We start from the raw sequence: 72,089 nt of genomic DNA on the forward strand, positions 1-72,089 counted from the left end.
ACCGTTGTAGTTCAAATGCGATAATAAGGTGCTTCTAGGAGATGCGCTTGTTGGGCCAACAACATGAAGGCAATTTATTCACTTTCAAGAGGTTAGCGGGTATCTCTTACTGGTTTCAGAATGCTTCGTTTGTGTGCTTATAAATAATTGCAGAGGTTGAGAGAAGAAGAGAACAGCACATTAGCAAAACACGCAGCAGAGAGGGACAAACGAAGGGGAGGTGAGTGGGGTGGGTTGCCAATTCCCTCCCCTATTTCATTGTGTCCCTCCGCAGATATGGTTAATTCTCCTTGGCTCACTTTTTAATCCAAAGCCATTTCATTATTTACGCATACAGGGCTGTCTGCTTCCCCTGCTCCTCGTGGTTCCTCTCCTGGGGAAGGAAACAAAAGTTAATTGAAATAAATGAACTGGGGAGTGAATCAGAGTTGATTACATCTGCGAGGTAGGAAGTGATGTTGATTACAAGTGCAGAGAGAGCGAGAGAATGTAGCTGCGGCTAATGAAGAGACATGCTTGTCTGTTGCCTTTACAGAAGACATCACAGTGTCTCTGATCCTCTCCAAAAGACACTCGCCTCAGAACCCGAAAAATTGCTTGCACTCTGAAGACAATGAAAAGGTCTCCTTAGAAGAAAAGCACTTTTTAATTCACTCATCACTTTTTCACAACTGTCAGGCAACAGATTAGTATTATCATTCATACTTAAGAATAACTGTACACTATGAAAAAATTAGTAGCACAGAAAATATACAAAGGAGGGTTCAGAGGTCAGGATGGGCAGGACTGAACTTAGTTTAGGAATAAGGATACTAGCTAAAGCAAGCAGGCCAATTCATATTTAGTCATTCTGCGATTGTCCAATTAACAAATTTGGTTGTTCTACATTATGTAGTTTCAAATCTAGCAACCCCTGTCATCAGATAATAAATATTTTCGGTTTTAATGTTTGTAAATAAATTGTAAAATGCTGTAGAATGTGTTTTATTTAATGTACAGATTAACAGATTTAATAGTTTACTTTATTTCAGTTCCAAATCAAACAACATTCTTGTCTTAGTCTGTTTTTCTTTCTTGCTGACAAGTACAAATATCGAAAAATTCTTAAATCAAGATAAATTTACTTGCAAAATGACACAAGAAGTCTTTTTTTCTGAGGAAAACAAAATTAATTGAGTTCATGTCTAAAACTAGAAAAATATCTGCCAATGGGGTCAGAAAAATAAAAACTCAAAACAACATTATTTTTCTTACACCACTGGCAACCAAAACTTGCTTAGTTTATAAAAAAAAAAAAAAAAAAAAAATTAACAAAACATGGTATGTCATGTACTGGAAAAGTAGACAAGTATACGGAGTAAAAATATTATTGCAGTATATTGTTAATATTAAAAATAATCAGTTTCTGTTTTCAGTTGTTTTTTATTTTATTTTTCAAACTTAGAAAATAAAGTGTAAAATGGATCACCATTGCTCAATAAACAGATTTGGAAGTTTCTTCTTTCATTTTCAACTGATATTAAACCTTTTCTCTCTTTTTTCAATTTTATGAGTAAACATTGTGTAAAATGCATTTACTCTTTTGTGTATGTCTGTATAAATTGCCAATATATTATATACATATCAGCATTACATCATTGGCATGCCTGCTCTTTACAAATGTATTTGCACCATACTGGCTCTATATTACATCACTTTTTTCCGAGAGTGTTTATCTCCCTCCATTAGTATTAAGCACCACAGATGTCTTCCCTTTTCCTACCTCTGCCCCTGAGACAACAAATTATCATTACACATAGCAAAAAAACAAATCTCTTTAGCACCACAGTGGGAACACACAACAAACAAGACATATCAACACACATACACAGCACACAATACTCTGAGGTTGATGATCAGGAACTTGGTAATCACAAATTCAAATATGAATGTGTTTACATAAAAAAAAAGCATAATTTAGTCAGTCTTCAGTGTAATGCTCATATGACACCCCTCTCTCAATCCGACACAGTATATTTCATTCATTACCACATACATATATGAAGCAATTCAGCTGTGTGGAGCAAAGGTTGATAGTCTAGCACCATGGAAACATGGATCACTGACAGGCAAACACACTATGCTGCCCACTAACAAGACAAGAAGCTTAAGTGAGCAGACTACTTTACATATTAATAAGCAGCTGGGCTCCATTTGAGTCATGCACATAAACTGCTTTGCGTTTTGAAAAGCTTGGGCCTTATTTAACATTGTTTATGTATGAGCGTGCACTGATTAAAGATGAGTAACACTGCAAGTTTGATGCGACAGGGAATATCCAAGCGAGGAATTACAAACAGATCGGGGTGGTATTTTCTTGTCAATCTACAGTAGTAAAGAGGTATAACTTTGCCTCAGTTGGCATCACATTACAGTCAAGACAGGAAAATGGGTCTGAGAAATATTTACTCTTCAATGTCGCAGCTGATCCCTCAAGTGGCAAGTTAATTTCAAATCATCGCTATCAAATGAGACAAACAAATATGAGATCCCAGTCACAGGCTGTAAATTCAGCATATGTGCTACGGGCTAAAACGGTCTGTGGCGCAGATGACAGAAAAATGATGTATTTGTTTTTCAGCCGGAGCAGTTCTGGGAACTCTAGTGGGTCACGCCTCATAATTTAATCCACAGGTGAGTACAGTATAAAGACAGTGAAAGAAAATGAGATAAAAAAAAGACTTCCCTTTGATAAATGTGCTTAGTTTGTCCTGGTTGGCATCCTTGCATAGCCACCATGGATTTTTGGGCTTTTGCAACCCATCAGATGTTCAAAAGTCATTTAGAAACATGCCACCAACCCAACGTCTACATATTGCGTAATAAATAGCATTTGTGGCCTCGTTTCTTTAGCTGGCGAGATTTGTGATGAGTTGCTCTGTGTTAGCCATTAAAACACACAGGTCCAACATGGAATCCAAACTTCTGGTTGTTATTCCCAAAGTCTGATACTGCCACATCTATGACCGGAAGAAGCTCTGACCGCGGAGAGTCAATCTGCAGCACGGTCCTCTCCTGACCCTTATGTGTCTGTGGGAAGAAAATAAAACGTGAGCTGAAAGAAGGCTTTTTATAGTGTATTTTTGCTCTGGGGTGAATTGCTGAGTGTATCCCTGTGAGGTTCTTCTGCTGGATAAAGCATTAAACTCCTGCTGAAATAGGCTTATTTGGGTGCTATTTTAGAATTAGCGTGTTCTGATTGTTTTTAGCTCCCCATTCTCCGCTGACGGAAGGCTAATTTGGTGATTGATTAACCTCAGAGAAACTAAGTGTGGGCGTTTTTTTTTTCTAAGGAAGTGTTATACTAATACTTCCCATACAGACAAAATTACTGTTTACAAATAAACACACGGTGACGGCATAACCACGTTCTTTAGGCACCCCAGAAAAGAGATTAGCACTTCATTTAAAGTAGCGAAAACATTGGTGGAGGTATGGCCTTCTTTCGATTTCCGTCATGACCAATGGATTAGGACTGTTGATTTCACTCGGGATTCATGCACAGATGCTTTTCGTGAAAGGATATGCAGATTTAAAAACCTGCAAATAAAATATGTTCATTTACTTTGAATGGAGTAATAAAGTAACTATCAAAAAAATATGTTAAGTCTATAGCCCCTTTCACAAATAAAGACTTTACTGGAAAATTACCAGTATATTGGCGTAAAGAGATCATGTGTGAATAGGACCTTTTCAAAAATACTGGTAAATTCGTTCCAGCAATTTATTGGTATGAGGAGTTGTAACATTGCCAGTAAATTGCCGAAAGGATGCTGTGTGTAAACACAGAATGAAGATTACCAGTATGAGAAAGTATGAGTTCAGAATGTGCTGACTTAAGACGTCCACTCTGGGCCGATCCAAAGCCGCTGAAATTCAAAATTCAATGGCTCAGAGACAATCATAACATTCTGACGCAGATGACTCATGATTACTCTGCACTGCGTTGTTCGGTTTGTCTCTGGGCCAAAAGCACTGAATGAATGTGAACACTTGAAACAAAAATTAAAACATCAACAAAAACATTGATCGCGTTTACCCCTCCATGTTTACAAACACAATGCCAGGAAGCACAGTTGTTTAGACATCATTTACGTTTAATGATGTCATAAAATTTACCAGTAATTTGAAACCGATGTGTGAATGGGGTTTTTTTCCAGAAAAAGACAGAATGTCTGTGAATGTCGTTCCTGTAATTTTATGGCAATTTTCTTTTATTACTGTGCAAAAGGGGTTTATGTCAGATTATGTGGTCAAATGTATACTTGAGAAATAAAAGATGCATACAGTATAGCTCATTTGCTGGGTAGCCAAATATTTGTAGCTTTTACTTTAATTCCTAATTTCTATTTAAAAATGGCACTATATGTTTGAGGGTGTTTATTCACTAACCTGTGGACAAATTGGTTGTCTGACAAATTAAAATGCTAAATCGGTGTTTGTACTATTTAAATACTATTTATATTATTCAAATGTTTTGGGTCTATAAGATTTTTTAGAAAGAAATCTCCTATGCTTTACAAGGCAGCTCAAGAAACATTTCTCATTATTACCAATGTTGAAACCAGTTGTGCTGAACAGCATTTATTTGAAATACAGATCTTTTGCTACATTATAAATATTAATTGAATGCATCCTTGTTCTTATTTGAACTGCAGTGCAGCTCAATATCAAAACCAAAAGCAGCTTATGTTAATTTCATAAATAGAAATCTCCTCACCTGACAACCATCATACAGTGCTGTGATAAAGGGCGATTTGGCTTGCGTCATCTCCTCGTCGTTGCTGCCGCGGAACCGTATGGCAAATTGATGGCTGTGGCTCGCCACGTCATACCAGCCGACAGAGTTCTGGCAGCTATAGGTGAAGGTCTGCGTAGCTGTGGCACTGAGGAGCTTCAGGAAGGTCAGCTGGACCACAGGAACTGGATTTCCATCAGTGTCAATATAGGAGAACTGCAGCAATGGGGAATCATGGGTAAGGAGCACTCAGCTTAATCAAAGACAGTTCTTTAGACATTTATTGCATGACATCCATACAAACTTGCTCACCCCTCCTTGATTTTATTTCTAATGAAGGCAGGAAAGAGTGACATCTGTCTGCCTAAATCTCCATAACAAGGTCAGATGTCACACCTTACGAATGAGCTCCGAGTGAAACAGGCTTTAGCTGTTAGTCTCAAGCATCATTTAATGAGTCAAGACGGATGGAGGTCGCTAGCGTGCACTCAAGAGAGTTTGGCCCGAGGCGTTTCAGATAGAGCCGCATATAAATTCCGTCATATCCCTTTTCTAGACCAGACATAGCATTTATTTTTTATTTTTATCAAAGACACACACCCATTGAGTGATGCATCTCAGTTGATTGTTTGACAGTTTAGAAAACCTCTTTCACCATGTTTTGCTGTTAATTTGAGAGTAAAAGTTCTATATAACAACTGGGCTATTTATTGCATCAGGCAGTATGTTTCTAACAAACTGTGGGGTGACAAAAAGAATTTTGAGGCAAAATGTTCTAAAAAAATGTGTCTAGATTCAAACTTGGGGCTGCATGCATGTTGACAGTCAGAGAGTTAAAAGATGACAGAAAAACATTTGAAGGGAAAAGCACCTGTTTGCCCTTTCTGTACTGGCTGTACCAACTGCCCGGCTTTTCTTTGTTCCAGGCGGCCAGCTTCACCTGTATTGAGAGATGAGAAGACAGATCAGACGTGTTTTTCTTCAGACTCCAGAAGGCTTGTTGAACTGAGACTGCAGGAAGACGTGTGTAGTGTACGTGAGTATGGTTTGAGAGTCACCATTTCAAATCGTTTATCAGGGTGCAGACAGGTCTCCCCCTCCGCAGTGAAGTTGCAGAAAACCTTAATGGAGTCTCGATGGCAGCCTTGATTTGGGTCAATCCAATATTCACCTAAGAGGGGGTGGATTGCAAGATCTCTTTAAATAGTTTTTAAATACAATTTAGCTGGGGAGACTAACAGTCACTTTCAGTATTAAACACACAAAGAACACAAACACAGTTATTTTCTATGTAAATTAGAATCATTAAAGATACTGCTAGTGCTATTTGCCAATGTCATGTAGCATTCAAAATTGAGAATTCTTATTAAATTACAATTCAATTCCTGAATTTAAATTGAAGTAGAATCAAAATGTATGGCATGAAAATGAAGACATTCCTGTAGCTCAAACAGTAGAGTATGGCACTTGCAACAAGGTCATGGGCTCAATTCCCAGACAAGCGTAAACTGACAAACTGTATGTTGCTAATGCCAAATGCATAAATTCAAACAAATTAAAATTCAAAGAAACTCCAATAAGCGCCATTTCTAAAATGCCACATTCTGCATTTTTAAAAGCTTATTCAGGTATCTGGTGGAATGTAGCGATTCTATATAGTTCCATGTTTGTCAGATTGTGGTAGTCTGCAGCATCTTTTACAAACAAAGACTCTGAACTGACTTGCTTGATAGAGAATTGCACTGTGCAAATTCTATTCAGCTTAGATTGCGCGCTGTTAATTCCTTCAGTGAACAGGCAGCATGCGCAAATAAACCAAGACGGGCACAATTAGCAGGCATTCTTAGTAAATTCCCCCCATCAAAGAAATTAATTAACTAATGTGTGTAAAATTCCTCACCATCTTTGTATTCTGGATGACACAACATCAGCTCCTTGCATGTGCGGGCAGGACTCTCGAAGGTCCCGAGTGGTTTTCTCATGAGCTCCACCTCTGTTTTCATTGAGTTGAGTGAAGCGAACACCTCCTCCATTCCTTCTGGCTCATCCAGAGACTCGTCTGCCTGTAGGAAATCCTCCATGCTGAGCTGGACTGCTTCCTCGTCCTCGCTCTCTGCCCTGGCGCCGGCTCCTTGTCGGTTTGAGTGTCTCCTTCGCTTTTTACGTCCCTCTCTGAATGGCAGAGGCTCAATCATAGTGGCTGGTGGGCCCTAGAGAAACAGAGTGAGACATGAGGAGGCAGGAAAACAGAAACAGACAGAAAATTAAGGAGACATTATGATGGCTCACAGGTGGTCCAGGTGGGCCAGCAGGTCCTGGATCTCCTCTTGCACCAATGGCTCCCTTTGGGGGGGAGAAACAGAAACAGTTTAGTCAGGCATCCCTAAAATTGGCACTACCCTCAAAGGCCCCTGCCAACTCAGTGCTTCATATGGCGATTCGTTCAGAGGGATTATCCAAGTTACAGCAGCAGGATGCAACTCAGGCACTGACAATGTCTTTCACTCAGGTTTCACAACAGAAGCAAAAGCTCAGATCAAAACAAACAAATACCATATAAACAGAGAGAGGCTTTAAAACAAGATTGCAATGAAAAATATATATATACCAACCTGGTCTCCTTTAGATCCTTTCTCACCTATTGCACCCTATAGTGAGAAAGAGAATGAACAGTAATAAAAAAACAGGCAATATGATTCCGCAAATAAATTTAAACCTAACAGGTATCTTTAAAAGTAGTTACTGTTCCACTATGAAACTAAGAGATAATCGATAAATAATCTCAGCCTCAGACGTCACACCCACTTACCTTAAACATAAAGTATTATGAATATGACACACAAAAGTGGAAACACTTCTGGAGTTTTGAAGCATAGAATCTTTGCGGCATAAAATCTTTATAATATGTCCGATAGTTTTACACACCGGTCTGTTATTGTGGTGACATTTCCATGCCCTGTAATGTGACGCTGAAACGAACTGTGATTGGTTATTTGACATGTCGGTCAAACGGCCTAATGGGCGGGCCTTGGCCAATGAAAGCGGCCATGGATTCCAGACCTTCAGCCGTCAGATGACTAATCCATAAACAGAGTAAGAAAAAGTATAAAATACTTATAAAATGGCAACTCACAGACAACCCAGGGAGTCCAGGTGGACCAGTCGGGCCGGGGGGACCACCAACACCCTATTATCAAGAGATCAACATAACATTTTCTTTAAGACCACCATCATTATTAAAGGTAGTTAAGTGGGGTATGTGTAACATCATTCTAATATATTTACATTGTAATCTCTATGGTGGCTACTGGTCATTCATGCTAACATTTGCCCATCAATAGAAAAAAATGGTATTAAATTCAAATGCATCCTAGATAGTGGCCATACAAGAAAATTATAGCTCAAAATCCATTTTTATTAAACATTTCTCATGAAACAGTCTTACTTTATTTAATTTTCTTAGCATGTGCCCAGTGAATTTGTGATTGAGGATGTTTGTGCATTGCAGTTGCCTACTCTATTTCTAGATACATTATAATAAAACTCAGAAGAAAAACTCCAATAAAGACCTTAAACTAATGCTAATATACTATATAGTAAAAAAATGTATATCATAGCAGAGATGTATACATACACCATCTCCTTTAGGGCCTTGAACTCCCTGATTTCCCGGCAGGCCTCGATCTCCTTTCTCTCCCATCTCTCCTGGAGGTCCAATCAGTCCAATCAGCCCAACATGACCCTACAAAGAACAGCAGAGCTAGACTAGTGCACTGAGCCATTACAGTTACCACATGCCACAATTTTACAAACACAAAGACTCCACAATATTTCATAATGAGCACAGTGCTGGCAAGTTACGCTTTGAGAGTTTTATGCTTGGCTTTAGTGAGAGATGTAATCGTTGGTTTCAAGCTGTTCAGTTATGTTCCCAGCTCTCTCAAGCTGTATTGTTCGGGTTATGTGAATTGAGCTAATGTGAAACGAGCACATCTATAATGCAGTCAGGTATCATTCCTCACAGTGTCAAGTGTTTATGATGCTCTCATACCTTATCTCCTTTAATGCCAGGATCTCCTTTCAGTCCTGGTAATCCAGCTGGACCCTATATAAAGCAAAGCCAGTCACAAAGTTCAATTTCATTTTGAGGCAGAATTTGCTACAAGCCCAAAATCATTTGTCTTCTTTTCTTAGAGCAGTATTTGATACAGTTGTAGATCGATATGGGAGAGAAAGAAGTGGTGAAAACCCTACCATAGGTCCTGGGGGTCCCGTTTGCCCTGGGGGCCCATTTAACCCTTGCTCCCCTTAAAAGGACCAAGCAGAGTAGTAAGTTCAAGACAGATTAAGCAGTCAGAGAGATCAGTAATAAGAGTGGGTAAGTCACGCTGTTCGATATCTGCTATCAATAGCAGATTGGTATACTGTAACATAGATGCTTAGACTCACAGCAGAGCCTGGAATCCCACGGAAACCCTCTGGACCAGGATTTCCAGGGTGTCCCTGTGGTCCAACAGGCCCTGTTTTTCCCATTGGACCCTCGGGACCAGCAAAACCCTAAAGAAGATAAACATGACAGTTGTCCATGTGTAAAACTATGCCATGCTATATATGAGATTTTACAAGAAGATTTATTATAAAATACTCACCTTAGCCCCCTTTTTTCCCTGTTTCCCTTCGTTTCCCTCGGGACCTATATGACCCTGTGTAGAAGAAGACTAGTGATTAGATTACAGAGTGTTTTTATAGTATGGGAATCATTCAGTAAACAATCGAATCCCACCCTCCGTCCAGGTGGCCCTGGTGGGCCAGGCTCTCCTGAGGCTCCTGGGGGTCCCTGTTCAAAAAAGAACATTTACTTGAATTAGTTTCACAAATGTATCATTACATTCATATCTCTAAGTGCTTGAATACTCTACTTACAGCTTTGCCAGGTTCGCCATTATCCCCTTTAGCTCCTGGCCCACCATCAATACCCTACAACCACAAATTATATTCAAATCACCATGTGAAATTACCATCAAAATGTATCAATCTTGAACCTTGAATTGATGCAGGTGTTGCTGTACTTACATTAGCACCAGGCTCTCCAGAGGGTCCCATGTCTCCAGGAAATCCAAGGGGACCCTATTGAGGAAAACGGATGGTGTCAGAGTAAAAATATCCTGACAGTTTTAACTATGGGAATAGTTACTCACTGGGTGTCCTTTGGGTCCATCTGATCCAGGTGTGCCTCTGATTCCTGGGGGTCCTGCAGCCCCAGGGGGGCCAGTATCACCCTTCTCACCCACTTCACCTTTGTCTCCCGACATTAAAGCAACAGGGTGCTTAGTGATACATGGGGGATCAAAGACTAATGAGAAAAGAGGTAACAGGAAGAAATTACTTACAGGGGGGCCAGTTTCACCCACATTTCCTGGATTCCCTGCTTCTCCATCCTCACCCTAGATAGAGAGCAAAAGAGACAGACAAAGAGAAGAAAGCAAAAAGAAAGAAAGCGACCATCCATCATACTTAGGCTTACATGTTTGCGTAGTTACAGAGGCAGCACCCTCCAACAAATAAACACAACCTCCCCCATAAATCACAAAAACACTTGTAAATATACACAGTGAGAGAGAGGTCTACCTTTTCTCCCACCATTCCTGGCTGGCCCACTCCGCCCGGCATGCCCTGAGGACCCTGGCCACACAGAACAAAACTAAGTCAGTTTTATACATAATGCATGCAAGGCTGTCTCCTCTACTTGCAGACTGTTGACATTACAGTGATGAGATTACAGACTACCGAGCATGGTCTCTGTGTATATACAATCATATTTTATTAAGCTAAAATGCCATATTGTTCAGCCTTCTCCTGGCTGAGGCGTTTATGGCTGCAGTGGCTGAGTAGGAATATCTCGAATGAGTTTAAACTGAAGTGGCTGCCCTGGTCTCTGGAGTCTCTCTGCTGAGTGCCTTTAAGTGAGGGGCACACCTGAAACCAAATAGATGACCAGCACATGCATACTGGCCGCTTTTGATACGTTTGGGCACAATGAGCCCCGGTGCACAACTCTTCTCCTCTCCTGCTCTGTGAGAGCACTGCATACGGGTCACTGCCACGTCTGTCTCAGTTCTCTCACTTTTCAATTATTAACACATGGGAGATGTTCAAAGGCGGCCATTAATAGAGGTAAATATAACTCCCTCTCAGGGATGATAGTCTAATATTCCTTAATCATTCATAGTAGTAAATATAACTCTTGCAGAAGGATCATATCCCACTCCTTGTTAATAATTTAACACTCAAAATCAGCAGAGGGTGGGCAGAAAGATATATGGGGAGGATGAAAGTCTGAGGAAAGAGAAATTAGGTGTTGTATGTGACCTTATAACAGCCTGGGGGGGGGGCGGGGTTCATCTGCAGTACAACAGAGTGTTGATACACAGAATGGGTTCTTTGGAGTCATGAAACAAAGACTCCTCATTATGTCCCAGTAGTACTTGGACAACAGTCCCTAATCAGTGCTAATCTACTGTCCTGCACTTGAACCCTACTGCACTGGAGGTTAATAGACAGGAAGGAAAACTCAAAGACACTTACCTCTCCCCCAGTGGGTCCCTGGGGACCATGCGGACCATGTTGTCCTGGAGGGCCCTGATGACAAGCATAAAGATTAAGCATTTCCCACATATCATTAGACATGTACTCTCTCTTTAGCTCTCTCTCCTCCTCTTTTTTGTACAATCAGCACCTTTCTCTGTGTCAGAGAGGTGTTTTTTGTACATCTCTGACATGGTGGTGACAGGCTATTACGGGCGGGCTGATTTCCTCTCTGTGTGCTGTGTCTGCGTTTTAATGAGGACCATCTCACTTCTCCGTTCTCTGGTTACACTGCATGAATTCGCAACTCCTAAGGCATACCTCTTATTGCTGCGGAGGGCGGAACACGAGCCATTAATCAAACTGACCAAAACCGTTGCTAGCACACCGCACGTGGTCTCCACCGAGAGATATTAGTGCAGCACGAAGCATCCAGCTGGATAGACTACAGCAAGGATCAACACCAAGGCTGAGTGTGTAGTCTCAAAAATATACAATACCACACTCTCCAGAATCCATCACAGGGGCTTAACACAAACTGGTACAGCGAAAATGGGAAATTCAGTGGCTAGGCATTAGGGCCTGGAAATCCCATGATCCACGGCATTCACTCATGGATGAGATGTTCCCAGTGAGGTCTTGTGGCTTTGTTTTTGCCCAGTTTTGATGCACTTCATCTAATCGTGCAAGTGTGTGGAACCGTTGAGAATCTTGTTTTGCATTCCTTCATGGCTGACGGAGCCGGGAGAAGACTGTCACAAAGAAGTGTGCTCATTAGACAGCCCAGGCTCACGGTAATCTGATTAGCAGCTGTCACGCTGCCTTCCACTTCAGAACCAGCATTACTCTCTCTCTTCTGTCACTCTCGGCTCACACGGGTCTGACACTTATACACTCACACACATGAATGATGCCCTAGTCTCACACGGCTTCTCTCACGGTTTCCTCATCTTTCACTGTGCTATAGTTCTCTACTGACTCTCATCCTATACACACAGTCCTGTTAAGAGAAATGCTGTGTGGGTTTGAAACGTTGGACTGACTTAATGAGATACTCGAGTGAATGATTGTTTTTTCATGAACAAGTTTGTACCACAAACTACTATTTTATGTTAATGTAATAAATGTGTAAATGTGAGTTGTGCTTGAGGCTCCAGGAACAAGTTTGGGAACCACTGGCTTAGCAAAGTAACAGCACTCTTCTCTCTGACAAGTGAAATGAATTCACTAATCATTCAGGTTTGGGACCACTTGTGAATAGAAGTACTTCTGAATTTTCCTTTCTTTTGGAGAATTTAAAATTTCCATTTCTATATTTGTAGTCTTTGAATTTGAACTGAGATAGCGCATCAGATGCAAAATTTTAATTTGTACTAAGGTTAGTATTAAAGTAAATAGAAAAAAATCTCTATATCAGTAAGGACTGTTGAACTTCCTCAAATGCCTCAATTGTAGAGCTGGCTGTTTGAAAATATAGAAATTTGTACTTTTTAAAATTTATATAAGAGTTCAGAAGCAAAAAGCCTGTAAGTGCCACTTGAGCTTTTCTTCTAAAATGAGCATTTTTCTCAGGCTCCTATGTTTATGTTCAGTCATTTCACTGTAATGGCAATGAAGAGAATCTATTCATTGCCATTAAAGTGAAATTACTGAACCTTCACATAGGAGCCTAATAAAAATGCTAATTTTAGAAGAGAATTTCAAATGGCACTTAGAGGCTTTTGCATCTGAACTCTTCATGGGTAGAACATGGGTGGAAGAACACTTCAACTCAACTATGGTCAGTTCAAATCCATATAATCCTCCTGTGGGGTGTGACAAATTCAGTTAAAAAATCCAACTCAAGAACTGAAAAAGAGATGATTTTTTTTTTTAAATACTGAATTTTTCCCAAATTTGCTGCATGCAATGTGTAGGATTTAGGGGAAATACACAGGCTAAAAACTTATACTAGAGCCAAAAAAAGTCATACAAGGAGTTTATGAAATGCACATCTTACCATAGCTCCAACATGGCCACTCTCTCCCTTCTCGCCAGGGGGTCCTGGCATTCCCTAAATAAACATATTTAAATTTAGAGTCATACAGTTTCTAAATTAAGGTGGATTAACCCCCTCAATGAACTATGTCCCATCTGGACTAAGATTTTGCAAACAGTGCATTCATGCATGCAGTCAATAGATGAGGACATCTGGAACTGACAGAATGCTCAATATGGAACGACTCAGGGATGCAGGCTTAAAAATCGCAGTCTATTTGCAAAAATGTCCAAAAAACCAACAACTTTCTGTTATTGGTTGTATTTTTAAAGCCCCAACTTTGATTTCATAGGTTTTGTTTAGTTTAACTCTAGGGTCACACTGGGTAAAGACGGTTTTAAAAGTCATTTGTATGTGGCATATGCTGTACCTGCAACCCTGGTGGCCCAGTTGCCCCTTTAAAACCACGAGGACCTTCATCTCCTTTAGGGCCATACATTCCTTGCTGTCCCCGGGGCCCTGGCTCTCCATCCAGACCCTGAAAGAGACATCAGTGCTGGACTGTGAACACACAAAGAATTCCAATCACCCTCACATTGGGTCACGCACACCACACTCATTCATACCGGTGATCCTGGCTGTCCAGGAGGTCCTTGGCTCCCAGTAGGCCCTGGGGGACCCTGTGAGATAAATTACAGAGATATGGTGATACATACCTCTAATGAAAGTTCATGTAATATTCAGCACTTATGACAAGATAGCGATACTAACCCCCTCTCCCTTGTCTCCTTTGCTGCCTTTCTGTCCTGGTCCTCCTGTCTCCCCCTGAAAAACATGGCCATAAATAATAAGCAGTATGAGCACACAATCACGAGCAACTGCTGAAAAATGAGTCAAAGCTGTACCTTATCTCCGTCCTCTCCAAGTGGACCAGGTGACCCTGCAGGACCAGGTAATCCCACAGGCCCTTGTTCTCCATCTCGCCCAGCAGGACCAATTGAACCTTTCTCACCCTGAAGAGGTACAGAGGTAATTGGTCATAACTCTTGAAGCTACTCTAGCACAGTAGTAAATCATCTCATTTCACAGAGTAAAATATCCTGTCAACACTCACCGGCTCGCCCTTCTCTCCCATTGGCCCAGGGGGGCCAACACCTCCCGTACGACCAGGCTGACCAATGGCACCTGCAGATCCAGCGGGTCCTCTTTCTCCTGTGGCACCCTGGATAGACAAAAGAATGCAACATTTTAGTAAGGTGAAGTATATAAAGTGAAACACAAAGGAGGAAAAAGGACAATGTAGAGAACACTTACTATTTGTCCTGCAACACCAGGGGGGCCCTCCCCACCCTTCAGACCTGCAGTACCCTAATAAACCATAAATGCAAGACAGTAAAGATGAGTTATATGTAAAAAAAAGTCCTAAAGCATTTGCCATCTGCCTATTTGTAAAAAGCCTGCTTTCATATTAGAACAGTTGTCACATATGTAAAGACAACAGCCATCACAATAGGAATTATAAGAAGATATTCTCTCAGATGTGCTGAGGTATGTTACCGGAGTGCCAGGTAAGCCTCTTTCTCCTCTGAATCCACGACGCCCAGCAGGACCACTCTTCCCGGGCAGCCCTGCAGGGCCTGCATCTCCCTGGAGACCAGAGAACACAAAAAGATGGATGTCTGTTTCCACCACTCTCTCACTCATTTGGAGTCATCCATCACTCTTTATAGGCACTGAGCCATGCTGGGAGCTCTATTCATATTGAATGAGCAGAAACATATGGAGCTTAATGAGCAATGTAACTTATAACTAGATGAATGTGTTTGGTGTGTTACAAGATGATGATGATTTCAACGCTGAAATCTAACCTTGGCTCCCTCTTTGCCTGTGACTCCTGGCAGACCTTGCTCTCCAGGGGGTCCCGGGGCACCCGGATGTCCCCTGTCACCGGTGGGGCCAGTCTCGCCAGTCTTTCCCTGGAATAGAAGATAAGTGAGACAGCTTTATTAGATCAGATCAAACATTCATAAATGTTGCATAGATTCCTGGAACTGAGCGAAGACCATGAAGCAGGAAGGCATTGTTCATCCAAGCCTGTGTGATCGACTTACCTGTGGGCCAACCACTCCAGCAGGCCCGGGGGGTCCAGTCTTTCCTTGAAATCCCTGTATGAAAAAACTTGAATGTGAAAATGTTTTTTCCCACTGCTTAAAAAACAACTAATTACTATTCAGTGCATCTAGTTAAGGAAATTAATTTAAAGCCCAAGATGGGCCCTGTTCCAAATGCTGTAAAAAAAATGTCAGGTAGTGGCTCATAAAAGCACTTGTGAGTAATTTAATGACAAATGGGATATACAGTGGTCTTATATGCCATTTAACGATTCAGAAGGCTTCTCACATCAAATGTGTCACCAGTCCACATTAGTTGCACCATTTGGGACATGACCGTGGTTACCTTTCTCTGAAACGATTCTTTTTAAAATATGAACTGACTCACTGGTTCTCCCCGTTGGCCTGGATGACCTGGCAACCCATCCTTTCCTGGCGGGCCCTTAAAAGAAAGGCCAAAAAAAAACGTTAGAGATATCCTTTCATTCTCTCAAAGAGTTTTCTTTCTTTGCTGGTCACTTACGTTTGGTCCCTTTGGCCCGGCTTCTCCATCGTGTCCTTGTGGACCTTGAGGGCCCTGAAGCAGAGCGGAAGAAACACTGTTATTCATTTATCTCCGGCAATGAAAAGAAATGTGAAATCTCACATTAGTCTGGTAGATTGACCGTGTAATATGAGGAGAATTGTAATAGATAACACATACTCTCTCTCCTGCGGCACCTTGTGGGCCGTCATGACCAGCAGAGCCCTGTGCATAAGACAAAGATAGGGATGTCACATGAATTTAAACACATTCAGGACCACCTTTTAAAAGGGAATCTATAGGATGGATTTCTTACCTTGGCTCCAGGTTTTCCTGTCGGTCCTCTTGCACCTCTTCCCCCATGTGCACCCTACAAACAACAGGAAGCAAGCACATAAATATGCTTATAAAGGATGCATGATCAAAACAATAGTTCAATCAATTATTATCGACTGCTCCTTTAATAATCCCTGTATGTGTTTTTAGTAAAACCACAGAGGTTTTACATTTCATGAGCATGCTTAAGACTTACATTTGGACCTCTTTCACCATCGGGGCCAGGCTGTCCAGCAGAACCCTGTAAAGAAAGCATATTTAAAAAAATGAGCACACACACATTGATGCAGCAGGGTATGTGTCGTCCCTCGGACAGTGTACCATTCCACCGGCCTCTTACCCTCTTTCCTTTCTCTCCTTCCACCCCAGCTGTTCCAGGAAAGCCCACTGATCCCTGTGGACCGACGCGAAGGTTAATCAATTACCACATTCCTTTCATTAATTAACCTTTACATTTAATTAACCACAAATTAACCTCTGAAGTCCCATTACCATAAATAAGCTAAATAATAATTGTAGTTTCAGATAAGCTATTAATAAAACAGCCTCTAAATGGCCATTAATCATTCTCAGTAAAAATGTAATCTTTAAATATTAATATACCATTACTGAGACATGCGGCTTTCAGATTTCAATCAAAAAGAAAAAAAGTTATTGTTATTTCAGTGATAATGCTTTACCTTGGAGCCTTGCCTGCCGGGATATCCAGGCAATCCTGGAACACCAAGTTTGCCCTACACATGGAATGAGAAATGAGTCAGGAAAATGAAGGAAAACAAAAATAATTGGAATTTAAACAATGCCCAATAGAAGCAGCAATTACCTTTTCTCCAGCAATGCCCGCTGGTCCAGGCTCTCCCAGGGGTCCTGACTGACCCTTCGGCCCTTCCGGTCCATCTTCACCACGACTTCCAGGAGCCCCATTATCACCCTGAGCATGCACACACACAAGTTATGCCATCAACAAATATCCATTTTTACATTTTCTAAAGAAATTGAGAGTGGTTTTGGGCAAAAAACCTTTTCTCAACAAGCTGCGTGATATGAAGTGTAATTTGCGTCAATAGCACAAACAGTGTGGGACCACTCAAACACTGTAGTTTAATACTTAATGCAATGAAACACTTTTGAGCAATAATAATGATGTTTGTTTTAACAAGCACATTATTCGGGCTGAATGGAAAGACTCACTCTGTCTCCATTGATGCCCATGTCACCCTTGGCCCCTGGGAAACCATCTTCACCCTGTAACAGACAAAAACAATTCAATTAGCCAGAAATACCTTGAAAATCCTCCACATAGATGTGCACCATGAAAGAACATAGATGCACTCAAGAAGCGAAGAAAATCATACATCCTGTGATAAAGCACTGTGCTTTATCACTACACTGATAACTGAATGTGTCTTCTGTTCCCTTGGCTTTGTTATGAGAAAACAAGTGGATTATGTTTTTTCTCTTACCTTCTCCCCCTTGCTACCCTTCAGTCCCCTCACCCCATCTGCGCCCTGTTAGAAAAGAACAAAATATATCAGTGTGTGCCGCAGGGACCTATGCAAATCTCCAAACCTCAGGTAGGAAACGTTCCCCTGAAAGGCAAAATCTCACATAGGATGTCTTGACATGAATACCAGCACTGACTGTTACAAGTAATAAAAGTCACGGCTTACAAAATGCTGGAGGTAAGACATTCAGCAACAAATAAAAACACCATTGTGACAGAATATAGACACAGACGGTTATAATCTTGATGACACCTTGAGAGTAGATTTATGTGCTATCGGGATAAATCCATTTTTTATTCCTTGACCACATGCTGAAGGCATCACACACTTTAACACAAACAAGCCCAGACAGGTTTCGTTTTCCTCCTTGTTGCGTTTTCGACTGTCCATCACGAGTGCTGTGCACGGTCAAGATTTTTCCGGGGAGAATTAAACTGGTCTACCTAGGCCAATTGTCTGCCATTCACCCACCGTCGGACTGTCAATCAAAAGTCTGCCTAGACTGGATGTCTTTGAGTGTCTTTGGAGCTAACAGTACAAGCTGCGATCTCAGAACTGCTCACCTTGACTCCACGGGGCCCGGGATATCCAACCGGCCCTTGTGCTCCTGATAAACCCTGGATAGAAAAAGAGTCAATGTAAGTTCAGTGAAGGGGAAAGCACTGCACTAACAATACCCTGTCATTTATCTACGATTAAACTATTGCGGCCCATTGGTGTACATTGGTGAAAACGAAACAATAACTGCACAATGGCGATGGCTTGATTCAAGTGTGCAATTACTGCGATAGCGCACACATAAAAGCACGCCGTTATGCTTTGTGAACGGTGATAATTTAGCGACTGCAGCTGGAGCGCCTGTAACAAAAGGCTTCAGACAGAGGGGACCGTGAACAGGGCAGCGCTTTTCTGCATGGTGCCGCATTTAGACTCTTGGCTCTCTCCGTTTCCTCTTCAAATTTTCACCACTTATTCAGGTCAGTGGAGCAGCAGTGTGTGTGTGATTGTAACCCACCTGGTGTCCTTTCTCCCCAGGGGGTCCCTCTCTTCCAGGATGACCCTGTGATTTGAACAGGATAACCAGGTGTTAGCATGACAGCAGGCTGATTAGGGGACATCCTGTTTCTGTGAGAGAGCTAATGAGCCAACACAAAAGGCCAGGCCTGGACTAAGGACTCTGCATCATCGCTTTTTTATAGCATTCTGTGCATGAGAATTATGCTGTGAAGATTTATTGGGAACGTTAGTGATAGCGGATGAAATTCGCCAATGCGCATGTGTCCATATGCACCATAGTGTCCCCTGCTGGCTGGTAGAGAAACTTAATAAATAAAACAAATTCAAATTCAGTTCTGTGATAGTTTTGAAAAACAGTACTTACTGGAGGACCATCAATCCCAGCAAGGCCCTGCATTCCAGGTTTGCCCTCAGGGCCCTGTTTGAAAAAAAAAAAAGCACAAATAAACACACACACACACACACACACACACACAATATTAAATCCTCTGATCCAAACCACAAACCAAAACCTTCTTTATACCCAGCATGCCCAGCTTGTTAACTGCAATCAATATCCATATTGTGCTTAGGCACATTTGAGAGAAGATGTGTGTGCGTGTGTACGTGAGGTTTTGCTATTGATTATCTGTCTAGATTCATATGGAAATTTGAATAAAAGCACACACACTAAAATGCTCACTCGCCCACACTCAACGCTTCTTTTCAAATGCTCATCTAATAAGGGGTCAAAGGTCAGTGCTTTAAAACCTAAATAAAGCCAGACTTGTAAAGTTTACCTTCTCTCCTGGAAGGCCTATAGGCCCCTGTGAACCAGGGAAGCCCTGAAAAACAACATAATTCTTCATTCAAAGGCAAAAGTGTTTGTTTCGTTCTAACAGTGCACATTTATATTGCTGGCATGGCTTCAATAAGCGGTACTGGAGTGTAGATAGATGTATACCTGTATGCCTGGGTTCCCCTGTTGACCTGGAGGTCCAGGCTCACCAGGTGGTCCCTGTAAAATGGTCATAAGTCATCAGTTTTGTGATAATAATCATCATTTTGTAAAGGCATTCATTTAAGATGTCTTCAAGTCATCATGGGAAGTTTCTACTTGGTTTGCAAGTCTTATTATGATTGTATGTGTTCAAATTAATTTTAAACAAAAAGATTTGTTGCTGTCATTCCACAAAATCAAGGGCAAAGGATCTGCATTACTGGTGCTTTAAGTATGTGTTTTAGCTCTCTCCAGCTGTCACTGAGAACGATGGGAAATATATTTTTGTTGCACAGGGCTGTTGCCTCATAAACTGGCTAAATGAGTAGTATTTTATTACAAGCTTTATAGCTATTTTAATCAACAGTACACAAAGTACATACAAACTAAAATGTACAGTCAAATTCAACCCACTGAAAAAAAATCAACCAACAGTTTGTAAAAACAACAAATCATGTGTTGAGAGTTACACACTGAGAATAAGAGACTTACCCATATGGGTAATGGCCAACATATCCATATACTTACATTGTAAGTGCATTTCTGTCAACACATTTCTTTTTAAAAACTGTGGAATGAGTCCAAATTTTCTGTGGTAGGCCACAGATGTTGCCAATAAAGCTTAAGTTTTTTTAACACAGGATCACTCCTTTAATTATAACCAATATCAATTAGCTTCTCTTGTGATTCTTTAATTGGCACACCCCCAACTCTGAAAATTGGGGCTCAAAGAAAATCTCGAGTTCCCACTAGTAATTAAAACATTGTGGTGTCATTCATTTGCAGTCATCTTGTAAATACTATTACAACATGACTTAACGGCAGCATATGTCAGTTGAAAGGATGCAGGCTAGAAGTGACTTTGCTCTGCAGTTCTCAAGGGATCTGTTACCCTGTCTTCCAGTGCAACAGACCCTCTACGGGTTATTTCTCAATGGTTATATCTGACATGTTGTTTTGAACAACCATACTAAACCTCCCAATGCTCTATTCTGGGATTTACTGGTCTGCCAACATTGTGTAATACATGCATGGGAAACTTCATAATAGACCCACCAAGTTGCCCTTTGCCCCTTGAACTCCATCGACGCCTTGAATTCCCTAAAAGCAAAACACAAGGTTTTGTTTCACAAAAACACAGCAGTTAAACATCACAATAACACCTCTATTTATGTTATGCATGAAAACTAGCCATTATGTAAATATGATGGATGGGCAATTGTCTTACCTGCTGCCCAGGTGGACCAGGTGGCCCTCTTGGCCCCACAAGTCCTCTTAGCCCCTGTAAAGAAAAACAATCAGAAACTCATCAGAAACTCCCATTAACGTTATGAAGGTCAAGTGTGTTAATGATCCAACAGTATATCACTACAGATTACAGCTGGTATATGCACAAGGGAGTTTTTGCACATCTGTGCTAATGTGTATGCAAACGTGTGTAAACCTCCTCTTTCCTCTAGTGTGTGTGTGTATGGCTGACGTGTGTGTTTTGTTTTTGTCAGTCTTGGTCTTTGTACACCGGCCAAGCCACCTGTTCCAGAGCCACATCTGTGATCTCCAGGGAGGTGATTGATATGGAAATATAATCTTGCAGGCCAGGATTTCATCTCTTCCCTTCACCAATCTCCCAGCTCATCTATCTCCATCCCCGCATTTATCTCCACAGCATCTCTCTCTCTCGGCAGGCACCGCGCCGTAATGGTGCTCAAGTCCCTTACTACTCTAGGCGATCCATTTAAATAGCCAGAGCCCCAGTGGATCACAGCTCACCTGCCGAGACTTAAATGGCGCTTGAGCCACCGTTAATCAGGCTGTGCCAAGCAGGAACACGTGCCTGCCCATGGGATGTCAGAGACGTGTATGTGTTTATGCGCCCATGTGCATGTGTATCTATCTGTGGATTGGGTCATGTCACTCACAGGTTCTCCCGGTTGCCCTCTTGGTCCAACAGGTCCATCCGAACCCTGTAATAGGAAATGTCAATCAACAAGTTTGCCAATATAATCATCTTCACTGCGGTATAAAAAAATAAGTGAGATTCGGTCTTTGGTCTTTGAGGAAGGATGTCAGAAGGGTTATGTATGCAAAAATATTCCCATTCTTGAAAGCTGTGATCAATGGGAATCACTCCTGCATACATTTTTCAACTTTGCATAATGAGAACATCCCACACAGTGCACGGCTTGTCTTTCATGCGATTTGTGAGTACACACCTGAGGCAGTGCAGGGGATCTTTAAACGGATTATTAGTAATCTGATAAAAGACTCATTTAGGGGGTTGCACAAAGCTCCGAAAAACAGGATAGAAGGAAAGGCAAATCTGTGTTACCTTATGACCAGGCTCTCCAGGTGGACCATGGGGTCCTGGTTTTCCTCTGTCTCCCTGAGGAGTGTTCACATGAGTCACATTTAAGATACGGCACACAATATGAATTCTGAATGACTGTAGATCTATTAAAAGTGAAGTGAAGCGTTTAGACACATCTAAGAGCCACTCTGGAGTGAGCAGTAAACAGACTGTGTGATTTGATTAAGCAATTTGGTGTTCTCTACGCACTCTATGTCCTTTGTTCCCTGGAAGACCAGGTAGTCCATCAAAGCCCCTGTCACCCTGCAAAAAAGACAGAGATCCATGAGCAAGATCGACAAAGCTGTCTTTCCAAACACACTCCAGCAGCACACTTCATTAGCTAAACAGAACTCGTGTTCTTTCACAATGTCATATGCTTTGCTTCAAACACACAAACGCACAGACGTGAGCAGTGACTACAGGGCAGAGGTGTGTGTGGCATGTGGCAGGGTTTGACAGGCCGCCTCAGAGGAACCTTCCCATCTGCTGTGATTCTCAGCCTGGATCCGGTGCTGGGACTCGGAGAGCTGCGGGAGTACCTCACACTTCCTCATCAAACACGCTGCTGTTGTGCTGAATAGCTCTGCGTGATTTATTTACTGACGGGTCCTGCAGCTGGACAGGGCTGAATGCTTGCTATTGTCAGCGCACACAATAAAACACAGCTCTCAATAGCAAATGGTTCCATCAATGACCAGAACTATTTGGGCCAAATTAAAAAGTTTCCGGTGTTCCCATTTAGCTCTGGCAGCTGAATCTACCATTTGAGTACATACACACACAAGCTAATCACACACAAAAGCTGGATATTTGTGGTGATTGCCAATGCAAAACTACACCAAAATCTCTTTTCCTTTTCGTCAAAAAAGGAAAAAAAAATAGGTGACAAAATATTATTGCGAGCTGCTGTACATGCCTCTACTTCATGAGCTTTCATCTCTGCGGTTGCCAGATATAAAGAGTACAAATCCCCAAATTAGAGCTTCTCTGTTAAAAGGACACATTTTCTTGTTTTGCTTAATTATGCATTCTAGCAACCATGTGCACGCACTTGCTCTTTTTTGTTTGTTTTTACCAGTTTTCATAATGTAGACAGATATTACTTTATATAATAAATAGCCTACAATAAATCAGTACACTAGATGAGGTAAAATAAACCATGCCACATTCTATTTCTATTGATTTGTGCTTATTGATCAAAGTGCAATGCCTGAAATGTAAAAACAAATTCATCAACAATATTGCAATTTTATATATATATATATATATATATATATAATTTTTATTTATTTATTTTTTCATTAGAAAATGTGACGAATAGAGTTTTCATTGACTAAAACTTGACTAAAATTCTCAGACATTTAGGCCTGGTTTCACAGACAGAGCTAAGACTAGGCCAGGATTAGGGCATAGTTCAGTTAGGACATTTAAGTAAGTTTTATTAACATGCCCTAGAAAAAACATTACTGGTGTGCATCTTGAGACAAAACAGAGGCACTGATATATTTTAAGATCAGTCAGTGCAAGTTTCTTTCAGTTGAAACAGATCAGAATTACATTGTAGTCTGGGACTAGGCTTAAACCTTGTCTGTGAAACCGGGGGTAAGTCGACTAAAACTTGACTAAATAACAACAGGACAAGGTTGACTAAATAGGATAATGAACTATTCTAACTCACACTTTCCATATATTAGGTTTAAATAGGCTTATATAAGGTTATCTTGATGAACAAAATGTGTAGGAAACATTAACTTTTGTTGGTCACCAAAGCTTATGTTTTTCAATAATCCAAAAGCCAGTGGAAAAAATCTTACTGGCTTTTTGTCGATGGAACCAGGGTGATGCTAACTTTTGGATTGGCCTACAAAAATACGTCACCCCTGCAGAAATCTTGGTTGGTTGCTAGGGCATTGCTATGCAGTTGCTAAGGAGTTTCTTGCCTCTTGCAATTTAAAATGAGATATGTACTGAGGTTTAATATTTAGAGTGGTTGTTCAAACCCCTAACCTATGTATGAGCAATAGTAGTAATGACTGCCTAATTATCATAGGTTAAAGTCAGATGTGTAAACACAGGGAAGAAACTCGAATCACAGAGAAAGCTGATATAAATAGTGGAATACAGCCACAGCCCTTATTATTGTGCATGGCCTGTCCTATTGGGACGATATGGTGAATCACCTTTGCTCCTGTCTCTCCGGGAGCCCCTCGACCTCCATCTGCCCCTGATCGACCCTGCAAGGTGAAACACAGAATACCACTTCGTCATCATATTCTGTGCACCACTGTGCACTGCTTTATGCAATATTCATGAAGTAAAATGCACATCAATATAGAAACTGTTATCGCCCAATTCATATTCATGATGAGGTTAATTAAATGGATCAGACTTGAACTTTGATCACTCATCCATTGATTTTCTTACACTGCGTGTGAGATGTTCAGTCTTACCCTTTTCCCTGGTCTCCCATTAAGACCAGCAGGACCTGGCAACCCACGTAGGCCCTTAAAAGATAGGAATAAGAAACAGAGAGAGAGAGAGATGATTTTAAAAGCTATTGAATGTAAAGACAGAATATCAAAAGGAAATGTCCTCACCGCAGGCCCAGGGTCTCCATTGTCCCCTTTTAGTCCATCGGGACCCGGTAGACCCTGGAACAAACATGCATTTTCAAAAACAGAAAGTATCCATTCAACCAAAAACAATCTGAATTTGAAGTAGATTGCATAGGCTGTGCTAAAAAAATAAAAAAAATAAAAAATAAAAACATTCTGAAATAAACTGGAAAAGAAATGACAAAGATTTCTCACCACTGGGCCCGGCCTCCCGGTGAGACCTAATGGACCTGGAGGGCCCTTCAATGATAGCTAGAAGCAAAGAAAAATAAAAACAAACAGAAACAGTTTCACATTTCTCCTCATCCTTAACCTGCATTTGTACTTGTATTTGTACTGAATTTGCAACATTACTATGTTGTCCAAAATGACCTTTTCTCGAATCAGGCTTTAAGATGAGCATAGATTATAAACAACTGCTTATTTGTATAATATACTGTAACACATCACACAACATCTAGATGTTGACAACATAAAAAAACAACATTTCAAACAATAGATAAAATAAATAAACAAACAAAAAAACAGAGCAGTTTTTATGTTAGTGCACTGTAAAAAATAAATAAATAAATGCAACTAATAATAATAAAACCAAAGAGTTGTTTTGCTTAGTAAGCTATTACTTAAAAAAAATGTGGCCTTAATGAAGTTTACTGGATTCCACTTATTTTATCTTCTGCATAGCCAAATATAAAAAATCTGAAAAACTAACAGACACCTCTCCTCACAAATTTGTAGGTATCATTCATGTCTTTATCAGACATACAATACAGGATGCATTACAGTGCGTCCAAAATTTTAATATTTTTGGTGTTAGTGGTTCGTTCAAATCCTTTGGTGTCTTACTTTGGCCTGTTGTAAGATGGCTTGAGCCTGCGCCTCTTGAGCCGATATCACAGGTCCCTTCTGAGAGTCTCCTCCATAGTGGAACTGAGTGCAAAAACAGAGATTACTAACTAAATAATTTATGAACATTAAGTAACTCACTAGTAAAGATATACTTTTTAACATGTTAAGCACACAAATAAATGGAAATATACTGGATGCCGTTAAGTCTGATTATATCACAGCTCCACCATGTGGCCAAAACATGCTACTGAGGCCCAGTCCTCATGTTGTGTGAGGTAAAATTTTAATTATTTTCCTCTGGCAAACAACTTCAGCTAATGAGATGCAAGTGGTTTAAATGAGTTACTGAAGGAATGACTTCAACTTACGGGTAACATAAGCAAAGTGCCTGGAGGACCTGGTATCCCATCAGCGCCAGGCAGCCCTGGACGTCCCTCAGGACCCGTGGGAGGAGAGACAATTAGATCAATTCATTGATGGAGCATTTCTGTACATGCATGTGTGCACAATTGTGTCAGCAGTACTTATTTGACAAAACAATTGCATGAGCAACAGCGTTCTTCGTTTATTCCCTATCCATTGTCTTGTTTCCTGAATACACTCTAACACCTAACGATTTTGTGTGTGTGTGTGTGTGTGTGTGTGTGTGTGTGTTGCCTGTATCAAAGCCTACTGTGCTCATTTGCCTGGTGTAAAACATTTAAGAGCTCAGCCAATCAAAGCTGTCAGTCAACAGTCCTCTCCCAACAACACAGAACTTCAACCTTTAAAAGAAAAGATAAAACCTGTGGCGAGAACATTTTCCTTTGCCTTTCACTCAATGTTATAAGACCTCTATAGATATATGAGGCCAAAAAGAGCTTACATCTCAAGCGAACGGGCTTTCTCAGCCTAGTCTGATGTTTTTACTAAAACTCAACTCTTTTATGAAGCTGACACCCCAGAGAAGTTGATTCACAACCGGCCAGAGGCCCTAAACTGAGCGCAGACAAAAGAATAATCTATCTCCATCCCTACTGTCAGAGGTAGATGATGAATTCAGGCTCTTTACTGCAGCTGGAAGTCTGCGGTCTGTCTTACCCTGCTAAGGGATCGTGTGTAAAGAGTGAGTCATGCTACAAAAACAGACACACTGTCCAGCACAAATTAGGTCAAATCATCAGATGAGTCATGGCTCCCCTGGTGCCTATGGTCTCGGTAGAGGTTGGTGGTCCCTTCAAGGGGCTCTGAGTCATTGGTAAGGTTTGTTCCATCTGCACACGAGTTCAATCATCCCCCCGATCCCCGGGATGTGTCCTGTGTGTCTTAGACTCGAGGTTCATGTCGGGTCATGTGGGTCAGCTCATTAAGAGGACACTCACCATATCACCTGGGTCTCCACTGGGTCCCGGGGGGCCTGTGATGCCAGGAATTCCTGGAAGACCCTGGAAAAATAAACAGACACACAAATTGTTTTTAATAAAAAAATGCCAGACACCACTTCAAGACTACCCGAAATCAAATTTTATTCTCAAAAACATTAAATTTTAATAGTATTATGACTTACATGTGGTCCTGGTGGGCCAGGAGGCCCTTGAAAATATGTGCCCTAGTTAGTATAAAACACAAAGAGATTAGAATTAGATTGCATTCGCCTACATAAATCAGTGTGTGTACAGTATGTGTGTGCTTTTGTTTTTGTGAGATATCAGGACACAACTTTGTATAATGACATGGGTATGACACAGGTATTACAAGGAGAGGGTGACTTATAAGGACATAACCCATGTCCCCATTTTTCAAAACGCTTATAAACCATACAGAATGAGTTTTTTTGAGAAAGTAAAAATGCACAAAGTTTCCTGTAAGGGGTAGGGTTAGGTGTAGGGTTGGTGTAGGGCATTAAAAAAAGTATAAAAACCATAATGCTTATGGAATGTCCCCACAATTCACAAAAACAAATGGGTGTGTGTGTGTGTGTGTGTGTGTGTGTGTGTGTGTGTGTGTGTGTGTGTGTGTGTGTGTGTGACTTCACACTCCAGCACTCACTGGTTCAACAACAGCTGGCTCTCCCTTCTGTCCTTTCTCAAATCGCCTGCCCTGTAAGAGAAAGAACAGCTGACAGATGAGATCTCTAGCTGAGATTGGAGTTGTTACAATAATACTATGTGTTACAATAAGTAGTTTCAAAAAATTCAGTGGAATTTCGTGATTATTGATACCAATTTCCATACCAAAACCAAAAACAAATGTGCTAATGGAACATGAACATTTATTTAAAAAGTGAAATATTTAAAGAATGAATGAATGAATGAATGAATGGAAAGTGGACTTAAAAAGTTAAATATAAATACAAATATTCTCAAAATTAATTAAAACAATGTTGTTTAGCTTTCAGTATTTATCAGTTAAATATTACTTTTTGCAAATATTCTCAAGTAATTATTTAAGTAAATGTAAATAAATAAATACCCTTCCTACCTAGCGGAAAGTGGAAATGTGTTTACACAGGTAAATGTTTATAGAAATATTACCTAACTTAATAAAGTATCAACTCGGTCCCAAAGAACCAGTACTTTGGGCATCCCTAACTGGGATAAAGAAAAAATCCATATTTGCCTGTGAGTTTTTAGTTAATTTATTATAGAGGTACAAAACTGTACCTCTCCATCCCATGTGCCTGGCTTCTCCCTCTGCGCGGGGTCAAATCGGTCCTCATAAACCTCATATTCCTCATATTCCTGTTCAAAGCTGTTTGAGTCGTTTTTCAACTCATACTCCAAGATCTATGAATGCAGAAAACATCCCAACAGAAATGATCACCTCAAACATACTCGCAATGTTCGGAAAAGCCTGGGAACAGAAACCACATACCTCATAGTCTGTGATATTAGGGCCAACTGTCACTGTGGAGACCAAGAGCTCATTGTGTTCATCGCCATAAAGGTCATCACTAAACTCCTCAACCTCTGGTGTTTTAATCGGCCTTTCTTCCTGCACACCAACACAGCAGAGTCAGAAGCAGCACAGCCATGGCAACCGCAACCATGGAGATAGCGAGCACAGTCAGTCATTTCCACTCTACATTAGTTTGGCTTCACTGGGCATGTAAGCTTTAGACACATTAAGGCCTGAAATATAGTCTACACAAGTACATGATTGCAAATTGCGAAATGTATCACAATTGCGCATTCTCAGCGTTGCCACAAGGGGGTGATATATAGTGAGTATTAGCATAAACTTGTCTTGTTCTTCCCTTCTTGTCTTGTTTTGTCTTGTTGGCCGCCATTGAAGTCAATTATATAGAGAAAAATCCTGTAATGTTTTCCTCAGAAACCTTAATTTCTTTGCAACTGAAGACAGAAAGATATGAACATCTTAGATCACATGGGGGTGAGTGAATTATAAGGAAATTTTTATTCTGGAAGTGAACTTGCGCTTGCATTATGCTGGCCAAGCATTTGCAACAGCATTTGTGTACTTGCATAGAATATGTTTCTAGCCTCACTGTGCTTCAGATCTCCAGGTCACTGTTAACTTATTTAAATGTTAGCGCAATTAACTGGTGCAGGTTACAGAAACGTTCTGGTTACAAAGCTAGCTTGAAGGCATAAATACTGCTGAGCTGGTGAGTGTGGGGTAGGTGGTTTTATTAACAACAGGAGATGTCAGCACAAAAAGCCGTATGTTCTGGTGGCAGCCATAACAGCATGAAAGGAAGGTTGGCACACTGATATTGGCATCTAAGTTTTAACTCAGCAGAAGCTTGATTCATACAGCAAAAACTACATCTATCAGAGCTGTCGGAGGTAAAATGTATCAAAAAGATGCATGAAAATGGATTTATGTCCTGTTTTTCATTCTGTCTTGGTGCACATCTTTCAGTTTCAATCTGTAAAGCATGCCAAGTCAACAAATAAAAGTGTAACTCTATGCCAAAACCTGAATGAAATATGCATCATGTCTCATATTCAACTTGCGACACACATCAAAGTGTCACTGTCGCAATGAGCCATAATCCATATGCATTTTGAGTCAACACATCTCACTGAAGCTACAAACTATGACAACAGTAGTTTTTTATGAACCTAGTGTCTGGGAAGAAGAGTTTTGGTGCTGTTATTGGGGAGGTTAGAATGGCAGAGGCTGGTTAGTACAATGGACGACTGGTGGTTAAAAAGTGTGAGGGGAGTCAGTGATTGGTCAGGAGGAGGAAGTATGGGCAACCACACTGGCACTTTAAGTTCTACCTCCACCTCCATCTTTGAGGATTCAGAAACAGCCGTTGTCAATTCAGTCTGGTCTTCTAGATCTGCCACAGGCTTTGTAGTGGTTTTGGCGAGTTCGTCCTGATAGGTGTCAGGTTCATGAGTGGGCATGTCGGGTATGGAGTCCATCAGATCGACCGTTGTTGTTGGAGATGATTGTACTGGTAACTTGGGCTGCTCCGTCGCAGCTGGTGAAGTTCCTCGATTAGGCTCCTGAGCCAAATACTCCGGCAGCTTAGAGGACACCTCAAGGAAACCTTCTTCAAGAGCTTCGGCCTCCTTTTTCTTCTTACGAGATTCTTTTTTGCCTTTCTTATCTCTCTTTTTCTTGTTCTTTTTGCCTTTGCGATCTTTCTTGGAGCGTTTCTTTGGTTCGACAGGCTCGTCTCCCTGCATGATGTCATCGAGGTTATGGATGGCTTTGGCTTTTATTGATGGGGCAAGGGGTCAGAGGTCGGGCATAGATGAACAGAATTAAAATTGTTACAAAGGTAAAAACAGTAGGACAACACAACTTGTAAATGATACTGACATGTATATGACTGGCTTGCTACATCTCTTCATAACTGAATCTAAAATGATGGTGGCTGACTGATTCTGCTAGACAATGTATTATTCTCTTTGCAAATTAGGTCATAGTTCAACTTGTTCTCAATTCAGATATGCGCTACATTATCAGCCCACAATTCAATGGGTCGGAGTTGAGCTGCTTACAGGCTATTATGAGAGGCCTTGACTGAATAGGCTTGATGAGGCCTGTTGGGGGGAGATTATATGAATAATGTGAGAACCAAAGCGAGGTGTTGAGATGCCAAGTCGGGTAGGATAGAATGGGATTAGTGTGAGCTCTGGTAATAGGTCAGTAATGTGAACAATGCTGATGAATCTTGCCATTAGTCCCTCTTCTCTCAGCTGTTGTGGGAACTGAAAGCCAGCTGGCTCTACCTCTGAATGGCTGCCGATAGACACTTTTCCTTGAGCCAACTTGGAGAGAGACATACGCAGACATTTACATTCAGCACACTTGCACAAAACTAGGCGTGGGAGCTGTGAGGAGAAATGAATGTACGATGACCTTAAGCGTTCCTCCCAGAAGGCCGCAGAGAAATGCTAACCCACTGACATGATTACTCACTGGGCTGACTCACCCGCACGTGCATGTTCACAACAAACACAAATCATCACAATCGAAAAAACATGTTCAAAATGTTCACATAAAAAATATCACGTTATGAAGACAAATGTGGGCCAAACTGTTTATTTAAAAGACAAAGAGTGTTCTTGCATCATGTAGAAAGCTTTTTGTTCCTTAGGCTGTGATTAGAAAGTTAATTATGTGATTAGAAAAATGCTATCTTTGCTAAAAAGAATACAGAATGCTTTTGAGCCAATCACCTGAGCCATATATTTTGTAATATGTATAGATACACTATTATTTGGGGTAAGTATAATTCTAAGTATCTTACATTTACCAAGGCTGCATTTCTTTATCCAAAAATACAATGAAAACAGTAATAATGTGAAATATTATTACAAATTAAAATTCCTATTTGAATATATCTCCAGTGTCACATGATCCTTTAGAAATGCTGATATGCTGCTCAAGAAATATTTCTTATTCTTATTGTTGTCAGTGTTGAAAACAGTTGTGCTGCTTAATATGTTTTGTGGAAAACATGATGCATGATTTTTTTTCAGGATGCTTAAATGAACAGAGAATTCAAAAGAACAACACTTATTTGAAATAGAAATCTTTTGCAGCAGTATAAATATATTTACTGTTATTTATTGTATCTTTGCAGAATAAATGTATAATTGTTTTTATAAAATAAAATCTTTACTGGCCCCAAACTTTTGATAATTTATTTGATGTAATATTACATATATTATACTGTATTATTTAATCAGAACAAATCCATCAATGTATTTGTATTAATTTGTCCATCAGTGGAGAATGCGATTTTTTTATGTTGCCACTGAGCTAAACAGCCCTATATTATTATTATTATTATTATTATTATTATTATTATTATTATTATTATTATTATTATTATTTAAAGATTTATATTTGTAGTTTAATGATTTAGCTATTATTGTGTCAAAAAGCAGAAATAAAAAAAAGAAAACGACTGAAATAGTTTATGCACATCTGCAGTTGTACATTTAAACAACTAAAATATTAGTCATATATATATATATATATATATATATATATATATATATATAGGTAAAATCCTAGAAATAACAGTGTGTTAGTGCTTCTGCACTAAGCAAAAAGCTATTTTATTCCAATGCATGCCTGTGTTGTTTATTGGCTGGCTCAGATGAGTGCTCTGGGAGCCGAGCCCAGAAGCCAGAACAGTAAAAAGTGCAAACAGATAAATGTAAATGTGGAATTGAGAAGCCAAGGCAGCTCAGCCACTCAAAGAAAGTTTTGACAGGGCTCTTCCAAAAAGAGGAAGACATTTTTGGCCAAGCTGGTACAAACTATGTCTTCATAAAGTTCTGCAATTTTCTGGAAAATGGCAAGGCTGGTTGCTCAAAGGTCATTGGGAAAACAAGTGTTTCTTTCTCTGTTCGCACATGATACTTAAATGCTAAAACATGAGGATAATACAAGACGAACTGAATGGACCAATGTATCTGGGTGGAAAAACAAGATGTCATATAGATGTAAAATAAATCAGACAGAAATAACAAGAAAAGTAGACAATGAGCTTTTTTGACTACATGGGGAGCCAAACTCACAGAGAAATCACTAACCTCTTCAGCAGCCAGACTCTGGGTACTGTAGGGCAAGGGGCTGTCACAATCAGGAATGTAATCTTGGCAGTAGTCAGCCGCAGCCTTAGGATCATCCACGAGCAAGAGCTGCTGGATCTCGCCCTGTAACACACATATAACACTCGCATTGACTGGGTAATATTCACTGTACTGGTGAAATTCCTGTGATCAAAGAGCAATAAAACCCCTTTTAACACTGTATAACAGGAGAACATGCTGATGTAAAGCAGAAAAGTAATTTAAGATGAAAAACAACTTGTGTAACACTGATGAAATCGGGGTAAAACTTGTGGAATGTATTTTATTTACATATCACATTACGCATTTTCGAAGCACACTGCAAATAAGAGTTTATGCTAAAGGAAAAACAATCTTCATTTCAAAAAAAATATTTTCAAACTTTTTAGACATCTAAAAATTGTTCAATAAATTGTTCATAAATTCACTATGCTATTCACTATTGCTATTACAGAGCTGCCATTTCAGCCAAAAGACTATGTATTTGACCGCAGTCCCTGTTACTAAACTCGTGCCAGCATCAGCCCACTGAGAAATTAAGGCATTGTAATGGGCAGCAATGTAGTGCTAGTCCCAGCCCATAGGATGCATGGTTTTAAAATCACTACACATTTCTGAGTATGTTGCACCCAAGACTGAAATCAATGTCTTAATGGTGAAGAGTGCAAGGTAAGAAAGAATATATCCAGTAACATTTTTGTCAAAATTTACTTTTTTGAATGGAAAATTGCCTACATCATTCATGTGATTCATGTAATTCATAACTGAATGTGACTATGGAGTCATTTTTAACATATTAAATACGTGATTAAGTAAGTGATTATGTGCATGTTTTAAAATAAAAATATTATTTGCAAGTAGATTAAATGCAATATAAAAAAAAAACTAGTTCTATCTATATTTATTTTTTCTTTATTCTCTATATCTCTTTATAAAGCAAATAAAAATATGAAATCACTTTATCCTCTTAATCCACTAAATCATTTAAATAAAAATTACAATCTGGCTGCAAATGTAGCATCAAAAAAATTATTATGAGAGAATAAAATGTTTTGCAAGCAGCATCTATACTATATCTTCAAATAATTATATTAAAGATTGTTTATTATAGGATGCTTGGTATAAAATGGATCTCTAAAATCTGAACATATATATGTAAATAACAAAATGTATGTAAAATAGCTGATTTACTGTACACACATACACACAAACACCCGTAAGCATGAGGTTGCTATGTGATAAATACATTATAAATGTTAAGAAAAGCTCAAATCCTTACTGAATCCTTAACTGAAAATATATTTTTCAAATATTGCATATTTGAAATCAAGATGCAATACCATAGGAGAGAACGCCCCCTACTGAAAGGCAGCCATAATTCCATTAAATTATTTAGACTTTTTGAACAGCCTGAGCACATATACAGTATATTTACAATAAAGAGATCTTTCATCATAAGGCCAATGGAGAATCTCTGACTCATTGCTGGGGTCTTGCCAGTACATCAGTGGGAGGAAGAACAAGAGGTCAAAAACTGGCAATACCCAAGATACCACACAAACTCATTCAGCAGTAGAGTACAGCCAAACCACAATATTTCTCACACTAATCTGACATATGTTGGATCTTGAAAAGAAAATAAATCAGTATATACCTAGCCAACTAATTATACTCCACTGGTCCCACAAGTGTTCTCTTCTTTCTATCTTTCGGCTGAAATTAGAGCCTCATGCTTGACAACTCAAGGACTCAACAAGCCTGTTAACACAGTTTTGTTTCTGCATGCTTTTAGCCAACCATTTAGTATCAGTGGACCAGACATGATCTTAGTCATGATATTATGGATCATATATGCATCTTCTAAGCAGAAACACAAACAACTGACCAAAAAAAAAAAAAAAAAAAAAATCCTAGAAATAACTAAAGATGTGGATAATCTGCTGTTTGTTTTGTTTGTGTGCTCTAGTTCAGTTCTCCGGTTCAGAAAGACTTTAGCAATTTGTAAGAATCTGGAAGCAATAGATGGCTCATTAGCCCTGACCATAGTCCCCAGGCTCCAGAACAGCTCTCCCACACTGAGAGATTTGGACCGGAATATAAACCCTCTGGATTCCCCTTCAATCCAGGGTCTGGGAACTGGCCTCAGATTGGGTCGAATTTACACATCCTACCAGCCTCACCCAGATCACACTGACCCCAATGACACAGATGCAGAGGAGTGGACCCGAGAGAAAGAAAAATGAGGGGAATTAGTCATCATCCATCATCATGTTTGTTCTGAAAAGCAGAACGAAGAAGGATGGGATTTTTTTTTCTTTTCTTTTGAAGCACAAGATGTGGTACAGACTCTTAATCATGGCACAAATAGAGATGATATGCCGCACTAAACTAAACTAAAGGCCTTGCTGCCCAGACTGTCAATGACTTGACACATTTATTTAAGGAAACTGTCTTCAAGCCACCATCATCATGTAATGTTTGGTTAGCTTGGGAATATTTTAGACATTAAAGTGAATATTTAGTCACTAAAATATTGTTTCCTGGTAGGAACCGAATCATCAATTTGGAAAAAAATGTACCTAATGAAAATTAAATTGATAAAAATTAATAAAAAAGAAAAAAGAATAAGAATAAAGAAGCTTTCCATTGATGTACTGTATGGTTTGTTAGGATAGGACAATATTTGGCCGAGATACAACTCAAGGGTGCAAAAAAAAATCAAGATACTGAAAAAATCGCCTTTAAAGTTGTCCAAATGAAGTTCTTAGCAATGCATATTACTAATCAAAAATTAAGTTTTGATATATTTACAGTAGGAAATTTACAAAATATATTCATGTAACATTATCTTTACTTAATATCCTAATGATTTTTGTCATAAAAGAAAAATGGATAATTTTGACCCATACAATGTATTGTTAGGTATTGCTACAAATATACCCGTGCTACTTATGACTGCTTTTGTGCTCCAGGGTCATATATTTAAAATACATTTATTTCATACTAAGTATAGTTCAAATCTATTAACATATTAACTGACATATTGCTCAAGACTTACTGATATAGAAATTATAATTAAACATTATTTGGAGTACTACTTGTGCACAGTGCACATTTCTTAATACTAAGACTAAAATGTTTTTTAATATCACTATTGATGAGCACTGTATGATTTTTGAATAATATCGCTCTTTAAATGCAATATATTTTAAGTGTTCCTGAAGTATACTTGCAATAGCTCCACTTTAGCACCATCAGTATATCTTTAGTTGGACCTCAGCACTACTTCTGCACAATTAAAATGCATCAAGCACAAAATGAGTTGTTCCAATTTATCAGACTTTAAGTGTACCAGTTTAGTATACCAACAGTACAATTGCAGGGTATTTTTTATTAAGTACATAATTATGTAAATGTATCTGTAGTATACTTAGCATTAAATACATTTATTTCAAATACATTTTAGTATATTTATTTTTCACTAGGGTAAAGATGTTTTTTTTTTTTTTTTTTTTTTTTTTTTATTAACCACCAGACTGTGGGATATTAAAAACAGTGAATGAAACATCTATGCTGCCATTAAAAATCGACCAGATGGAGACATCTTAGTAGACAGGATGTCACGTAAACGTTGGGATTGGGACACACCCTGATGACTCTTTGCCTAAAAAGACAGAATTTGTAAGGTTTTAGACACAATCGTATTGAAGGAATCTCCAGAGATAGTTTCTCGCTCTTAACAGGATTTGTTGACAGGGACATTACTTTGGGCTGGATTTTGGGACATATGGAATGGGATGGGTATTGTGTGTCTCTGGGTGGCGTTTCGGCCAAAACAGCTAAAGGCAAACAGTGGTATTAAATGAGTGGAGCTGGGGAGGTAAAGTTATTGCAGTGGGCGGCTGGAGAACATGTGGCGTGTGCTTCACTGGACCTAAAGAGACATCTGTTTTTTTTTGTGTGTGTGGTGGAAGCAGATACCCTTAAATGTCCATTAGACTGACAATAGCATTCCCTCTGAGTATTTCTGTGGCTTAAAATATATAAAACCACACTGGCCAGAATGTTAGTTGACGTCCTGAGGGTGCTTTGCAGTGCAACCCCTCCTCATGCCAGAAGTCCAGCACACTTAAGCATGAGGATACAGCCAAGAACAGTGATGGGACTTAAACTCTAATCTACATCTAGCCAGAACCATCAAGCACAAGAAACAAGTGATTAGTCATGGAGTTTCAGTGCATGGTCAAACTTATCAGCTTTTTCATCTGAATGTTATACAGTATAAACCCCAAAAGAGTCATATAGGCAGATATGAACCCAAACACACTGCACAATGAAACCCAAAATGTATCAAATGTTGGATCTCCAGAAAAATCCACTATTTTGGAAAGATGCCCTTTGGCTGATAATAGAGATCTTACAAGAAGCCAGCGTAATGGAATAGTTCTTCTAAAAATGTAAATTTTGTCATCAATTTCTTACCCTTATGCCTTTCCAAACCTGTCTGACTTTCTTTCTTCTGTGGTATGCAGAAAGATTCATCTCGAATAACGTGCTAGACATTTTTCCATTTAATAATGACACAAAAGCACCATAAACATAAAAATAGTGTAAAAGCAGTTCCAAACTGACAGCTTTTGGTGTAAAACAGTCAATCAATGATTGAATGGGATCTAATTCATGAATCAATCTTTCAAGTTTTGGGAACAGGATCGACCAAAATTTGATTAGTTTTGGAAGGAATCTGATATTGTTAGCTCTTGCTCATTAAATAACAACTCCAATTTCTGTTGTAGTATGACTTCAAGACTTAGACATTTTTGTTTTGGTCATTTTGTCACTTTCATTATATTGAAAAACAATGGTGTATAAAATAAAAAAAAGTAAAAACATAAAATCCAAAAGTAGTGAGTAAAAGTGAAGTAAAAGTAGTGAGTAAAACATAAAATCCAAATTATCCCTTTAAGGTGTGTTGATGCTTGGAAAAAACAGAACTGAAACACAATGAACATTCTCATTAAAAGGCTTTGGAAATACACAGTCTTCATCAACAGGTTTTATATTTGAAATTAAATATCTGAGATAGCTCCAAAAATAGACAATATACAGAGAGTAAAGGGTCATCTTAAAATTCACAAAAGTGAATGTGTGCTCATTCGGACAGCACTAATTTAAAGGTGAGCAGGATGGCATTCTCTAGAAGTGGAAACAAGCCTGAACAGCACCTGTTTATCCCTCTTTGTGGAGACAAGACCCCAACTTTAGCAGCCCAGAGAACTGCCTCTGATCCACTCTATTTCAAACTATTCAATTAAACATAAAACAAACAGACTGCCACTGCTTATTCCATTAAAGCAAAGCAGAGGCATAAATATATATGAATTTTGTATGAACGCAAATTAAGCTGATCTGAAATTCCCTGTCACCTCTCTAGAGAAATATCTTGTTTGCTGTTTGTCTGAGAGTCACAGGGGAGTACGACAAGCACATACTGCAGCATTTCTAAAGAAGTTAAAGAGAAGAGGGTTGGGGGAATATGAAACTACAGCACAGAGAGTGTGTTAATAAGCACAAGAAAGCCTATTAGGCTCACAAAGCACATTTTTCACCCCGGCCCAACCACAAACGATATTTGTAATGCCAAAAATAAATATGCAAATAAATAAATACAAATTACTTACATTGTAAAATATTTTATATCATTATATTATGTATTTATTATGTATTACCAAGCAATGCTTAATTTTGTTAAGTCTGTGGGGTAAAAACTTCATCTACTTCATCTATTTTCATTTATAGATTTCAAGTTAAATACCTTTATATCTTTAAATACTCTTTTATTCCTATCTATACTTTGAAGGTTTTTTTACAGAGGGGTTTGTTCACATAACATTCAACTGACTTATGAACCATTTCGTTCCTAAAAACATTAACAGTCTTAATGTACTGTGAGTAATCAAATGAAGAAGTACATTGGTATCTATTAGTAATATTTTACAGTCCTCAACCTATTGTGTCTTGCCTTAAGAAAACCTTAAGCTGCCCTAATTGGACTATTTGTGTAATACATTTCCTTGTATTCCTTTTCATACCTCAAATACCTCCTCATCTAGCAACCGCGTCCCAAAAACAAGGACTCCGTCCGTGCTGACCACAGGGCTGTCTCCACGCATCAATTCCAGCGTCTGCTCCTTCTTACAGTCCAGGTACAGCGTAACAGACTTGCCCTCCACGCTGTAGGCTATCCGATGCCATCTGAGAAGGGATGACAGCAAGGCTTATCAGTGTCAACAACAGCAGAGCTTTATCACACTACTAACTCTGGGGTAAAAGTGATATTTACTGCTCTTCCAGGAGCATGGCTATTAGAGGTGGATTGTATGGGTCGCTTAAATGTGAAAGAACATGCTATAAATGGACACTGTAATGCTGTGGTACCATATCTGTGTTCCTGGTCTTACTGTGAAAAATCCATGGAAACGTAATGGCATTCTCTTTCTATAGAACGATTTTCCTCTTCCGCTGACATCACCAAGGCCACATTGCCTTAATGTTTACCATTAATCAATTTATTGTTAGCTATATTAGCTATTCAGGCATTTATCAGACAATATCACATTTAGTCTGAATAAAAATCCTGTTTTGCTATGAAATACATCAGATTATAGAAGAAAAATATTATCGGTTACAGACACAGAAAGAGCACTTCAAGGCTACTAGGAATGCATTAAAACACTCACTTTCCATCAGCCAGATTGATTTTCTTAAAAATGGGGTAGAGATCTGGAGCTGGCTGGCCTTTGTGATCTTCATAGAGGAATACAGGCGATCGGCCCATCTCCAGCCCCAGCTGTTGAACTCCCTGCTCATCATACAAAGACACCAGGAAGAACTGAGAGTTCTTCTTAGCCTTGACCGTGGTCATCAGAGAGAAGTTCTCAGGGAAAGCAGAATCTATAAAGAAAACAGAAAAGCATCGTTCACATTTAACACAATGCCTGTAGAATTTGTGCTTCAGAAAAATCCTATGGCCTCAAATGCTTGTAGGGTTGTGAAAGTACGTTTCAAAGAGTCCATACCTGGAAAGAACTGTTTGGTTGGGGCACTGAGTTGAATCTTTTTGTCTATCCTGTAAGCCATGTCTGTTTCTGATGTGTCCTTTCTTTCGGTGCACAGGCCGGCCTCCACTGACACTCCCTCCATGTCTTCAGACAACTCCAGTCCCCGTAATACATCGATCAGATTAGCTGTAATAACAATATTGCAAAGTGCAATTAAGTCTTAGTCATGAAAGTATATTCTCTGTAAGTACACTTAAAGAGTCTTCTATTTCATTAATATTGGATTCTCTGTAAGTACAGTTTTCAAAAAAATATATTGTTAATATCTGAAGTACAATACAAGTGCACATTCAATACTATTTAGCATTGAAAAGAGTATGATTGGGCTAAAGAACTATGGTGCTTGGCAAAAAAAAGTTGTTGCATGTATCGAATGATACTAGTTAGGAACACTATGAGGAATGTAAAGCACTAGAGCCTGATGGCCCTGCAGCTGTATTATTCACTAAGCCAATCCCCTTTGGGTCACGGCAAGATCGAACAACAAGCTGAGAGTTTGGCTGCCGTTAGTTTGCTGATTTGCAGCCAACTCAAAGTGTGTCGATCTACTTGGAAGCTTCAAGATGAAGTCACATTCAAATCAAGGCCACAGCTGGTTATGGATGGGGTGTCATTATGGGATAGAGCTATGACAACAGTCTAGTCTGAGATAGTTACACACACACACCTGACAGGTGACACCTGTCAGCGCCTCTTTTAAAAAAAAAAAAAAACAATGTCTCCACGACTTCCACTGTCAAATGTTAACGATCACTTGAAATGTATTTACACTTCATAGAATTTACATTTACAAAACACTTCATAGAATTTAGAAATAACTGCTGTTGATGTTTTATTGAATTACAGTTTTAATGAATCTCTAATTGCACAGGTTAATCTAATGAAGGTAACCGGGGTGGGGGGGGTTCTTTTGACTAACCACAACCTTTGGCATGTGTGTCAGCTGAAACAAGGATCCTAAATTTAAATTGCCCTCCTGTTTCCATGGCCCTCCTTTCTCTCCTCTGTTAATACAACATGTGGAAAAAGTTTGTCCATGCCAACCAACTGCCTGCCTGAAAAAAAGTATTCCATTTTATGGCATTATTTATTTGTTTAGCAGATGCCTTTATATTGGGCTGGCTCAAAGCATGGCGACAGACTAGTAAAAAGGGGGTGCTAAAATCCGGGCGAGACTCAAAAACAATGGAAAACATCAGGTACTCATTTAACGGTACTTTAGACAGGGTTGTGTCAATATGTTGTGCCATATATTTCATTACACAGACCTTGTAAATAAATGAAGTTTTCGGCTCACTGCCCATTGTCTCACGCCACCCAACTCAGCCACATCTGTTAATGTTCACTGGTTTAGGTCCATCAGTCTGAGGTGAAATGTATTTGACAGTTCTGTAAATATGTCTGTGTAACTAAGTGGGATATGGATGATTGGAAAAATGCAGCAACTTTAGACAGCTGGTGTCTGTACACTATTGTTATGCTCTCATTTAAATATACATGTACACATACATTTGTACACATACACATAAGTGCATGAAGAAACAGGTCAGTAAGTCAGTGGTGTTTATATGTCTGAACAGCCATGTAATCTGCGTCAGAATAGGCCCAATTATCACAGGACTCTAATGGGTTCAGCTTTGAAAATGTCAGACATCTCGACTCAACATCTCAACCAAAACCATAATTCTGACTGCTGTCTAATCCATAACCAGTCAATTGCGAAGTCTAACACAACAAGGAATTGCCCCTGACAATGCCTTTGAAATATATACTCCATTTTCTTCTTTAAAAATGTTAGAAAATAATCACATTTTAGCTTTTTGTACTTATCTATTATTTTAAAATCCTGCGATGTGACATATGAATTTCAAAATTAAATATTCTGTGTAGTTTCTCATTTAATACATTAAAAACTGTACACATAAAAATAATACAATTATAAAAATGTTGCTTACAATACTTTTTAGATGATGTATAGTTTTTCACATTGCAGTATCACAATTTGAAACGTCATGTCAACCCACTAATAGTTAAGATAATACCTTGTGCTCAAAGTGACAGTAAAACTTGTTTACCAAATACTTAGAATGAAATTCTAGAGGGAATGGGTAAATCAGCGTGCTGTTAAATATCTGCCCTCTGACCTCAGAGAAATTCACATGACAGTAATAACAGTGGCTTAATGATCTGAGGACAGGAGGAGAAATGCCTCCTCTGAGTGAGAATTCTTTCAGCACATTCCTAAGATACCCAGCTCATAGTGAATATGTTCTTGAATGCTCTCAAAACAAAGCATCCCAGACACAGACCGTCATGTTACCTCTTAAGGAAACGCAAATTAAAGATGCATCAACATTTATGACATTAAACCAATAATATTTCAAACTAACTGAAATATTCATTGAAGTACAGTACGTAGGAATACCAATGTTTGAAATATTGCATGGGAAATTAGGCTATTATGCCAAGAAATAACCTTAAATGGTCACAAAGTCAAGGCGTTTACAAGAGCATAAGCAGTAGGATAGGAACTGAAAAAAAAAACATGCCCAAAATAAAAAATTTAACAAATCCTTTACAAAACAGGCCCTTCTCTACTGAGATCTCCTGAGGTCTAGGGAATGTTCCTCCCCCAGCATCATGAAGGGGCCTGGGGCAGGTGGCTGGACGCCATGTTGGATATCCGGAGCTAGTCCAGAAGCAACATGCTGATGCTCTGTATCTCCGCCAAGAGCCAAACCTGAGCCAAGTCAACAAATCACATTCATCAGAGGCTGTGAAACCTAAGGCGGTGCTACCTGTCTGTTTTATTCACCTGTATGCTTCGCCAAGTGCTGCTCTCACAGATCTACCTGTAGCTATGTCACCTACAGCCGTCTGGCACATCCCAAAATGCTTCGTCTGGGGGGCTTATCCAGTGGAGGCACCTTTCCAGCATCACCTCAAATGATTGCTGAATAAATTCAAGATATATGTGAGTTGCAAATTACTTAGAATGCTTGATGAGTGAACCTTCTGACCCCATAAACACGTTTATGTGTGTATCTAGCACTTTGGACTAAAAGAATAGTTCACCCAAACAAACCTGCATGAATTTTTTTCTTCTGTTGAACAAAAAAGAAGATATTTTAAAGAATGTGGGTTACCAAACAGATTCTGGTCCCACTGACTTCCAATATACTATGGAAGTCAATGAGGACCTTCCAAATATCTTCTTTTGTGTCCAGCAGAAGAAAGAAATACATAGAGGTTTGGAACAACATGAGGGTGAGTAAATGATAACAGAATTTTATCTTTTTTCTGTGAGCTATCTCACTTAATTTGGTCAAAAAACAAACAAAACAAAAAAACACTGAATTTCAGCCAGTTGTGTTTAATCTAAATTTAAATTATAATACATTTTAATTGAATTGCAGTTAACTTGCAGTTATGTGTCTAAAACAATACATTCAGTTCACACTAAACAATATTATTTTATACTAAAGTGTTCTTCTTTTTCACAAGGGTATCACTTTCTCATGAGTTTGTCACATTACATCCCTTTTAGTCTTCCCCTACGCAGGGGGCTTCCAAAAGAGGTCAGAAAAACAAAACCATGAACCAACTCAAACACTACAAATACTATTTTTCGTATATCATATGATTACTTTTCCAATCGATCCAATTAAACTCTGAATGAACCAGTGAATTGCTTTGGTTAAAGTCTATTAAAACATTATGTTACTGATCTCATGTTTGCACAATATGTACTAAATTCTGCAACATGATTCATTGTGGTTTATACTGGCTGTCTGCACTCACCATGAACATCCTCTGAGCATCAACCTTGTGTTCCTGCCATCTCTGCAGTTGTCATTTTGTCCCGCGTCTTTATTTACTGAAAGCAGTGCACTTGGAATAGGAGTCTTAGCTAAATTATTAGCTGTAAAATAAACTATAATTTGAGGGAACTCCCTTAAGTATTTATCAGTCAGTGTATATCCTCCCACATTGACTCAAGACCACAGGAATATTTACCACACCATGAGAAAGACTCCGGCAGTCTGGAGTTTCTCTCCACGGCTTTTTAAAACACAATACCACAAACTGTATTGTGTATATATAAACACTGTAAAATATACTCTAATATAAGTACTAAATCTGTCAAAAACAACATTTAAGGCTCTTCTGAGGCTGGATATAGTTGAATTACTGATCGTGACCCCTGACCTCAAGGGACCTGGAGCCAACCCCTATAGACAGCAGAAGCAATGAAGCGAGGAAAGATGGGACAAGGCAGCTCAGACACGCCCAAAGGCACTGCAGAAACGCTATCCCAGCTTACGCCCCCTCAGCCATGGTCAATCTCTAGTTACTCACACTTCAACATTTGTTCCACACTAGACAAGCAAAAAACGAGTTCAAATCTCAAATTTCCTTTTGTGTGGGGTTGGATCCTATTTTACCTCATTTTTCTTTTAACAAACTCTTTCATTTGTTCATACTTTTCCTAGAAAGCGTAGGATGGTGGTTATATGCATGGAAGTAATCCACTAAGATCTCCCTGATGGACTAACTCTAAATGAAGCAGATGGACGAACTGCTCCACAAAAATTTTGAGAGCTTGGAGCATAAACGTGATTGAGATTTGAATCTGGGTCTGTTTCATGTTATCGCTAATGTTTGGAAGTTGTTCAGAATGGTGGCTGGATGCTGTTAGAAAAACCTGGAATCTGCCCCACCGCAGCAGAGAACTGCTTTCCTCTAGGAGTCATGCTCCACTAAACCCACAGTTTGGATGGAACAAAATTGTTTAATACCATCCCCATCTTGCTCAACATGCAACCAGATTCCCAGCTAAAAAAAAGAAACTACGACTTCTCAGTTGCAGAATCATTCATTTCTCTAGTGTGTTGAGAGTTTGATGGCAGTGGGAGCAGTATGTGGGTTTAGAGACGGTGCTGTGGAGCACTGTGGGATACTGTATCCAGCGTACTTAGAGTCTGGGAACTGCTGAGTGGACGGCACTATTGTGCCAGGGAGCTGAGCATCATTACACACATTAGTCTAACATTCCTCTCCCTGTAAAGTTTGTTTTGTGATATTTGCTCACTTTGAGACATCCAGTAAGGCCCACTGTAAGTGGGTCCACAAAGGGAACACCTGCATCTCTCGGTCTCTCACGGAACACTGCTGTCCCCCACCCCAATATACAAATTAAACACACAAACCCTCCCAGTCTAAAGATTGACCAGACAGAACTTTACATTTTGCAGCTACTGAGCTTTAAATAATGTACGGCAGCTGTAAGTAAAGGTGACATTTATTATTGTTTTGCAAATTTCCATAGGCGAAATCCAATCTGAAATTCCTTGTAAGGGCGAAACACAGAATTCGCAGTGGTTTGAAAGTGACATTGTAGTAGTCTCGTCAATGATGGCGGAGACTGACTGGAAGAGAATAAATTGTTTAATAAAGTTGTTATTTTTGTTTTCTTTGCACACAAAAAGTATTCTTGTAGCTTCATAAAATTAGGATTGAACCACTGATGTCACATGGACTGTTTTAACAATTTTATTACTATCTTTCTGGGCCTTGAACGTGGTAGTTGCATTGCTGTCTATGCAGGGACAGAAAGCTCCCAGATTTCATAAAAAATATCTCAATTTCTGTTCCAAAAGATGCACGAAGGTCTTTGGGTTTGGAACGACATGAGGGTGAGTAATTGACAGAATTTTCATTTTTGGGTGAACAATCCTATGAAAGTCATTCATAGGTTGATTTTCAGTATAAACTGTGGTTGTGTGGTGTTTTCAATATTGCTTTTGTTTGAGTGGCTCAGCATTGACCAGTGGCATGATTTCAGGTTGGGGAAATATTTTTGGACATCAAACCAGACATCAAACATGTAAGAAAGGAGACTGGAGTGTTTGGGAATTTTTGCCGCTCCCCTTGGTGTCACTAGTTCTGCAGAAATCTTTGATTATCTACTTGATCTATGATAGGCCAATGGCAATCGCTTTGATTGCAATCTTTGCTCATCCAATGGAAATGTGAAAATAAATCACTATTTCAGATTCAGATCAAACAGGGTACAACTACTGTTGCTTAAAAGAGTGGAAATGTTTTTGTCTTTGTCCAAAGAACCAACTGCAAGTTACTTTACTCTAGAACAAGGGTGTCCAATCTTGCTCTTGGAGGACCAGTGTCCTGCAAAGTTTAGCTCCAACACTTTCCAGGAAGTTTCTAGTGAGTCTGAAGACCTTGATTAGCTGATTCAGATGTGTTTATTTGGGGTTGGATCTAAACCTTGCAGGACATTTGGACAACCCTGCTCTAGAATGAGCATTAAGTGGGCTAGCCTGTAAATACTCATTTTTACCATTATTTATAGAATTTGTTTCTAATTTGAAATATATTATTCAAGAATATCCTTGACCAACAGTCTTCCCCCATTCAAACAAACAACAGCTGCACTTGAATGACTAGAAATAGTTTCCTGGGTAGTTACAAATATGGCCCCAGAGTAACTGACTTGGGGACTTTGGTGGAAAGTTGTTTACATGGGTATCATAAACATAACTCCTCTTACAGGATCAGTCCTTTAATGCAAAATACAGTATATAGCCACACAGAAATGAGGATGGAGCTCTGCTTCTGTGAGCCAGATGTTTGTATTGTTTCTGGATTGAGGACACATTTTACACAGCAGCACTGATGGCCCAAGTTCCTCAGCAGCAGGAAGGCATGTCTGTTTAGAGAAAGAAAGGGCTCTTTTGAGTGGAATCTCCCATCCTCATTGGCGTCTTGTCTTTAAATATTCTCATCCATACTGTTTCATATATTTGTTTGTTCAGTGGGATCAAAAAGAACATGCATGGCTGCTCTACTGCAGGAGTTCCCAAACAGGCTGTGTGAAAGGTGAGGATCTGGGGCATCAGAGCAGGAGGCATGGACCAGGCACACGTAATAACCATAAAGAGAAGATGCACCATTAGAAATAGTCCTCCCACAGGCCTTAGAACTCAAGGCCTTTGAAGAGGATGGGCCAGATAGACTTAATATAAATATGGGGAGCAAGAGGCACAGAAGAATCCCAAACAGAAAAAATGCCTTTGTTCTTCATGTCAGACACGACAACACACTGTGGCTACAAAGTCCTGTAGTTTAAACACATGAAACTAATGCCAGACTTTCTAGGAGCAATCATGCAAATACCCGACAGCTGACTCAACTAACCACATCCTGCTCCGTCATATCAGAATCCACCGCTGCATCAGACAGGAGTGATACCAATGTGACTGCATCTCTGCAGATGCCCTTCATACTGAAATAAAGTCTGACTTCTCTGACCTGATCAACATATACAAGGAATTCATTGCAATTATAAAATCTACTAATTTATCTGTGTCCTTAATGGCATCGGAACTCAAACTACATGAAACTTCTTATGAAACTTGATGATTTTGTTTTCCAGCAACTTGAGCTTCAGTAAAAGCAAGAACATCTGACTGTCTGAGCCAGGAGCCATATGATCAATTGTCACTTTGCTTAGTGATATAAAAATAATAAATGTATCCTACATCATAATGTCTCTTTGATTAAATTTTGAAAATTCTAAAACATAATTTGGAGGTTTACAGGCTGCTTACAATATCTTGTAATTTATTATTGAGATTCTATTATAGTTTTTATTAATATTTTGAACCAGAATTTACATTTATATTTTTCATTATCATTTTAGCTAATGTTTTTTTTATTATTATTAATTTTGTTGTGTTTTGTGTTCAGTATTAGTAGTATTTAGTACTTCTTTTTATATGTCAGTTTTAATATATTTTAATTTCAGTTTTAATTTTAGTTATTTTAATACATAAAGTTAAACTACATTAACATGGGATATGTTGCATTGGCAAATAGCCAAATAAAAAGTTTTATAATATTCTTTATCCAAGTTAACATGTATTTAAAAAGAAAAAACACTTTAATTTTAGTTTCAGTTTACTATAACCTTGCACTTCCCCAATGCTCAGAAAAAAAGCAGTGATTATATGCACTTTATATATAATTTCTATAAACATGCCACTGACCTTTTCACACTAAGCATAATAGCAGCATGAGTAATGCATTTGTTTAATACTTTTCATGCTTTTCACATTCAGAAAAGTCCAACATTATAGTTGTATAATAAATTAATTGTGTAGGGTACACTAATCCTGCTGACATCAAAACAAGTTTTCAATTGAACCTAACCCACATCTGCAGTCTGCTCCGGGTTATGCTGTTGACATATATACTACATTTGTACAATAGCAGATTTGGCCAACTTCCTAAAAGGAATTTTAATCTACTGGAGTAGGTCAGTAAGCACTCATTCACCTATGTCTCAAGCCAACGTTAAACTATTTCACAGCAAACTGACATGAGTCACGAGCAAACTCAAACATGACATGACAGTCTGCCAGAGAATTTCCTTCCTTGACTATTCCAACTATGGGAGTCAGGAAACTACACCTGATCAATGATTTTATGATTTTAATGATTTTTTCACAGTTGTGAAAGCAATTAAAATGGGTATAATAGAAAAACAGAGGACCATGGGAAGTGTTGTGAACTGTAACACCATCAGTTTAAGCTATTAGAGGGGGTGAAATAACACATGACCACCATCCTCCTGAGGTGACAATTAATGAATTGCTTGGTTCAAGGTAATGGATGTTAAATGACAGAACTATATCATTTGAATCAGCAAGTTTGTGTATTTACTTAACAATATAACCAAAATCAGTTAAAAAAGGAAAAAGAGGGTTGTAACAATCCCCAGTGTATTTCTACTGGAAAGTTTGAGCAGATATGTAGGCTATATAGCAACAAACAAACTGTTCACATGAAAAGAGGGTGGGGTTAAGTAAGTGATGGGGATGGCAAACATCTTTAAACATGTAAATTTGATAATAACAAAAAAAAAAAATCGATGACCAAAAACTTCCAAACTCAGTTAAAAAAAAAAAGGAAAGCTTCATTTGAAGAAAAAGACTTGATATACTATTCGAAAACTATATAAATAATTTTTAATAAGCTGTAGCCTAATTTATGTTTAAATACTAAAGACAGCTGCAAAGCACAGAATAAATCACGGAAAAATAAACATAGGCTACAGTCTAAACTTAGGTAGAGTGATTTGGAAACTTAGCGGCTGTCAGTCATCCTCAAACTCAAAGAACAAGTTCAAACCGGCGGAACATAGCCTATTCAACATTTAGGCTATCTCAAGCTTCCCCCACATCAATAAATGCTCGTTATAAAATGGTTAAGGTAAAAACATCCCGCTGATCGTAACAAAACATTTTGAGCAACTTAAATTTAAAACTTAACAAAGGTTATTGACTAGGCTATTGAAGCCGCATCTGTAACAAGTGCATAGGAAATAAATATGTGGTTTCCAATTATGAAAGGATATTTGATTGAGAACAATAAGCACTTTTAAAAACTATTGGTTTAAGTTTAAATTTAGGATACTTTACCTGCATGCGTCATTGTGGTGCACAGAAAGAGAAGCAGCGGCACTATCGCGCAGACCGCAGTCTGCTTCAGTCGCCTCATGTTCAGGACGCGTTACCTCCACTCGAGCGCTTTATCACACGACCAGCAGATTACGACTGAGAAAACCCAGAAGCCATAAGCGTAAAAGAGAGAGGCAAGTGCTGCTCCGGTCCCGGTCTGTAGTTGCATAAGATGGAGAGGCTTTTTTTCTCTGAGTATCCTCCTCTCCTCCAAGACCGCTAAGCTCTGTCCCTCTCATTCAGTTTCTGCCTCCTCTCACTCCTTTCCAAACTTTCTCCCCCGTCCCCTCCTCTCCCTCCAGTGATGCGTTTATGTCCAGACTCCGGTGCTAAACGGTGCCTCCAGAGGACACGTGTCAGACATTGGATGTGTTGTGACGTTGTTGTAATGTATCGGCCTATATAATGTAGCCGTCAAAATGCATAGAGAGAGCACATTATAAACTAGCCTAAGCTGCATAACTGGTCTAAGGCTGGCCTGAGGACTAGTTTTGGGCACTTTTCAGGTAGTCAGAATTAGAGACCTTCTTAAAACCAGCCTAAACAAGCTAAGATCAATATGTAGGCCTACTCAAAATATACAATGGTGGCCAAAATTATTAGAACACTAGTATTTTCAGCAACATTTTTTTTTTTAAGTCAGCTATTTCTATCTTTTGCTGTAGTGTATCAGTAGGAAATATCAGTTTCAGTTGCAAACACTCATTTTGCAATTAACTGTAATAATCCAGTGAGGTTTTTGTCACTGTTTGTTGATTTTTCACAGCATTCTCATTTTATAGAAGTGCCTAAAACTTTAACAGTACTGTAGCTTTGCAGGTAGGTTTCTTGAAGCATCTTGGAGACGTTGCCACGGTTCTTCTTGACTGAGTCTGTCTCAGTTTGTTCTGTTTCTTCATGTCATTCCAGACAGACTGATGATGATCAGATCAGATCTCTGGCTGTTGTCAGACTCCTTGTGCAAACAAATGTCACTGGATTATTACAATCAATGGCTAAATGAATGTTTGCAACTGAAACTGATATTTCCTACTGACACATTACAGCAAAAGAGAGAAATAACTGACCTAAACCCATTTTTTAGCTGCTGAAAATACTAGTGTCATAATCATTTTGGCCACCACTGTATGTGTATATGACACATTTCTGTCATTACTCACTTACTCACCCAATGGTTTCCAAGCCTTGAAAATCTTTGTTTTTTATTAGCAGGGCATAAACACCTATTTTACTCCATGTTTCCTAGAAATTCAAGGGAGGAAGGAAAGAAGGAAGGATGGACAAATTACACTAGTAACACATCATTCGAATACATAGTGTTTGATTATCTGTCCATTATTCACTCTGTTGTTTAACACATAAAAAATTCCACATGGCAGATCGTGTCTTAGCATGACATTGTGCTTTTTTGCATGCCAAGGCTGAGATGCTTTGCATATAAAAAAGGGAAAGCCCACCAGGGCCTTTACTTTCTTCGACACAATATATTCTTTTTATATTGCCTCTAAAGTTTACATTGCTTCTGAAGCACTTTGGCCAAAAATTCTGCTGCGACTTTGGTTTGGACTCGCAGACTGACAAGCCTTTACGAGATAGATTCCTCTAATTGACAATAATTAATGGCACTGACATCACCATAAACCAGGCTATGACAGACCTTTGTGGGCCAGCCAGCGCACATAAAGTTTGAAGAGAAATAGAAGAAAGTAGGAAAAGTGATGCTCTTGATCCTCCTTGGGGGAAAAACACAGAAAACAAGAAAAGGGGAAGTGTGGGACACACTATGAAACATAACAATCTCTCAGTTGTATCCTGCAGCGTGACCTTGTACATATTTGTCTTTTCACAGGAAATGCTTGTTGCTCTCAGATCACTTTGCATTTGTATCATTTTGATTAATATATGTTTTTCGTGTTGAATATCATAAACGTCCATCAACGGTGCGTGGCTTCTGGGTAACCTAACCAAATTAAAACCTTCATGCCGTACAAAGAGATTAATGTTTAATGAAAGAGAGCCTTTCTCAGATTCATAAAAACAATCTTGTCGCAGTGAATAATCCGCCCTGTGGGTGTGAAGATAAACATGGGACGGATTTGGGAAGTGCACAAAGGGAACAAAAGACATAAGAGCCTCTGAGATATTCAGATAATCTCTGTACTCTCACACACACTTTCACCTCAATTTAGTCAGACTCTCATAAATTAGACCTGCATTCCTTCTGGTTTTAGCAGATAGTTACTAAGAATGAAGTTGGACATTTTAGCAGAAAGTGAGAAATTCCGAATTCTATCAGTGAGTTTCAGACAGACCAATTCAGATGTCCAGAGTATCCATCTCCACTTCATCCATTATTCTCTTTCTATACCGAAGTTTCATGCATTTTCAAACGGATCCACATGCCCCCACAGATTTTGCACCAAGTGAATTTTGAGTGCTACTTAGTGCTTACTTGATGTTCTTCTACCAGTTTCTTTAATTTTAACTTTAAACAACTCAGTGAACATGCTGTTTATATGAATGCATGACTCAAATCTGAGTAATTGTCTGGAAGCTGAAAGTCAGCAAAACCAGTGTATCTTCAAGCCATATGTTAGGGATTAAGTTGTGAAAAGACCTTGCTGAGCATAAGAGCGTTGATCCACACATAATTCACACACTAAAGGCCTGTAAGTTCTCTCATTTCAAAAATAGAGAGCTTTGCATTTATGTTGTGTTTATAGGCTTCATGTTGCATTTGGCACTTTCTCTGTTTGCATAAATCATTGAAATGTGACCGCCTCTGTTGTCTACCCGGGTTCATTGAACATATGGCACACCACACAGTTACATTAAAGCACATCTGTGACTTGAAACAAATTAGTCTCATGTAGCAGTTCAGATATAAGAGCTGGCAGGGAATGAAACCATTCGAGATTTCCTTGAAGAGCAACAACAGACCAGCCACCCATAGAGTGTGATAAAGAATCTCAGAGGTCTCCATGTTGACTGCACTGCTCCGTCTTTCTACATCTTGAGTTCATATCAGAGACATGTCTGGCACTTGAGTAAAGTGCTTTTGTATACATGTCTGCTGCATTTATGTGCACTCGTCTCTTCCTGCGGAGTCTCCATTAGTTAGTGAAGGTAAAGACTGGAGACTTTCATTTCAGGGAACCTCAGATAAGAGAAGAACTTGTAGAATGATGCAGGTGAGATACTGCTGATGTGAGCCGGGAATGACAGTATAGAGACTAATACAATCACTAATCACAGAAAGAGAAAGCGAAGGTGATCCGAACATATTGGAATAACAACTGTTTTCTTTAATGCTTCACAAAGGTGGAACGTGCTGGGACAGGGCAGCAATCTGTCCAAAAGAGGAAAATATGCATCTGATGTTTCAAATTAATAAAGCGACTGAGTCTCCACTGCTTCCAAAACATAATTTGAGGGATTTCGAGGAGAAGAAATGTCTTTGATATTAATCTTTTCACCTATTGAGAACTAAATCATGTTGTATAATTCACTGCACTCAGATGTAAACCGTAATACATGTTTGTAATGTTAATTTCATTATGTAAATTATAAGTCCAAACAAATATGGCAACCATAAAGATTTTGACATATAAAGATGTATTTAAGTCTTACTTAAGTGGGTCAAAAAAAAATCAATTATTTGCATGTAATTTAAATTTAAACCATAATTCAATTTAATTGCATTAGGCATGCAATTAGGTGTCTTTAAATATTACATACATTTCACACTTAAGTCCATTTCTTTAACGTATTTATCACTGAAATAACACACTTTGAAAGTGTGCTTCTCTTTCAACACACATTACATGCACAGAAATGTATGGTTCCGAAAAAATACCACTATCTCATATTGATTTCTCCTCCAATAACATAAGTGCTGATTTGACAAGCCTGCCCAGTTTCCTTGAGGGCAGAGCTGTCAGAGGTACTGTAGTGAGCTGTAGATGTATGACAGACGTTCTGTGAACTCCCACTGTTACATATCTGCTTTATATGCTTGATGTGAGGAAAGATCAATGAGAGTGAGCCAGCTAAGAGAAACGCTCCTGGATACAGTATATCTAAAATCAGCTCCATATGACCAATAATTTACTGACAGGCAGTAATATATGATCCACATCTGATTCCCTCCAGCACTGCAGACTCTGTTATCTCTCACTGCCTGCTTGTTTAACTCTCTCATGCATGATCCTATTCGATTAAATCACAAATAAAACACCTTATTTGTGTGATATTTTACAGCTGCCTGGAATACTTGTTTCTGATTGGTCAGTCAAGACATTCTGCAGTCAAATATTGTAAATGGTACTGCAATTTTTGTTTTCATTAAATAAATACATTTTTTATCCATTTATTTGGTAAGCAGATTTGGATAATTCTACAATACACACCAGCTTACTGTACTGTATCCCTTAATTATTTCAATAATAGGCTATCATGATGTCCTTCCTAATTCCTGGGTAAGTTCCCACACAGATTTTCTCACGATCATTCGTCAAGTGTCTGAGAAGAAAAAATGTCACAGTTATTGAGGGGTCATCGTTGGGATGTAGTGTGTGTGTGTGTGTGTGTGTGTGTGTGTGTGTGTGTGTGTGTGTGTACAAGGAGGTGGTCTGGATTGTGCTGAGGAAACTCATAGGTGTAGATTTGATGAGAAAATGACTTACAAGCCCAGAAAACACCTGAAATTGCTCAATTAAGCATCTTTAATTTCATTAGTTTTATTTTCCGACAGTTCAAGCACCCAATGCTCAAAGACGTGCAATTATAAACTACTTAATGCAGGGGAAAAACAGTCACAGCTTCTCACTGTAATTGAACTGACCTCATAAAAAAACACTTAATACCTCTTAAAGAAGAAGAAAACATTCAAGGAAGAGGAGGACCAGATTTCCTGTAATGAAGCACATCTCATTCTTAATGTGGAAAATGCTTGCTGTAACAGCACAACAGATTTTTCCAGCTCAGTTTGGGTCCGGATTGCTGCGTTCGAGGGAGGAGTTCTCAGTGTGGTGTTTATTTTGATGATTAACAGTGTGGCGGTGCCTGGAATCATTAGCGCACAGGATCAGTTTTTTTAATGAGCCGGTAAATCAATGAACACTTCCAGACTCGAATGCGGTGTTGTCTTCCGTCCCGTGCTTCGCTTCTCCTTGTCTGTCTTCCCACTTCCTACAACTTTTTCCATTCTCTTTCTTTCTTCTGTTCTTTTCTGTGAGCTCGCCTCCTTTTATTAAAAGGCACGTATTCTTTTTCTTTCTCATCATCCTTCCCTTTTCTTCCCTCTGCTTTTGTGAAGTTTGCATTCCACACCTCCTCAACAGACAGCAAACAAAAGAGCAGAAAGCAGCACTCTTGACCTGCAGCAAACATTCTTGTGAATGTGTCTCTAACTCGCCTCCAGCTGCCCAGAGAGAAAGAGCCTGCAGTCTATACAGTGGACACATAAGAACTATTTCTCACTCTAAGAACAGTTTCACATCTAACTTAATTAATCGGCTAGTTATTAAAACCAGCTGTGAATAATAAACATTTCAATGCAATAGTAATCATTTCATTCAGGGTATGCATATTGAGATAATACTAAAATCATTCAAAGTGACACTGAGAAAATCAAAACAAAACAACAACCAAGCCTTTGGATACATTAGCAAATAGATCAGATGGAATATTTTATTTTTTGTTAATTTAATTTAATTTAAAATGTCATTTTACTTCATTTTTCTTTTTTGTTTTACTTTCATATTACATTTTGTTTTAATTTATTTTATTTTATATATTTTATAAATTGATTTACTTTTAATTTAATTTAAATTAAATTTTGCTTAATTTTAATTTTATATTACATTGTGTTGCAATTAATTAAATTTACTTTTATTTGTTTAATTTTTATTTCATAAATTGATTTACATTTATTTTAATTTAAAATTTCATTTTACTTTTTTGTTTTACTTTAGTATTACATTGTTTTAATTTATCTTCACAATTTTAATTTAATTTAATTTAATTTAATTTAAGCAATTTCTACAAACTTTTATTTGGATCTTTAACAATTAAGAGGAATGATTTAGGTAAAAAAAGTGTTTGACTAAAAAGCTTAAAAAATATATATCTATCATCATCTACCCACCATTATGGTGCTCAAAACCTTTTTCCCCCAGAACAAAAGAGCAATTATCATGAAACCTTATGATTATGCCAAACATGCTCTTTTCCACACAATAATAAATAGCTGTCAAGTTCACTTGCAGTCTTTCTTGGTTTATTAATTAGAAAATTATATATTATGTTGAGATTTTAACCTTGGTCTCAAAATAATTTAAAGCTGTGTCACTAGACTCATACATCTGAAACATCAAAACCAAAATGTGTTGATTTTTTTTCCTTAGTCATTTCTTATCTCATCTAGGCAACAAGTGAGCCAAGGGGAAAAAAAACTGCAATGATGCCCTGTGCTGGGCTGGTCTATGGGAATCCATCTTCACAGACAGGAAACCAGACCGAACTCAAATGGAGTGCAGTCATAGGCAGTAGATGAAGGGTCAAAGGTCATAAAAGTCAAACAAAGTGGAATTTTTTTTTTTTAAGTGCATTCTATATGTAAATTCTGTATGACGCTGATGTGGACTCACAATGAAAAAAGAAATATGCACATGAAAGCAGTCAGAAAGAGTGTGTTGTAGGACGGCAGCAAGTAGAGGCCTGTACTGCTGCTTATTTATTCAACACACACTCTCCTTTTCTCTTTATCCCTCTCTAAACCTGTGTAAGATGCCAGAGTGATAGCTTAGAGGCTAAAATTCCCTCCCCGGCACTCATCGTCATCTATTTAACACACACTTACACTCACTCATTCACTCACACACACCTGTCTACTTTCTCCTAAAGCAGAGGAAAGGCGCAGCAGGGAAGCGCATACATCCTTTCATCTATCCATTTCCCTTATTCAAATTCAGAAGCAACTGATTCAGTCTGAGCAAGGAGAATTTAAACGCTAAATTCACCAAAACAATTAACACCTTGTAATTTTTTTTTTCCCACACACACTAATAAAACCCATGTTGATGGGCTGTTTTAACCTCTAAAATTAGTAGTGTTGCATTTTCTCCAGCTGGATAAACTGCATAATGAGGAACAAACGTCTCCACTTCATATATTTTATTATTATCATCATCCTAATTCATTATTAGAACAGAAAATGACCACAAATGTGCCCTAACCATTTGTCAGCCTTATTTTAGTATTTATTTATACACTGAAAAGAAAAGAAAAAAAGTGTAGAAACAATTTTCATTTAGAAATTGCTAGGAAGTTTCACAAATAATTACAAATAACTAATTTAACACATTCAATTAAACATGAAATTCTGAAGTAATAAGACTGAAAAAGTATTTTTTTATAAAACATATTACAGTAATCTGTTCATTTACAACTTTGAAAAATCATTTATAGTATTTTTTTTATTATACTTAAGTGCTTTTGTCATTTTATTAGTCTTGTTCTTATATTATTTGTATATAGCTTAAATGAATTTTCATCTCAGTTTTAGTAGTTTAAGTTCTTCAAAAAAAATGTATTTCAGTCCTTAAAACCATAAATAAAATAATTTATAGCATTTTTATTATACTTAAGTGCTTTATAGTATTATAAAATTATACTATATATACAGGCTTATAAAAAATATATTTCAGTTAGCTGCCATAGTAACATTTCTCATTTTTAAGTTTAAGTTTTTCATTTAATATTTATATTTTCTTTTATATCAACTTTATTTCAATAACCAAAAACAATTTTTAAGAGTTTTAGTCAACAATAGCAAGACTGTTGTCAAAACAATGTCAGAGTAATTCACTGTTAGAATATTTCCATGTTTACATGTGAAAGTAGGACAATTCACAACAAACTCTGTTCCAGTTGATGCAGTGTGGCCTAAAATATGAATTCTGATTTATTTCTCCTTTCACTGAACCTCTCCATTCCCCATTTTGTCATGAACTTGTGGGTTTTGTGGCTGCAAGGCAAAACTTGTGTACAGTGTAACTCTGTCAGTATGTAGGATGAGGGCTGGAGCAGGCCAGGAATCCATGCTGGGAAAACTATGGGAAAACTATGCCTACCCTCAGATGAAGGAACTTTAAAAGGTCTGACGGAAATCAATAACTGCAAACAGTGAGGCCTGTGGTGTATGTATCAGATCATTCTGTAAACAAACCAAGCCTCCACAGAGCAGATATGCAAAGCAACAAACTCGATCATCCCCATCAACCCAAGCTAATCTGTTATGCTAAGTGTCAAAGCAGAAAACCGCAGAGCGGATATTTTCTAGTCCAAGCCTGTATGACTGGTTCAAGTGAAATATGTTACCATTGGACTTTTTTTCACTTTACAGTTTTTCTCAATCGATTTGACACTTTTCACAATGCAATGTACTTTTTCTCAAAACAATTAATACAACCATCCAAACACAAAATTATCTCAACCAAACAGTTCTACTTTACTGCAAAATGAAGCACTGCAATTTTTTCTAGTAATGCATTTATTAAAAGTAAATATTAACATCAAATCATATGTTAATATGACATATCAGTCTTTTACAGCACAGTGGTGGATATATATTTATATATATATATATATATATATATATATATATATATATATATATATATATAGATAGATAGATAGATAGGTATATGTATATATATATAGATAGATAGATAGATAGATAGATAGACAGACAGATAGATAGATAATGACCAAGATGGCGGGATAATGACCAAAATGGCGGCTTTTTCAACGGTTTTATCACCAATCTTCGATCCCTGAGATCTCCAGAACACCCTAGGCTACGCACTCTACCCAGCCGGGCGGAAGTGCTCGCAGGCGGCGTCGAGATCGTAAACAAAGGCGGGGGAAGCGTGGAGGTCTAAAAGCTAAGCTAACGCTCACACCGCTCCGGCTGTCTTTACCCAGCATTTTCCTCGCTAATGTGCAGGCACTGGTGAACAAAATGGATGAGTTACGACTTTGCACCACCCACAGTAAGAGACTTTTGGATTGCAATGTCATGGTTTTCACAGAAACATGGCTACACAGCAACGTACCGAATAATGCCATAGCCGGACGCTACACGCTCTGGGCAGATAGGACAGCAGATGACTCTGGCAAAACAAGAGCTTTTATTGTTGCGCGTGATTTTAATCACTCCAAATAAAAGACAGTGCTCCCCAAATTTCATCAACATGTTTCCTGCCACACTAGAGGAGAGAAAATTTTGGATGATGTTTACACAAACATTGATGGAGCTTACATCGTGACCCCCCTACCCAAACTTCGGACAGTCTGATCACCTTTCTTTGTTTCTCACCCTCAAGTATTCACCCCCATCAACCGTGTGAAGCCATCAGTGAGGACCATCAAAGTGTGGCCAACTGGAGCTGACTCTTTACTTCAGGACAGGTCTCAACACATGGACTGGAGTATGTTTGCTTCTTAGGCTGCCTGTGGCTCTCACACTGACATTGATATCTATACCTCCTCGTACTGTATTACATCAATACCACCATTGAAAGTGTTACAATAGAAAAACAGATCACAACATACCTTAATCAGAAGCCATGGATGAACAAGGAGGTGCGACTCCTGCTGAAAGTCCGCAACACTGCCTTCAGATCAGATGATGCCTACAGGCAAATCCAGGGCTAACCTGAGGAGGGGCATCCAAAAGGCCAAGTACTGCTACAAGCTAAAGATAGAAGAGCACTTTTCCAACTCTGACCCCCGACGCAGGTGGCAGGGCATCCAGTCCATTAGTGACTACAAGCCAGACATTTTCAACCTGTCCCTCACCCAAGCAACTGTGCCAACATGCTTTAAGTCCACATCCATTGTGCCAGTGCCGAAACACTCCTCCCCGATGTGCCTGATTTACTACCGCCCCGTAGCACTCACACCTATCGATATGAAGTGCTTTGAGCGATTGGTCCTAGCACAACTCAAAGACTGCCTCCCACCCACACTGGACCCACACCAATTTGCTTACCGTAGCAATAGGAGCACAGAGGATGCACTTGGACAATAACAACCCATATGTACGGATGTTGTTTGTTGACTTCAGCTCAGCATTTAACACTGTCATTCCCTCCAAGCTGACCACAAAACTTGGAGACCTTGACATTAACACCTCCCTCTGCAACTGGATTATGGACTTTCCTGCTCCACCACCATCACACTCAACATCGGCGTACCACATGGCTGTGTGCTGAGCCCATTCCTCTACTCCCTCTACACCCACTTCTGCAAGCCTGTGCATGGATCCAACTCCATCATTAAGTTTGCAGATGACACCACGGTGATTGGCCTCATCAGAGACAACGATGAGACTGCCTACAGGGAGGAGGTACAGCACCTCGTCTCATGGTGCACTGACAACAACCTGCTCCTTAACACCAGCATAAAAAGGAGCTCATTGTGGACTTCAGGAAGAAGAAAGGAAGCACATACAACCCCATCCACATTAACGGGATGGTTGTTGAACGTGTCTCCAGCTTCAAGTTACTGGGAACCACCATCTTGGAGGACCTGTCCTGGACCACAAACACATCCAGCCTGGTCAAGAAGGCTCACCAGCGCCTCTTCTTCCTCAGGACACTGAAGAAGAACCAGCTGTCTTCAGCCATCCTGATGAACTTTTACCGGTGTGCGATCAAGAGCATCCTGACCAGTTGTATCACAGTCTGGTATGGGAACTGCTCAGTTGCTGACCGCAAGGCACTGCAGAGGGTGGTGAAAACAGCCCAACGACACCACTCCCTGCTATTGAGGACATCCAGAGAAAACACTGTCTACGACGAACTTGCAGCATTCTTAAGGACTCCTCTCACCCTGACCATAGACTGTTTAAACTCCTGCCCTCCGGGAGGCGCTTCAGGAGCCTCTGGACAAGGACTAGCAGATTCAGGAACAGCTTTTTCCCTGCTGCTGTCTCCTTACTTAATTCTGCCCTCTGACACCCCCCCCCCCCCCCACACCACCACCACCACCACCACCCCCACACAAACACACACACATACTCCTCACCCCTCCTTATCACTACATATGGCTTACAAACAAAAAACAGTTCACTTGTTATTACTTGTTATTACTTGCACTACTGTCTGTTCACCCAGAATACTGAATGATCCATTTCCACACTGGAATATATTGCACATTTACTCACATTTACTCTCCATTGCACTAGTATAAATAATGTTCATATGCTCATATCCATCTGTATAGTATGTTCATAGTACACCCATCTGTATATCATGCTGATAGTATTTAAAAATCTGTAAATTATGTCCATAGTACTGCCTTATCTGTATATTTATTGTACATTTATAACATATTGTAGACACTGTATATCCTGTACTTACTTCTTATTGCACTTCTGGTTAGATGCTCACTGCATTTCGTTGCCTTGTACCTTACACGTGCAATGACAATAAAACACAAACAAACACAAACAAATCTTTTATATATATATATATATATATATATATATATACACACACACACACACACACACACACACACACACACACACACAAGCGTATACAAGAATTATCCTGAATTATTGATCTTGCCTTTCATTTACATCTGGAAGAGAATTTCATTGCATTTTATCTACACTACAGTACATATTTGGTGTGCTTGCATCATAGGAGAAAAATGTAAGAAGGTTGAATCCATGCTTGAAAAGCTCCTGTTTCAACATCTCCACAGGCCTCTTCCTTTGTGGCTGGTGATGTTGTTCTGAACCACCATGTTGTCTTTGATCTTTCAAGCTGTTTAATGGCACTCAGCAGGTGTTGCAGTACTTCAGTCAAAAAGAAGTTAAATAAAAAGCACCCATCCATTAAAAAAAAAGTGTCTCACACAGCTCCGGGGGATGAACAAAGTCCTCCTGTAGTGAATTGTTGCGTTTTTGTAAGAAAAATAACCATATTTTAAACGTAATAATCAGTTTAATCTAGCTTGTGCTCACTGTTGTACATTTACATTTAATCATTTAGCAGACGCTTTTATCCAAACCGACTTAAAAATGAGAACAATAGAAGCAATCAGACCAACGAGAGAACAACAACAGTATACAAGTGCCATGACAAGTCTCAGTTAGTCTAGCACAGAACCCGTAGCAAGGTTTTTGTTTGTTTTGTTTTTTTTTCCAAGAATAGGATAGACAAGAAAAGGTAAGTGCTAGTATTAGTTGGTCAAGTGCTGGCGAAAAAGATGAGTGTTTAGATGTTTTTTTTTTAAATGAGTAAAGACTCGGATGTTCGAATTGAGATTGGGAGGTCATTCCACCAGCCGGGCACAGCCCAGGAAAAGGTCCGTGAGAGTGATTTTGAACCTCTTTGGGATGGCACCACAAGGCGCAGTTCACTTGCAGAATGCAAGTTTCTGGATGGTGCATAAGTTTGAAATAGTGAGTTTAGGTGTATTGGTGCCGTGCCAGTGGTCGTCTTGTAGGCAAGCATTAGTACCTTGAATTTGATGCGAGCGGCTACTGGTAGCCAGTGTAACCTGATGAGGAGAGGAGTAACGTGAGCTTTTTTTGGCTCATTGAAGACAACCCTCACTGCTGCATTCTGGATCAGTTGTGGAGGCTTGATAGTACATGCAGGAAGGCCCGCCAGGAGAGCATTACAATAGTCCAGTCTGGAGAGAACAAGAGCTTGGACAAGAAGTTGGGTGGCTTGCTCTGAGAGGAAGGGTCTAATCTTCCTACTGTTGTAGTTCTGCAGTTCTGTCTTAGTAAGGTTGAGCTGAAGGTGATGGTCATTCATCCAGCTAGAAATGTCACTCAGACAGGCTGCAATGAGAGCAGCTACTGTCGGATCATCTGGTTGTAATGAGAAGTAGAGTTGAGTGTCATCAGCAAAGCAGTAATAGGAAAAGCCATGCTTCTGAATGACAGATCCTAATGACATCATGTAGATGGAGAAGAGAAGTGGTCCAAGTACTGAGCCTTGAGGAACCCCAGTAGCAAGAAGTTGTGACTTAGAAACTTCACCCCTCCAAGACACCCTGAAGGATCTATCTGAGAGGTAGGACTTAAACCACAGGAGTGGAGTTTCAGAGATGCCCATCTTTCTGAGGGTGGACAGTAGAATCTGGTGATTAACTCTGTCAAAAGCAGTAGACAGATCCAGCAAGATGAGTACTGAGGATTTGGAAGCTGCTCTTGCCAGTCGCAGGGCTTCAGTAAGCGAGAGCAGGGCAGTCTCAATTGAGTGGCCGCTTTTGAAGCCAGATTGGTTGCTGTCCAGGAGGTTGTTCTGTACAAGAAACATAGAGAGTTGGTTGAACACAACTCGCTCAAGTGTCTTTGCAATGAATGGAAGAAGGGATACCGGTCTGTAGTTTTCTAAAAGTGCTGGATTTAAAGATGGTTTCTTAAGCAGTGGGCTTACCGGAGCCTGCTTAAATGCTGAGGGAACTGTACCAGAGTGAAGAGAGGTGTTGATAATGTGAGTAGGTGAAGGTATTACTGAAGAAGAAATCGCTTGAAGGAGGTGAGTGGGAATAGGATCAAGTGGACAAGTAGTAGGATGACTGGACAGGATAAGTTTGGAAACGTCCATCTCTGAGAGTGGAGAGAAGGAGGAGAGAGAGTGTGTATTAGTCATTATGAAGTTATCGTCCATCTGCGATGTGTCCATTGTACACGAATTGTCCATTGTTCGTTGTACACGGAAGCAGCTCCGGGCGGATGATGTATGAGGTCGGTTTTGCGCATGCACCACTCAGAAGTGACGAACGCGGAAGTGCAGGGGATAGATCACTAATTAGAAGTACAAAATGAGGATTTGTAAAGAAGAATGTCAGAGGATTTCAATATAAGCCAAAAGGAGTCTGGTTTTCCTTTGCTAAAGTAAGGAAACCTTTGCTCCTGTTAAAGGGGTCATATGAGGCGATTTAAAATTTTTCCTTTCTCTTTGGAGTGTTACTAGCTCTTGGTGCATAAAGAAGATCTGTAAAGTTGCAAAGAATAAGGTCTCAAATCCAAATAGATATTCTTTATAAAAGTTAAGAATCAACAACGCCCTACTAAAATGTCTCATTCTAACGTGCCCCCACATATCTACGTCACGATGTGGGAAGATCTGCATAACGCTGCCCAAATGTTCACGCAAAAACAAGAAGGCGTAACTTTTATTCTCGCTGTAGTATTGTTGTTGCAGCCACCATGTTGTGAAGACAATGTGTTTCGTTGTGAAAGCGAAACTACTTTGTTTGGCCTTCCAAAAGAGGACGATATCCATTTCGGCATGCCTAGAGCTGATCCGTGCTGGTCGCTGAGGAAATACATCAACTTCGCACTGTGGATCGCAGATCGGCTTTCACCATGGACGAAGCGGGGTCTAGCCCGGGGTCGTCACATGTGGTTGCCGCAAGCCCACCGGCCGCACTGTTCTCAAGTCCACCCACTGCCGCTCACTCAAGCCGCCCTCTGCTCACTCAAGCCTGCCTCCGCTCACTCAAGCCCACAGCCGCTCACTCAAGCCCGCCGCCGCTCACTCAAGCCGACCGCCGCTCACTCAAGCCCGCCGCCACTCACTCAAGCCGCTTTCCGCTTTCTCTAGCTGGCCTCCGCTCATTCTATCTGGCCTATGTTCATTCAAGTCACCCTTCGCTCACTCTAGCCGGCCTCCGCTCACTCAAGCCACTCTCTCTAACAAGCCTCCACTCACTCTAGCCAGCCTCCGCTCACTCAAACGCACCTCTGCTCACTCAAGCCCACCTCCGCTCACTCACAGCACACCTCGCTTTTCAGAACGATGAGCTTTGTAAAAATCGACATGTTTCAGAAGGCGGGGCATAGAGGAGAAACAATGATGTACAGTATTTGGAAAATAATGTTTTTTTTAACCTTAAACAGCATAAACACATTTCATTACACCAAATACACAAAATAATGTTCTTTTTAGCAACATCATATGACCCCTTTAACAGACGTTGGTTTTCATGAGACTCATCAGCACATGCACAGCGCTGACCTCATACATCATCTGCCCCAGAGCTGCTTCCTTGTACAACTGTCAGCACAAGCTACATTAAAGTGATTATTACATTTTGAATATGGATATTTTTCTTACAAAAACGCATCGATTCACTACAGGAGGCCTTTGTTCAACCCCCGGAGCTGTGTGAGACACTATTTTTTATGGATGGGCGCTTTTTATTTTACTTCTTTTGGACTGAAGCACTTCAACACCCGCTGAGTGGCATTAAACAGCTTGAAAGATCAAAGACATTTTTTAATATAACTCCGACTGGATTCATCTGAAAGAAAAAAGTATTTCAAAAACACCTAGGACGCCTTGAGGGTGAGTAATTTATGGCCTAATTTACATTTTTGGGTGAACCAACCTTTTAAGTACTTTACATGTACTTCACTATGATAGTCAACTTAAATAATTATATTTCTTTAAAGCACAACAAAAATATATATATATTAAAACATAATATTACATTATAAAAAAATATAATATTCTATCATCTGCAAGTACAGTTGTTGTTGTTGTTATTTTCAAAAATAATTTTAAGGCATGAATAACACTACTAGAGCACATTCAATACAATTGAGCACACATTAACAAGGTAAGAACTGAAGTATGCAACACATTCAAAGGTAAAATGTGATATCCAAATGATGGGTTATGTATTATGTATTATGTAAACCAGATGAAACCAGATTCCTACAGTGACTGATTTTCCAAGCATGACCTGGATCAGTATCTTTGGTTTATCCTGAAATAATATTTGTGTAAAAGTCCAAATTCTAACTATAAACTACCCTTCGATCAGAGTGAAATAGTTTATAAGAATGTTTTCCAGTACAAGCCCCAGTACTAAACCTAACCCTAAAATCTGACCATTGATTGGACTGTCTGACCTTCATGCTATCGCTGATAATAGTAGGAAGTCTACAGGTAACATTTAAAATCTTTTTGAAGCTAATTTTTTGCCTATGCTTCAAGTGGTCTACTGCTTACTTTTCCCAACTACATCCCAACCTACTGTATAATGCTGATTGTAAGAAAAGCTGCAAAAAATTACTAGGATCACAGGTACAAATAAATAGGTTGAAATCCTGCATATGAAACAGGATAACAAGGAGATTAAGCAGATGATCATAGATTATAGGAAACATCAGGGAGGAGACATCCACGTGACTGCAGTGGAAAGGGTCACACCACTGGTCATCACATCGGTATTACAGTGCAAAAAAACATAACTGTCTAATTCTCCTACAAACTGTTTAAATGGGTTAGAATGACATCATATGTCACAGGAGCATCCTAATTGCATCACAGCCAGTTCGATGTCTTAAGCAGACCAGATCTATTCCTAAAGACCCTATTTATAGACTTATTTCACTTGTACCTTCTGGCAAATGGTATCAGCATATTCAGTCAAGGACCAACAAATTATAAAAGCAGCCTCTATGTGGAGGTAATGAGGCTACTAAATTGCTGCAGTCACCCATCCCTGATTTATATGCATAAACGTTGACATAACTTTATCCGCTCTGTTTGTGTTATGGATGTAAATGATACCTCATATCATGCGACTTGTCTATTACCTTTCTAAGCAACTCAGGTCCAGTGAATGAAAAACCTTAAGCCATAGTCTTAAGTCTTGAGTCTCAAACCATATTGGGACCAAAGTTTTATAGAGACTTGGGTGGAATCTTTTGACTTTAGCCTATAAGCACACTTCTACAGTAACAACAGAAACCATAGCAACCACCTCACAATGCCTTAGTAACCATCCACAACACATTCACAACAGTATAGAAACCCCCTGCAACACCCAGAGCACCTTTGCGTCATTGTGGCAAGTATTACACAGTCAAGCATGATTCACCTTTTCTAGCTTCTCTAAGAGTCAAGCTTCACTGTACATTTCGTAATATGTTGTCATGGCCACTATAGTGTTGGCTTACATAATTTAATTCACATTGTGCCTTTATCACTTATTTTTGTCTAACTTTCAGATATCTTTTATGAATGGATTTTTGTTGAACAATTTTCTTAAATTCTGAAAATCCATTATAAAATATTAATTAAAACATTTAGAACGATGATTATCTAAACAATGAAATAATCATAAATCATTATACTATTAACGGTGTAGAAATTATGTATAATTTTTTGTATAATTTTTTAGCTTTTCAAAAACCTTGTCCTTCCCTTGTCTAATTTTACATCACGACCAAACATTTCTAGGCGTCTTCGGAGGGGAAAGGCCTATAAAATCAGCTCTGATCATCTTCAAGCGACTTGAAGCTGCATGTGTTGTATTAAGTTTTACCAGCAGGTGGCAGTACAGACTAAAAAAAATACTAAGAGGCTTAACTCACAGGCTATATGAGTGTGGAAATATTTCGTGGTCATTATATTGACTCTTAGATCATACTGAAAATAAAATGAATATACTAAAAAAAAAAAATACAATAATAATTACTAAGTCGCCATTTGTGCCAAAATGAATGGCAGCATCAAACAAATATGCTTATACTTTAAAAAAAATTATGATGATGATTTCAATTCAGCAATTTATAAGTGGAGAATGGCAAGGCAAAACCAACCTCACTTTAATTATTTACTACTATCAGTAACTAAAATATTATGGATATAATAATAGAATAGAATAGAATAGAATAGAATAGAATAGAATAGAATAGAATAGAATAGAATAGAATAATATTTTCCTGTTAGTAGCCTATGTATGTTGTACAATCACTGCAGCATTTTAAAATCATGTTCACTCAATACACTGATCTAACAGAATAGAAGGCGTGAAATAATGACATTTAGCCTAATTAAATAGACTTGATTATAACTGTTTACTTTTAAATGTTTGATGTTTTACTTGTTTTATTTAGGCCTATTTGTTCTCGCCTTAGACCCCCCGCCCCCTCCCCAAACACACACACCTCTCTCCCCTTTGCACCCACAGCTCGCAATGCATCTGACTGCGTTAATCTGTTTGTTTTTCAAAGCAGTACAGTAAACGCTGATGCTCACGCAAGTAAGCATGCGTGTTTACGTCCTCCTTTAACTAATCGATTCTGTCTGCCATGTGACCGCATAACCCGCTCACACGAGCGCCGAGTTGCATGATCCGCTTTAAGTTTTTTAAAGTCCGCTGCTACAGCTCGCAGCTGACACGGGAGCTGCCATGGCGAGCGGCGGCGAGCAGAAAGTGGTGCTGATCACCGGCTGCTCCTCTGGGATCGGACTGCGGATCGCCGTGCTGCTGGCCAGAGACGAACTGAAGCGTTACCATGGTAAACGCGCTCATTTGCGTTCTAATTCCTTCAGCGATAGAACGTTCTATTTTTGCTTAGAATATTTTACAACGTCCTCAGATTCTAGAAGTTTACAGTACACATGCTTACAGTCGCTATTAATCGATAGCATACAAGTCTTATTTTGTAACGCAACTGTTGGACATTTTCATTACATAACACATTGTATATTTGAGAATTCTTTTGTCTCTTCATCCCCAACCGCAAGATTATACATTCACTTTTCTCTAGCTAAATCCAGCGGCTTTGTTATCATGTGAAAGCGCAGTTTCCAGGGTACGGCTCCGCAAGGATACCGCTCGCCAGGCGGAGATCATAAAGAGACTGCCAGTTCTCTTTCAAGTGACTTCTCCAGTACAAAGCTCCCTTTATGGCTGGGAATTGTAGACCGCTGCCCTGGTTTAGTGCCGTATCTAATGCGCCCATAGTTCACACACTGGAATGAGTGTTGGGAGAGGGACAAAGTTTGAGACCTGTACAAGTGAGGGCTCTAAAGCGAGGGTCGTCTGAAGACTTCATCTGCACTTGGTGCAGGGCAAAACCATAGGACGTTTGTTATCTCCTACTCAGCTACATCCAGAGACTTATCAATGTCAGTCAAATACAGTGTGTTTGGTTTACAGCAGAGGCCCTTGCTGGATTAAGAGATAAGTCCTGTATATAGTACATTGTTTATGATGCTTACTGTACACATATAAATGTACAGTCCAACTTCTACATTACACTTTAATTTTACTTTCTTCTTTAACTTTGGTTAGTTATTATAGTAATTTTAATACAAAGTATGGTGGAACCCCTGTTGAAGTTCCCTTATTTTACTACACAAAAGGGATGCTTTTAAGAAAGTTAAAACGAAGACGTTAAAACGAAACACTTTCAGAAGTTTCCCACCCATCCATTTCTTTCGTTCTCTTTCATCTTTTAAATGAATTCCGTTTGAACTTTGTTCTCATTCGAAGAGTATTGCAACAGTGGATTTTTTTCAGAAAAACAAAATCCTCTGAGATTAAACATTTCATTGGTTCTGGTTATAATTAGGAGCAGTGATATATGCCAACTTCAAAGAAGCCAAAAGAAAAAAAATCCAATTACAAGAGAGAGCGGCTCATTCAAGAATGTTTAATCTGCCTCAAGACTTACTCTGAAACAACAGCTTTAACAACGAGGCGGTTGTTCTCGCAAACACATTTAAGTTGTGGCCTAGTTTGGCCACACAGGCTTTGTGTGTCGTAAGAATTAATTTCTTCTCTCATCAATTCCAGCTTATGCTTTATAAATACATCTAGTATAAGCAGACAGGAATGCAGATTTCCTAGCAGCTGCGTCTCTATCATCACCTTACAGATGCATTACAGTCTACTCATGCTTACTGGTTCTTGTCAACAGCAGCTGGGCTGTGACTGATCATGGAGGCTGTCTGTTGACAGAATGACGCTTCAACACTTTGATCCGCTATGGAGGCTCCTCAGCCTTATCTGTAAAATCAAGGATGATTTAATCAGCAAATCAAACATCAGTATACTCAAGGTGTGGTAGTGTCACAGAGACTGTTAAAGTAATGCCTGACAGCGTCAAAGATGCAAAGTAAGCCCATGATGTAAACGTTGCAGTTCAAACTGCATAATGTCTTTATTTATTTAGCAGACACTTTTATCCAACATGACTTATAAATGAGGATTACAACATAGGGATTCATGCTAAGGAGGCAATAACATGACAAGTGCTGCAATACAAAGTACTACACGCTAGAAAAGAGATGAGTGGGGAATATATATATATGTATGTATATATATATATATATATATATATATATATATATATATATATATATATATATATATATATATATATTATACAGTGTATATATATATATATATATATATATATATATATATATAATATATATATATATATATATATACTGTACAAATGGGGTCTGTAAAAAATGTTTTTGTATGTTTTTGAAAGAAGTCAATCATGCTCGCCCTTTTAATCAAGAATATAGTAATGAAACAATATTGCTATTTAATACAACTGTTCTCTATTGTAATCTATCCTAAATTATTTATTTATTTCTCTGATGCAAAATTAAATTTTCAGCATCATTACTCCAGTCTTCAGTGTCACATGATCCTTCAGAAATCATTCAAATCTGATTTGCTGCTCAAGAAACAGTTATTATTATTATTATTATTATTATCCATGTTAAAAACCGTTGTGCTGCTTAATATTTTTGTGAAAACTTTTGATCAAATTTGCATCCCTGCTGAATAATTATTATTTTTTTAATAGTACTGACCCCAAACTTTTGAATGCATTACAGCTAATCACTGATATCACACTGTTGATTTGGATAAGGATAACACTGATTACTCCAAATCCAACTACAAGAATTACAGATGAATGATGTTCAGCAAGTTTATTATTACATCTGGGATTGGCGCTTGATTTAGGTCAGTGTCCCCTCAGGTGTTCAAAGTGCAAAGTGCATTAAAATGTTAATCTCTTCAGCTTATCTTTCTGCCATAGTTTAATTAAGCAACACTTAACACTGATTAGATTGAGTGCTTTGTTTGAGTCAGCATATGTGTCAGCGCTAAAAAAAGATAAAAGGGATCAAATTAAATCAAACTGCAATCTCATGTGGTGATTTTAGGACAAAGCGTCTAGGAGTCAACTCAAGTCATCTTTATTATATCACTATAAACAATACAGATTGTTTTAAAGCAGCTTCACAGTAATAAAGAATTGGTGATGAAAACATGTTAGAATATGAGACAAATAAAAAAAGCAGCTTTAAAAAGACAACTGTCATTATTCCACTCTACATGTAGATATTAGTCTTTCATTTTGATAATAAAATGATTCTCTGTCACTTGTCTTGAGTTATTGCCACTATGAGAGACCTGAGAAAGAAGGACCGGCTGGTGGAGGCGGCGGGTGACACATACGGACAGACCTTGACACTGCTGTCCTTGGATGTGTGCAGTGATGACTCAGTCAGGAAGTGTATTGACAGTGTAAAGGACCGCCACATCGACATTCTCAGTGAGTGCACAATGCCTTTGACCTCATATAGGCTTTGTTCATACTGCAGGGGAAATTCAATATTTTTTAGATGGGCTTGTATAAAAAACAAAACAGAAAAAAACACTGGTTGCAATAGTAATGAGACAAACCTGTACAGTTTCACCTTGCAAGAATTTAGCAAAGGATGTTTTGCCATTGATTATGTTTCATTAGCAAACAATAAAATATACTGAAACTGCGGGGACAGTTAAAGGGATGGTTCTGTCATCATTTACTCACCCTCGAGTTGTTCCAAACCTGTTTGTATTTCTTTTCACTATCAGTTTGATTCACGTTTATTTGTATTGCGCTTTTCACAATACATATAGTTTCAAAGCAGCTTCACTAAAAATGAATGTTTCTAGTTTACAAATAAGAGAGATTGGTTATCAGAGGTGACTAAAAGTAATGCCCTTATTACATAAATGTACAGTTCTAAGATTATCCAAATCATGCCGTTAGTTAACAATAAACACGTTAAAGCAGTGATTACATGATGTGATTACAGTGGTCACATAATGACCACCTGTTGTTTTTGTTCTTGACGAAACACCTTTTGTATTAACCTGTCACATGACAAATAAAAGAGACACACAAATCCAGTCAAATCCTATTTGACTGTTCAGACTCGAAAGCATTAACAAAAAACTTTAATAGGATTTCAAACGAGTCCATGTTCGAAGGCTTGCATCGGGTTTATACAAATTGGATTTCATGTTTTCAGCATGTTCAGACTACAAAGAAAAAAGGAATTGAGTTGGATTGAGCAAATCAAATATTTTTTCTGCCTATGAACACATTTCATTGTCTGTTCAGTCAATTTAATGTAACATAATTTGAGAATTGACACTACAGATGACTAGACAACTAGAATGAGCATGTACTGACTAATATTATTTGAAAGATATGTGGTCACCATAGATTAATGCTAGCCTAGAGCCTCAGGGAACAGTCAAGACCATAACCACCCGTCCTTCCTCCTTCTGATTTTCCAGTTAATAACGCAGGCGTGGGTTTGCTGGGCCCTGTGGAGAGCATCAGCATGGATGAAATGAAGAAAGTGTTTGAGACCAACTTCTTCGGAACTGTGCGCATGATAAAAGAGGTCATGCCGGACATGAAGAAGAGGCGAGCTGGCCACATAATCGTCATGAGCAGCGTAATGGGCCTGCAGGGTAGGATGGACACGCCAGGCTTTAGAGGGCTGACTGAAACCTTCTGTGTAACACAACTGAATGCTTGACAGTCAGAGGGACAATAGAGCCATTCAGAGTTATGCATTAGCTGAAGAGCATTACGAGAGCCAG

General features: G+C 39.0%; 2 protein-coding genes across 4 annotated transcripts in view; one reads left to right on the top strand and one right to left on the bottom strand.

The window, feature by feature from the left end:
• Positions 1–624: 624 nt before the first annotated feature.
• On the bottom strand, positions 625–49,638 carry col5a3a (collagen, type V, alpha 3a). The gene is made up of 67 exons (XM_042719741.1): positions 49,299–49,638; positions 39,754–39,921; positions 39,415–39,628; positions 38,767–38,929; positions 32,635–32,758; positions 29,855–30,297; positions 28,479–28,598; positions 28,268–28,390; positions 27,654–27,704; positions 27,172–27,213; positions 26,988–27,049; positions 25,994–26,069; positions 25,623–25,706; positions 24,972–25,028; positions 24,759–24,812; positions 24,612–24,665; positions 24,342–24,395; positions 22,369–22,422; positions 22,141–22,194; positions 21,731–21,775; positions 21,040–21,093; positions 20,868–20,912; positions 19,776–19,829; positions 19,612–19,656; positions 19,197–19,250; positions 18,831–18,875; positions 18,379–18,432; positions 17,774–17,818; positions 17,502–17,555; positions 17,134–17,241; positions 16,991–17,044; positions 16,651–16,704; positions 16,507–16,551; positions 16,291–16,344; positions 16,155–16,199; positions 15,975–16,028; positions 15,840–15,893; positions 15,452–15,505; positions 15,209–15,316; positions 14,898–14,987; positions 14,655–14,708; positions 14,455–14,562; positions 14,246–14,353; positions 14,112–14,165; positions 13,967–14,020; positions 13,771–13,878; positions 13,362–13,415; positions 11,363–11,416; positions 10,406–10,459; positions 10,168–10,221; positions 9,976–10,083; positions 9,851–9,904; positions 9,701–9,754; positions 9,561–9,614; positions 9,427–9,480; positions 9,227–9,334; positions 9,032–9,085; positions 8,829–8,882; positions 8,412–8,519; positions 7,911–7,964; positions 7,390–7,425; positions 7,067–7,120; positions 6,678–6,987; positions 5,836–5,948; positions 5,649–5,717; positions 4,760–4,993; positions 625–3,069 (listed from the first exon to the last, which is right to left on the bottom strand). Exons 1-67 carry the CDS (start codon positions 49,375–49,377, stop codon positions 2,923–2,925), a joined length of 5,658 nt encoding a protein of 1,885 aa, XP_042575675.1. The 5' UTR covers positions 49,378–49,638; the 3' UTR covers positions 625–2,922.
• Positions 49,639–67,386: 17,748 nt separating this feature from the next.
• rdh8a (retinol dehydrogenase 8a) overlaps positions 67,387–72,089 on the top strand; it is a 7,951-nt gene continuing 3,248 nt past the window's right edge. The window contains exons 1-4 of one of the 3 annotated variants that reach the window (XM_042719743.1): positions 67,389–67,692; positions 70,037–70,166; positions 70,600–70,761; positions 71,778–71,957. In XM_042719743.1, the coding sequence (XP_042575677.1) occupies positions 70,611–70,761; positions 71,778–71,957 (331 nt within the window). In that variant the 5' untranslated portion in view covers positions 67,389–67,692; positions 70,037–70,166; positions 70,600–70,610. Of the gene's footprint in view, positions 67,693–70,036; positions 70,167–70,599; positions 70,762–71,777; positions 71,958–72,089 lie in introns of all 3 variants that reach the window. The other 2 variants (XM_042719742.1, XM_042719744.1) reach the window with 2 other exon arrangements.

Source organism: Cyprinus carpio, chromosome B3 (genome assembly GCF_018340385.1).
Source record: "Cyprinus carpio isolate SPL01 chromosome B3, ASM1834038v1, whole genome shotgun sequence".
NCBI lineage: Eukaryota > Metazoa > Chordata > Actinopteri > Cypriniformes > Cyprinidae > Cyprinus > Cyprinus carpio.

Excerpts from the sequence above, each read along its gene's own strand:
- col5a3a (XM_042719741.1), bottom strand. The coding sequence starts at position 49,377 with ATGAGGCGACTGAAGCAGACTGCGGTCTGCGCGATAGTGCCGCTGCTT. Across the intron at positions 16,705-16,990 it reads CCGGCAGGCAAGGCTCCAAG|GGATCAGTGGGCTTTCCTGG; the intron begins GTAAAGCATTAT and ends GTCGGTCCACAG. Across the intron at positions 5,949-6,677 it reads TCATCCAGAATACAAAGATG|GTGAATATTGGATTGACCCA; the intron begins GTGAGGAATTTT and ends ACCCCCTCTTAG.